The following is a 72089-nucleotide window of genomic DNA, read 5'->3' as shown; positions in this document are numbered from 1 at the left end:
AATTAATATTAGTCAAGAATTAATTGGTAATTAGTTTTGTGACTAAAAGAGATTAATTAAACTTAAGGGACTGGAATTGTAATTATAAGATAATTGCAATTTGGGCCATGGATTGTCTTAAATTAAGGAGTGGACGAATTCTATGGGGAAACCCATAAGGAAATCATCCAAGTCCCTAATTAAAGGAGTCCATGGGTTGCTTAGGGCTTAAGCATCCAAATTAGGGTTTCCTTGTTAGATAACCCTAATAGCCTCACTATATATAAGACCCTTATGACCCAAAAACGTGAGGAATCATTCTTCTAGGGCTAGAACACATTTTGGGCAGCCTCCATCCTCTCTCCTCTTCATCCTCTTGCTTATGGTGTTTGTGAACCATTAGAGGAGTGACATGTGTGACTCTAAGCTTTCTAAAGTCAATACAAGGAGATTTGGGATTGTTATTGCTACATAACAATCAAGGTAACATCTTAAACCTATTCTCATGTTAATATGATTACTTGAATGCTAGAATTAGGGTTTATAGTCTTGGATATCTTGCATGTACAATATAGAAACCTAGATCCAAGCATTAGGGTTTGTATGAGCACATAGGATGTTCTTAGGACCAAAACCCATCAAAAAGTAGCCTCAGTTTCCTGCTCACCTGCGATGATTAATTTGGATCTTAAAGAAAATCTATTTGAAGAGATGATTATGAAAGAGAAGGGTCTGGTTTAAAGCTTTGGGTGTGAAGAAGAAGAAAAGGATTATAGAGAGGGGGAAGAGAGAAGAGCAGGGTTCAAGGTAGGGATTATCTCCAGTATCGGTTTTGTTATTCATCCTTCCACCACCGTCATCGGAACTCCTGATGCAAAATAAGAGGAGAAGGAAAGGGTATTAAAACCAATTCAACTGTTATTATTTTTTATTTTGGTTTTGATATTGATCTTACTGTCTCAATTTGTTTATCTATACATACAATTGGTTTGTGGATTTGGGTTCTTATTTTGGTTTACAATTTTTATTTTTATCTGAACAACAATGGTGGGTCATGACCCTTAAGGTGAACCACACCACCACCAAGTCAAAGAGATGCAGGGGTACAAGTTTCTTGATGTATTGGACTTAATTCATACACATAGAAACCCATCCATTTTGGTTTAGTTTTTATTAGAGGTTTCAAGGTTTGATTGGGGTAGAAGAATGATCGCCAAAGGTAGGTGCTAATAAAGGAGATAGAGAGAGAGAGAGATAGAGAGAGAGCGAGAGAGAGAGGTTTTTTATTATTTTTTTAATTATTTAAATAAAAAAATAAAAGAAAAATATAAAATAAATGCACAAGGGTATCACAGTAAATTTAGTTTTTGGAGGGACTAAAACCACATACAAACATAGTCAAAAGGACCACAAATCCAAAAAAAGTTCGAGTTTTGACCAAAACCCAAAAAAAATTCATACCACATGGACCATTTTTGCAGTTTTGTCTTTTTCCTATCACTTTTGTATATATAAAAACTGTAATTTTCGTACCTGTTAGTTTTGTCAAATATGTCTAAACCAGTTGACTAATATTTAGTTATTATGTCTTTTCTTAAATGATTTTCTTTTATGTATTCAAAAACCTGTTTTATAACAAAATAAAACTTGATATAAATGTGTTCATCAAGATCTAAACTCATAATCATTTGGTTGAATAAGATGATGTAACGCCCGTAGATTCGGGCTAGTCAATTTAGAGACGATAAGCGTCAAAAATGACTTTTTAAAAGAGAATTATTTAGAAAAAAATAATCTTAACTAAGTTGTAGTATATGTCACAAGGTTTCCGTACATATAAAGAACACTGAAATCCGAGTTATAACGAAGAAGTTAAGACTTGTTGAAGTTTCGGGATAAAACCAGCATGACACCGGGAATCGTAAAAAGTGAGTTTATGATAGAATACTTTTTAGCCTTAGGTTTATAAATGAAAGTTTTAGAGTACGTTTCCACCTTCGCGTGGATATAAAGAACGTCGAAAATGAAGTTCGTATGCAAAAGTTATGGCCTTCCGAAGATACAACTGTCAAGGGCATGACACGTGGCAGAAACCCTAGCCGCCTTAAGTCACGACGTGAAACTAGTCAAAGACACTAATCGAGGCTAGAAAAAACGCGTTAAGGCTACAGGATGACTCATGGAGGTTTACGACATGAACCTATCACGTTCACGACGTAAATGGGCCAAAAATAGCCTATAGATAGCAAGTTCAGCCATTTCATTCCTTACACCAATTTCTCTCTCTCTCTCTCTCTCTCTCTCTCGTTTTCTGAAGCCGTATCCGTGTTCCGAGCCCAACGATCATGAATCGCCGACCATTTCTAGTTAGAATCTATAAACTCACGCTACTAATGTGAGTGCATATTATTTTCATCTTACACATAAATATGAAGTATTTTATATAAATTATGTGCTATGTGTGCATATTATCTATATACTTGCTATCTATGCTGGATGAACTATTTTATACATGTTTTAAATGATTTAAACTGTATATGTATTTTATATCGACGAATATGTTGGGTAAAACATGGGTAGATGAAATAGTCAGTTGTCCTTAGTTCGAGAGTAAGGGTAGAACATAGTTATTTGTTATTAATCCGGGAGTATGGATTAAGACATAGTCAGTTGCCCTTAGTCCGAGAGTATGGATAGGACATAGTTATTTGTTATTAATCCGGGAGTATGGATTAAGACATAGTTAGTTGTCCTTAGTTCGAGAGTATGGATAGGACATAGTTATTTGTTATTAATCTGGGAGTATGGATTAAGACATAGTCAATTGTCCTTAGTCCGAGAGTATGGATAGGACATAGTTATTTGTTATTAATCCGGGAGTATGGATTAAGACATAGTCGGTTGTCTTTAGATCCGGGAGTATGGATCAGACATACCCGATCCGAGAGTATGGATTAGGTAAATAGGTAAGGTTTAGATCCGGGAGTATGGATCAGACATACCTGATCCGGGAGTATGGATTAGGTAAATAGATAAAGTTTAGATCCATGAATATGGATTAGGTAAAGAGGTAAAGTTTAGATCCGGGAGTATGGATTAGGTGTTTTTGCACTAAGTGTTCACCATATGTACTCTAAATATCCTGCCAGCTGTGCCTAAAGGATAATATTGGCAGCTGTGCCTAATAGAGAATGTCATAATCTTGGCAGCTGTGTCATAGGCAACGATGGACTTCGTGCCTATTCCTTAGGAATGAAAAAGTGAATGATAGATGATTCTTAGGGTAGGTCCTTAAGAAATAAAGAAGATAATGGGGATGGGTAATTGGATTGATTGTTTGATATTTAAACATAATAATTATATTATTGTGGGTTGAAAACCCTATGTACTCACCAGGTTTCCCAACCTGACCCACTCAGTTTATTTGTATCATAAGTATCGAATCGAAGCTACTTTACACTGAGATATTATAAGAGATATAGATCATTAGTGTAAATGAATGTAAGTTTTGTTTATGCTTATGTTTTTGTATTGACGATGACATCCTAATGGTTTAAATGAATAAAATACATTTCTTCGAAAATGATTTGATAATATATTTATCATGTTTTACTGGGAACAAATTCTGCAACACCTTTTTGAAAGATTACTCTGATTTTATTTTAAAAAGCATAAAACGAAATCAGACTTTTCTGGCCGTGAAATTGGGGATGTCAGAGATGAAGATACATAAAATCAAGAAGTTGCATAAAAAGTAATTAGTAAAAGATAGGATTGATATACAAGTTTATCAAATTATTAAAAAAAAATTAAAAATACAATCTTATTATAAATGTGTCGAATAAGATTATTTAAATTTTATTTTAGAGTCATTTATACTAAATTTTGTATAAAATAAGTATTATACCCTTTAAAACTTGAATGGAAAGTATAAATAAAATCCATAATTGCTTTGATATTACAACATTTTTCATTTTATGTGCATAAATAAAAATTTAGTTTGAAAATTGATGTTGATAAATAGGACATGGTGTTCAACTTATATGATTAACCTATAACTAAAAGTCGTAACCATCACTTTCACCCCTATGTGTACAACGACATCCGTACAACATTTGGACGATGACAAACTTCCTTGCCCATTTTCTTTTCAAAATTCAGAAGTTTTGCTTTTTATAAGCTTCATCACCAAAAAATTCACTCTTATGTTTTGTCCTCAAACAATTTTAACAGTATGTGTATTAAGTTATTGTATACTAGGCGAATCTTCGCGTGTTGTGCGCGAATATAATTATTTAATTGAAATAATAAAATTTTACAAATTGTGATTTAATATTTATACATGCAAAAACCAATATAGTAACAAAATAAAACATATAGTTAACCTATTAGTTTTATTAACTGTACTAAGTTTATATCATTGGTTATTTCTATTATTAATTGATGATTTTATAGACTGTTTTATGTTGTGTAAATTGTATGTCAAACGTACATTGATTTATATATATATATATATATATATATATATATATATATATATATATATATATATATCAAATAAAAAAATAATATGAAAAAGTTATAATATAACTTCTGATCATTTTATAGACCGTTTTAAGTTGTGCAATTATATATAAAACATACGTTGATTTGTATATAAAACAAACAAAGAATAATATGGAAAAATACTTTTAACAACATAAAAACATTACAACATTTAGTATAACATTTACATCAAACAAAACTTATTAAACACTTATAAATCATTCAAAATGAATATTTAGAAATTAGTATACATTTGATATATATAAAAACATTGTTATAAAAGAAATCGCATTGAAATAAACATTGATGCAACAAAACTCATTTTTTCAACTCTTTTCAAATAACCATTGGAATGGAATGAATGATCCAAGTAAAATAGTGATTTAAAATTGAAAACTATAGTGATTGTTAAGTACTAAGACCAATCTTAAAAAAGAAAAACATGTTAAGAGTGGATTAGGGAGTGAAGAGTGTTACAGGTAAAGTATATTTTTATCACTTATTTTTTCTTATAAAAGTATTTATATTTTTTTATTTTTATTTTTACTTTGACTTTAAGGTGAAGAACGAATATGAAAAAGAAAATTGACTAATGTGATAAGATATAACTGAGTACTTATTTTTATTACTATAAAAAACATTTAAAAAATGGATACATTCATACATACATATAAATTTTGCGAGAACAGTGAATGTATTTTTATAACACATAAATAATCCTTGGTTTTCAACAATAAATCCATATCATATTTAAAATCATTCGTTCTAATTCATCACTATCACCAACAATTTGGAATAATAATTGTAAATTCCTTTTTATCAAAATCAATTATCAAAAGTTTCATCGTTGTTATTTACATCAAAATAAACGGTAGAAACTAACATAGTATATAACTAATAGCATAAAATATATGTTGAATAATGTTCTCTTAGACAGAAAAATAGATTGTCTCAACATAAAAAAGAAAAACGACATAAAGATACATACATGTTAACAAGGTTATTTGCTCTAACTGATAAATAACTTAAAAGATTGATTTACCAAAAGCTCATGAGAAGTAATTATTAGTCTCACTTCATCATCTTGTGATTATAAAAAATCCATAACACATAAAATTAAAAAAATGTCTCAAGTATACCTTTACACACATACCCAAATTTGAAGTTTGGTTAATATATAAAACTTTACATGCACCAAATTTGCATTTAGTTGCATTTACATTTAGAAAATTTTGAATTGCTCTCTTACATCCATGGAACCACTCGTATAACTCTTCAAACTCTACCAATATAATATATCATTTTGTATTGACATACATGCAATATGCAAGCTACAATGTTCTTATATTGGCTAAATATTTCATTTAACTCATCAATTAAATACATGATTTGAAGAGTTTTGGAAGTTACAAATCACAACATTTAAATTCATCATAAATTAAATTATATAAGTTGAATAGTCTTAGGGAGTTTCAAATACATGAGGTTCAAGGAAAAATGCTTGATTTATAAGATACTAGGTGAATGCTCGCGCGTTGCGCTGAAACACCTATATAGTTGAAATCTTTACGAATATATGTTTTTTTAAATATAACAATAACGTTGTTGTTAAATTTGATATAATAATTCGTATACTAAATTGATATAATATATTGATTATTTTGAATTATATGATAATATATACATCTATTATAACTACATAATCTTAACTGTTTGAATGACTTCTACCCGCAAGTTACTCATGAATAAAATTAAATATAATATATGATATAATGTTATTTATAGTTATTGTTATTGTTAATTAATTACGTTTTAATTTCTATCATTTAAAATTATATAAACATCAAAAATTGTTTTTTGATTTTAAAGGTAACAATATAATCATTTATATAAAGTTATTTTTAATTAGTGTTATTGTAAATTATTTTAAGCTACTTATTTGAAAACTTTAATCGATTATAAAAATATCTTTAGGAAATATTTTAGTTAAATTGAGATTATAATTTAGTTTTTGCTTTTAGCACCACAATTTATCACTTTTAAATATTCACAAAATATTTATTGGGTTTCTTAAGTGGAACTGAAATTTATATTTAAGTTGACAATGAAATGTTATATTTAAATTAACAATTTAAGTATTTTGTCAAAACTGTTCAAAATTTGTAACTTTAAATTGATAATGGTTTACATACAACAACATATTTGTGATAACTCAAATTAAAATAAATATATAAATATATGGTATAAATATATTATTATAGTTATGATTAATGAATTAATTATGAGTAAATAGAGAAATTATGGAACTTTAATTCCAAAACCTATCACTTGATTAGAGTCATAAATTTGGACTTTTGGGTTAACTAAAAAGGTTACAAACTTAGACATTATAAAAGGCACGAGAAATAGAGTGGAATGACCACAAAAATTGTGAAGAAAGGTGGAGAAACAAGGGAGAATTTGTTGAAGGAAGTTGTGAAGTTATTTATTGTAGTTTGAACAATTAAGGTATGTCTCTCCGCTTTAAGATAGAATTCGTTGTTTGAGTAACCATGTTCTACATGTATTGATTCAACAAAATTGTCTCTGTCTTGGCAAAAATAAAAATAAACGAATTTAGTGAAAGTTGAGTTGATCAATTTTGTTATAAAATGATCGATAATTATGTTGTTTATTCTAATTATGTTACAAATAATGGAAATAAATAATTAACTGTTAAATGGAAGTATTTCAAAAAAAAAAAAAAAAAACTTGAGCTTTAAAAAAATTGACAGAAAGTAATGAGGAATTTTTGGTGAAGAAGAAAGAAAATCGGATCTTTTGGGGCAAGCTTACAATGGGTTTGTAAATCCTTGAACGTTTTTGTTTAGAGTGAAAAACGAAATTTTATAGGGAAAATACCATTAATAGACATAATATAAGGCCAAATTTATAAATTTAGATACAAAAAAAAATTCCACCTATAGACATGCATTCCGCGGAGGACCCTCCGTGGACCTCCGCGGAATGACGTCATCTCTGCGTAGTGGTCGAAAAAATGGGTTGTTAGCCTTTTTAATACTGCTCCGCGGAATGGGTCTCTGCGGATACAATATAACCTCCGCGCAGGGAGCTGTTTGGATCTCATAAATACCCCCGCGGAGAGGTCGACGCGAAGCTCCGTGGAGAGAGTAATGCCTCCACGGAGGGAGCTGTTTGGATGTCATAAATACCCCCGCGAAGAGGTCGACGCGGAGCTCCACGGAGAGAGTAATGCCTCCGCGGAATGGGTGGTTGGAGCGGATTTTGAAGAGTTTTTTGATACAAAAGTTTTTTTTTTAATATGTTTGTTTCATTTTGGTCGATAGATCAGCTCGTTTTCATTTGATTTTCAAAACCAAATATGAGTTTTGTTATTTTATGTACTGGAGGTTTTTGACAGATAAGTAATGGGATTAACACCTACATTAGACCAAAGTTAAACAACTTGGGTTTACTGCTTCCGCCTAATTTTGATTGTCGAATATTGTTTGATTTGGTCAAAAGTAAGGCTAAGGTGTTCAATAGTAATATATCATTGTCATTTCAACACCCGGTTCATGGGTATGTGATGAATATTTTAGATGAAGCAGATGTTCATCAACTCAAAAATGTAATTTCTGAAACGAAGGAGATTGTGCATTTGTATTTAGAGGTGTTTCAGGGATTGGTCGAACAGACAGAAGCGGCTGAGAAAGTTGTACCATACAATGTTGAAAACATTGTATCTGATAATGTTGAAGATTGTCCAGAAGAAGAAACTGTGGCACTGAATACGGTTGAAGAAAAAAAATTATATGAGTTTGGAAGACTGACTGACAAAAATTTCTCAGACGGTGAAGAGTCAAATGAAGGATGGTTAGAAGATGAGTTCACACACGGGAAAAAAGCTTCAGACATATTTTACGGTATGCCTCCCATACCTGATTGTCCTGATCTTATTGTTGAACCCGGACCATTTCATAGTTTAGGTCCAAATGATGATATGTTTGTTCGTCAAACATATGATAACAAACAACAACTAATTTTTGCTTTGAGTCTTAAAGCAACAAGAGAAAAGTTTCAGTTTAAGACCAAACATTCTAACAAAAATCGTTATGAGGTATATTGTGAAATTGAGAACTGTAGTTGGCGTTTGTATGCAAAACGCCTTGATCCCACTAATGAATTTGAAATCAGGACTTTCAACAACGTGCACACATGTTCGTCATTACAGATACACCCTAATCATAAGCATGCTAATACAAAAGTGATGGGTACTATATTGCATGAGATTATGGGAAAAACTCGTTCCAAGGTTTGGAGGCCTAATGAAATATCAAGGGATTTGAATGCTTTGCTGGAAATCAACGTAGATTACAAACAAGCTTGGCGTGCAAAACAATATGCTATGGAACTGTTGTTGGGATCCTCTGAAGAATGTTTTTCCAAACTTCCTATTTATTTTCACAATTTGAAGAGGCATAATCCCAGTACAGTTGCGTATATTCAAACAGATTTTGAAGATTGTTTCGAGTGTTGTTTTTATGCCATTGGGAGCACGGTAAATACAAAAAACTTGTTGTCATTTAATATATAATTTTTTTAAACAAATTATAGAGTGTTTATGTGTTCCATTTTTATATATTGCAGATACGAGCGTTCAAAAGTTTTTGTCGTAAAGTTATAATTATGGATGGTGCCCATTTGAAGGGTGATTTTAAGGGAACCATATTGCATGCAGTAGCTATGGATGGGAACAACCAGATACTGCCTCTTGCGCACGGAATATGCAAAAAAGAGAGTGGTCTTACGTGGACATGGTTTCTTGAAAAGTTGTATGAATGTGTTGGTGATTGTCAAGAATTGACTTTTGTAACTGATAGGGCCGATGCAATTCGCGTTAGTATTGAAAATGTTTTTCCACATGCTCATCATGGCTTGTGTGCTTTTCATATACTAGGAAACATAGTACCCCTTCTTGAGTTCTTCCGACGTCTTTCACAGGAATGGTGTAACAAGCGTCGCATCGAAGGAGGTATGAATTTTATTTTGACTTTAATTAGGTCGAATAATTAGTTAATTATATATATCTTCTTTATAGGGAAACGTTCAACAGTGCTAACCGAGTGGGCTGAAAAAGTAGTTAGTAAAAATGAAGAGCGTACGACAGGATGGTCCGTTTCTGGTGTTTCAGATGCACTTTATGAAGTTCATGATTTCAAACATGGTGGCATAGTTGATCTGAGGCAAGAGACTTGTACATACAAATATTGGGAAGGAACTGGGTTGCCTTGTGGTCATGTGATAATGGTCTTGAAGCACTTGAAAAAAACTAACTTCGGACATCTCGCTATAGATGCTTACATAATGGAAACATACCGAAGTACGTATGAGGAGCCGGTTTACCCCCTTCCAGAACCGTGTGATTGGGAGATTCCTACTGACATGATGGTTGTGAAACCCTCGATAATGGATACATGTCAAGCTGGTAGACCGAGAAATAGAAATCGTATTCCGTCACAAGGTTAGGAACCTATAGTAAGAAGGTGTAGTAGATGTGATAGTACAACACATAATGCAGCGACTTGTCCGACATTGGTCCCAAAGAAACAAAAAAAGGATAGAAAAACTAGTGCGACATCAGGTAGTAACACAAAAGGAAAAGGGAAAGGGACAGAAGGGACTCAGGAGACGCTAGAGACGCACGGGACACAAGAGACGCGTTGGACGAGTGGGATGCAGAGAGAAGACTATTGTTCAACGTTTGATTTGAATGATTGATGTTGTATTTATAATTAATTATGTTTTGTTTTAGAGGACATTAATTTGTCTACTTTGAGCTGGTGTGTTTATTTTAAAGATGATGGGTAATATTATGATTATATTAGTGCATAATTACTAGTAGAATAATAACTAATACTCGAATTTAATACATTCAACAAACTAGAAACATATAGTAAACGTACAACAACGGTAATTAACTTAAGGGAATTGCAAAGGATACTTTTCTTTCTCCATTGTTATGTAGTCGTCCCTTATTCTTATTTTATCTTCATTACGGTCCTTTTGCCTACCAAGTTCTATCATTTTTGCATCCTTGTCAGCAAGCCATTTTTCAGACAGTTTGAGATTCTTCTTAGTTTTTTTATCCATTCCTCATGATCTTTGATTTTTTTTGTAATCGTCATCCTTTCCTCAACATCTTTGCACTCCGCCGCAATGAGGTCACGACGTTCAGTGAGAGCCCAAGACGAGTCTTTATCTTTTTTTTTGTTGTTCTTCATCCCATTGTAGTTGTTGCAAAGTATCCTCCGACATATATGGCTCTCTTAAATTTCGTGATGGTGCAAGAAAAGGGTCGATCGGATCACAATAGAAACAATCAACTTCGTTGCACGAGCAAATATACAAAGATGAAGATGAAGTCATTTTAAATTTAAAAAAAATTATAACTTTATAAGAAAAATCCGACGACCATCCATGACTATATATAGTCCCTTCCACTCCGCAGAGAGCTGTTGTCAGTCCGTAGAGGTTTTTGTCAGTCCGCGTTACTGCGTTTGTCAGTTCGCATAGTTTTTTGTCTAGTCGTTGTCATGCATACATATTACAATTATGAGAATACAATTATTTATTTAAAGGTAAACATTTTTTATTAAAAAGTAAAGAACGCCAACAGACCATTACAAGTACGGTTAACATAGAACTTAATACAAACTAATATTCGTTGTGATCTATACAATAAAGTTCAATTGAATTGGCGTGGAGGTAAGACCACAACACTTTCAACTGGTTTTTCCCAATGCCTAAGGGTTGGAATAGGATTGACCGTCTCAGTTTGATAAGCATTTCGATACACCGCTGTACTTAACTTTAAATTTACCATTTGATGGATTTATGCGATTTCGAGTATGTGTAGTGAAGCTATAGCATGCTCGCAAGGTATACCGCATTTTTGCCATTTACCGCAACTACAAATACCACGGTCTAATTGGACATATTCGGTTGTTGAATACTTAGTCACTTCATATCTATCGCCAACAATATGCGTAATCCTATAACCATCCGAGTGGATAAATCTTTTATGAATCACCTTAAGTGCATAAGGGGTTAGAAGATTATGGAAATCCCCTGTGAAATCAACTGAATCAATAAAAAAACTTATAATGTCATAACGTATAATAACATATCAATTCACCATTTTAATGATGTCATAACTTATAATTACCTCCAAACGCAGCACGTCGAAGATACACTGCTTGCATCAAGTCATGAACCATTTCAATGATTGTTGTTATTGGAAACTCATGCGTGTTTGTTTTAAACCAATTGACAACATCGAGAATGTCAATGAATTTAACATTGAAACGTACTCTTGGAAAACAAGCTCGTACCCATTTTGCAATGGGAATATTGTCAAGCCAATGAAGATCATTCCCATTAACCTCATTTTTTAAATTGTTCCAACATGCATAAAATTGAGATAAATTATATGCTTTACACGTCTTCCAGAACAACTTTTCTACGACTGTATTGCTTCCGATGGAAGCGCGTATTTTCTCGGCTATATTTTTACAACAATAGCCATGATATGAATCAGGGTAGACTCTGTGGACTGCAAAGTCTATAGAATCAGACATATGGCTTATGAAACCAAATTCTATATTTTCACCTAAACAGTCTTTAAGCCTCCTCATGAACCATAACTATGAATTGTCACAGTTTATGGTTCCCAAGGCAAACGCTATGAGAAGGGGTTCATGATTTCCATCTAAAGCAACAGCAATGTACATGGATGTTACATACGCCCCAATTAGAGGTACTTGACCAACGAATATGATTGGTATCATAGACGTGAGAAACATACGAATATGTAAGTCAACATAAGAATATTAGGCATATAACAACTTGAAATAACTAAATATTTATTTACTATAAGGGACTACATACCACGCATCCCAATGCCACGAAACAAATTTGGAAACGATTGTACTGATCTTTTGTAATGTACGTGAAGGTGTTAGGATTGCTTCTTTGTAGATTATGGAAAAAGTCGGTAGGCTGGAGAAACTTTTCCTTAATACCTGATTGACTGAACTCATTTTCACAACTTTCGACACCTTGTAAATTTTCGTCATGGTTGTCCAATTTATAAGGAATTAGTATACATTATTCCGCTGAACTTACTTGTCAGTCCGCGTAAATGTGTTGTCATTACACGTAACTTATTTGTCAGTCCGCGTAACCTGTTTGTCAGATAATGTTTTTTGAATGTATGGTTTTTTAACATTTGTTGGTCAAATATTTTTTGTAAAATAAAGGATAAATACCATTTTACATTTAAATAAAGAAATACAAGAACAATACAAAATGCAGTTCTAGTTAAAAAAACGGTACATTTTTCAAAAGATTCCAAGGGGCTTCAAACTCGAAACTCTGTCCATTGCTAATGGATTTGTATTCTTCTTTAGCCACCTCCAAGATCTCTTCCTCAGTATCATTGACACGATCGTCTTCAATCTTATTATAAAGATCGTTGAATAACACAACTTCCGTTTTCAATTCATACAATTTTGCAACTATATCAAGCGTGTTGTGATGGTTTTGTATGGCGGTTCCAGCGTCAGTGTTGAAGGTATTCGTTAGTTGGACGAAAAACATTCTATCCTCCAAACTGGTGTTCTCTTTGACATTAATATATGCACGAGCTAGAAGGAAATACTCGTTAGCGGTCCATTGGTTTGAACCCATTCTAAAACATACAAAGCACATGAACTAAAATACCTTAGATGAAGTGATACATTGTTGTTTGTCGTTTTATATAGACTTGTTAGTCCGCGTTACTGCGTTGTCAGTCCGCGTTACGGGGTTGTCAGTCCGCGTTACTACGTTGTCAGTCCGCGTTACTGACTTGTGAGTCCGCAAAGCGAATGCTCAGTCCGCGTTACTGACTTGTCAGTCCGCGTTACTGCATTGTCATTCCGCGTTACTGACTTGTGAGTCCGCAAAGCGAATGCTCAGTCCGCGTTACTGACTTGTCAGTCCGCGTTACTGTCTTGTCAGTCCGCAAAGCGAATTCTCAGTCTGCGTTACTGTCTTGTCAGTCCGCATTACTGCGTTGTCAGTCCGCGTTACTGACTTGTCAGTCCGCGTTACCTATCATTCTATATATAGTAAATCACGTATCTATACGTCCGAATTAGAGATAACGGATCTCTTCATAAAATGGCATCCAATGTACCAATGTCTTCTAATGCAGGTAATCTATCTAATGCATCTGCTCCAACAAATGGTGCATCTCTGTGGACGACAACAGATGTGTTGCTCCTAACACGATGTTGGATTACTATTTACGAGGGTTTGCCGGTAATGGCTCCCCTTAATTGCCTTGTTGGTGATGAATGGTCCCGCTTAGTAGCTTTGTTCAACTTTAAAGTGGGACAAGGACAACAACGACTAAAACCTGATATTGTTAGTAAATGGATGGATTTAAAGACTAAAGTCACATGGTACAATCGATACTACAATTATGAAAAAATGGTATGCTCTGATGCTGATGATGAAGAACTTCTTGAATACGTGAATGGATACTATCTGTGCCAGTTTGATGAAACTAAGTTCGAGTATAAGGACGTTTGGAATCTGGTTAGAAAAAAACCCTTTTTCATGTAGACGACTCTTTTATTCATAATATTCTATGTAATGTTTGTTAGTCATTAATCTTTTATTTGTAATGTTTTTATGTAATGTTCTATGTAATGCTCTATGTAATGTTTGTTAGTCGTTAATCTTTTATTTGTAATGTTTTATGTAATGTTCTACTAAAAACAAGTCTTTCATAATAATGTATACAAACTACCAAACATCAAGTTATTTAGTATCCCAAGTTATATTTGTCATCCTATTTCTGTAGAGAAATCCTGCATCTCTACATGGCCTATCACTCTTCACCGGTACCCCCGAAGCAATCATTTCCATAAACATGCATACGAATACTCCACAATCCCCTCTTTCACTAATATATTCTTGTTGTGGCGCATCTACAATATCAATAAACTCCACAATTGTGTTGTCTTTGTGTCCATCAGGGAAATCCTTCTAGTATTCAATCGCATCTAGCTCTTCGATTATACTATCCCCAAAACTTTTGAATTCTCCACCAGCACAGTACTTTGTGAAGTTATTCATACATCGTGCTGAATCATAGATGTCTACTTTCCAAGTATCTAAATGTAGCACTGCCAAAAACCAATGGACATGAGGAATGATTAGGGGGAATACAACCTGCAAACAAAAACAAATTTAATAGTCATTAGTTCATTTCGTATATAAAATAAATAATTAATAAACTTAACTAAGCTTATCCACATCCTTCCATTTAGGATGGCCTTCGAGACCATTTGCAATATTCCTAAGCAAATATGTTTTTCCCTTTTGCAAACTAAGTTTTAGAGGGAATATCGTCCACCTTGCGTTCGTCGGTCGTCTTTCCATGAGCAAGGCACCCCATATCGCAATATGTTGTACATTTTAAGATAAAAATGTTAAAGTTTTTATATAAATTATCATCTAAAATTGTAGTTAAAAATTATATTTAACGAATGTTACCGAAGAAAGTAACCACCCAAGGTCAGTAACTGCAAGTAACCTCGACCAAAACTCGAGATCCAGTGTGATTATATGCAGCCTATGCTTAGTGATTAGGTTGGAAGAGATCGAATTCCATTCTTTCCAAAAACTCAACGTACTGGCAGCTTCAACACTGTCGAGCAGGAGGTGATTTGAAACATCATTACTCTCTTCATTCACAATGTCTTCATTTGGTTTTTTAGGTCTCTTCACCACTTTTTTTTTCTTTGGTATGATGATTTTCTTCACTTTTGGTGTGGATTGCAACTAAAAAATTAACATGTTAAATAATTATCAATACATTAATATTTTAAAAATATATCAAATTTAAAATATGAGTTTTGTACCACTGTGAACGGAGTCCGCTGAAACCATGGAACACCCCTCTTTCGTTGCGACCTACCAATGGGAGTCATTTCTTTTGTGTGATCTTCACCCACGTCCGATGACTGCTCAACATGCGTAGGTGTAGGCCCAAATTCCCCCTCCAAACCATGAGTCCCGATATAATCATAGTCAAAATATGTATGATGTTGATATTTTTCTTCCTCCTCTTCATTTATCATCTCTTCCTCCTCTTGAAACCTTCTGTCTGGTTCAACATTTGTGTCTGCTACATCTTTTTTCTGTAATGCACGGTCTACTTTAGAAGTTAAATCTGCCACAACGCCTATGAGATGCTTCACTAATGCCTTTGTGCTCGTCTTCTTCTTCTTTGTCAATATTGATGTGTCATTTGACATATAACTAGTTTCAAGATGTTGTGAGGAAGAAGCATTTGTGGCAGATTCAGTTGTAGATGTTTCTATTTCGGACTTGTACATCCTTCTTCGAGCAGGCGAGTCAACATTAGGTGGACTATTTGGAACAGGACTATGTTGTCGTGAGGGAGACTCTACAGGGTTAATAGTCCAATTGACATAACGAACATAAAACGACAACATCAGCTCCTCCGGGTTTGCCACGACATTAATAGGTTGGTTGTTTGGCTGAAAAAATCAGATGGTTAGTTTAACATGAAAATACATTGAAATTTGTAAATATAAATTATTCTTAATATAAAAACCATACCAAAGACACGTTAATTATTCAACAACATTGTTCCCAATTTAACGGTGTTTTACTTCTCCACGCCCTCATCTGTGGCAATTCTGTCGGCGTGCGTATATAAAACATGGTTGCCTCTGGGAATGTCTCCAAAATCCATATCTATGAAAAAAAAAGACATGATACAAACTTATTATATAATACAAAACCAAGTTAAAATTTTTATTGTATAAAAAACTAAACAATCATAACTATTAAAATTCATTAGAAAGTAACCTTAAACAGAAGCATAAAACCAGGAATGGTATACTTGTGTCCTTTCCTCGATTCAGGATTCGCCTGCTTGAATTGTCTAAACTCTTCTATTTTCTCAAACATTCCACGCATCATACGTGAAGTATATTTCCAAAAATACGTACCCCATGCAAACCTGCAATTTTCAATTTATTAATTATAATTAATGCATGGCATAATACTGCGGGCATTCCTGTTTTAAATGTAATACCTGTTCCAATCATCTATATTATCAGCAAGCTTGTATACTGCTGCAGGAATGCCCGTTTTAACATCCCGTCCGTGTAGACCCTTCAACATAAAAAAAAAAAAGTTGGATAAGCATCACAGCATCTTCTTCTTGTAGTGCCGAATAATTCGGGGACATAATCAAGTCTTCTAAATCTTTCAGCCGCAAACGTGAATCTGAAATATCTGGGAACAACCGAGCACGAAGCTGTGAATTTGACTGGCCCTTTTTGTCATAGAGTAAATCCACATAAGGACCAACTTTTAAACCAGAAATCAGAATATATTCAGTTTCACCAAAATCCAACTGGATCCCCTGTATATCAAATAGAAACCTCCCCATTTCAAATATTGGTTGAGACCTTACTTCGTGCAACATCATCATATGCATAAGTAATGGATCACCATGTGGGATATTCATTCCTAAAAATATTCCAAAGGGGGAAGCTTTGAATAATACTCGTTGTGATTGTGTTAGGTGCAGAAAATACTTTTTAATCATAGTCCCAACCACGCCTTTCAAAGTTAACTCCGCTTTTTGATTGAGATCTTCGTGCTACACAACAAAAATATATATATATATATATATATATATATATATATATTAGGACATTTAAAACATTACTAATTGAAATAAAAAATATATATATTAATCCATTATGAAAAAAATAGCAACATACTTAAAAGTAGAAAAAAAAATTGTCAAAAACCATCACTCCGCGGAGGCTAGAGCTCATTCCGCGGAGGCAACTCTGCGGAGTGACATCTAACCTATGCGGAGGGACCAATTATTCGATTATAACAGTCCGCGGAGGAAGACATCACTCCGCGGAGCAAGATCTACGGAGTGACGTCCGCCTACGCGGAATGGATCATCTCCAAAAAACGAAACTGTTAATTTTTAAACCTAATAATCTGAAATCTGTATACATATTCAGTTTAATAAAATGGGTTTTCCTCTAATTTCAATCATATTCGACATTAAGTGTAATGAGAATGTGAGAAATACCCGGGAACCGTAGCCATCTGCCATAACATCGGGGAATTCGGGCTCCATCGGTGACGGAAGGAGCTCTACGACTCGATTTCGCCGGAATTTGAAGTCGTATCAACTTGAAGTCGTCAGCGTCGGAGTTGAAGTCTTCGCCAGAGTTGAAGTCGTTGTCGGATTTGAAGTCTTCGATCAAACCTGTGCGACCCGATGCGGAGTGACAAAGACGAAAGAGGGGACCAGTGGGGACCAAAAGAGGGATTCTCTTTTTTGTCAAAAAAAACAAGTTGAAATTACGAATTTACCCCCTCTTCGCGGAGGTTTCATAGATCCGCGGAGGGCCCTCCGCGGAATGCATGTCTATAGGTGGAAATTTCGTTTTTTGTGTCTAAATTTATAAATTTGCCCTTATATTATGTCTATTAGTGGTATTTTCCCAATTTTATAATGAGTCCTTGGAAATTCACATGTTAGCTTTATAGTACCTTCTTTCTTTTTAACAGATATCAAGGTTATAGATTCTACCCTAGAGTTTTAATGTGCTGTTGAGTTCTCTCTGGTTAAATCAAAAGTTCATAAATTTTTTCACATTTAGCCCTTAGAGGACCCAACGCTTTTGTTCTTTTCTCTAATGAAAATCAAATATATACAAAGCTGAGTTTTAGTAAACTACTAGCTATTATTATTGTTATTAAAACCAACTTTTTGTGTAAGTTAAGTGTGTCTAAATATTTTTCCAAGTCTCTAGAAATACGGTTTTAGTCCTTGAAACTTTGATAAATTAATATTTTACCTACCTAAAGGTAGTGTCTTACTTTTGGTGAGTATTAGTTTAAAAATGGAATTTGCATTATGGTAAAGTAATCAAATCAAATATTAAATATAAACGTTAATGTTGAAAAATTTTGACACATATTTTACGGCTTGATATTTTTAAATATGTTGATAAGTCAAACATAGATATATTATTTCTACTAAAATAGTTATGAATGTGCTAGTTAATGTAATTACATAATTACAATTTGTTGGTCGAACGAGACACATGTATAGTTGAACAAAAACAAACTCATAAGATTTATTCTAGGACGATTGCCTTAGAAAATTTGTTCGTGAAATGTAGGGTGCAGATTAGCAATAAAGTTTCGGTTAGGACTTATCGGCTCTAAGGTGAGTTTTTTTGTGTTGTGTAGTTGCACATAAGTGGTTATCATGCGTTTATTATGTGTTTTTTATTTATTTATTGACAATATGTTTTATGATAAGTATGGTTGTGTGCAAATGTGTGTGTTTTTGGGTGACATGTTTAGAGGGAACGGGTGGGTGTTTAATCGCCATGAGCATGACGGATGTGTGTGGTCGGCCGGGATAAGAATTGAGATTTATACTCATTTCCTTGGATATTTAAAATACGTGAGTACAATGGATGATGAGTTGTCTCAAGGAGAAGGGAAATGAACCTTTGGTTCTTTCTCTGGATAATTAATCGTTCCCTTAAATTATGTCATCGGGTGATATATTTGTTGTATGATTTATTGAAGATATATGATAAAACTATTTGTTTTTTTAAATGATGGACATGTATGTGCAACACGAACTCTCTAGGCCCTAAGCTTACTCTTTTAGAAACTTTAAATGTGCGCAACCCAAGAAACTATTTAAAAAGTGGCAGTAAGAAGGCTAGGGAGAAGGATTGATCAACAAGACGACAAAGGAGTTCCGCAAAGACGTAACACCCGAAGTTCTTGGGTTGAAGACTATATTTTATTTTAGTTTATTTTACTTCCACTGTAGTTTAGTCTATAAGTAAGTTCTTAATTGATCTTGGGAGATGTTGGAACAATTATTGTTATATAATCTATATATGAAAATTGGGGTGTTACAATATTAAATATAATAAATTAAGTGAAAAATGATAAAAGTTAAAGACATAACTTTATAAGTAGAAATAAAAATATTATTTTAATATTAAAAGTTAGTTTATTTATGATTACACTTTAAGTTTGATATTTATTTAATCTTATTAACCAACTTATAATCATTATTAGAAAGACACTACAATTTATCACTTTTAACTATTGACAAAATATTCATTAGGTTGTTTAAATTAAACTAAAATTTATATTTAAGTTGATCTTGTAATATTATATTTAAATTTATAATTTAAGTATTTTATATAAATTGTTCAAAAGTTGTAATTTTATGATGATAATGGTTTACATCCAACAATATATTAAAACTAATTAATTAAGTATAATATGTTAAAAATTAAAAAAACATAACTTTATAAGTAGAAGTAAAGATATTCTTTTAATATTGAAATTTAGTTTATATATGATTACACTTTAGGTTTGATATTTATTTAATCTTATTAACTAACTTATAATCATTATTAGAAAAAAATTGAAAATTCATGGGAGCTTCAAATGAATGTGGTGAAAGGAAAAATGCATTAGAGTTTCAAATGAATGTGGTGAAAGGAAAAATGTTTCCATTATAAGTATACTAGGCGAATGCCCGCGCGTTGCGTGGGATATAAAAAAATATTTTCTATTAAAAATAACTAAATCATTGTTATTAACAATTAAATAATAATTTCATAAAAAATATAAAAAATGATTTTTAGTATTGTTATTATGTTGAACTATATTATAAGGGATAAGGTTGGAACTTGAAGTTGTTTTGCATATACAAAGTTATATGATTAAAATACAAAAAAAATTAAATAAATAAATCGTTATTGTTATCTATTAAATAATAATTTCATATTAAATAAAACGTTTATATTAAATATTATTATTATGTAGAAAATACGATACCAGAGACATCTTTTTATCTATCTTAAATTTTATCATTGTGTACAAGATATGATAATAGAGACAACTTTTTATCTTAAATAGTAAAAAAAATGTTTTTTTATCATAAATATTACCATAATTATGTAGAACATATGATAATAGTGACGTCTTTATAAGGCTAAAACTTTAAATTGTATTACATACAGGGTTGTAAAACTTGGCTAAGACAACCAAATACTCGGCATGTTACTTAAACTCGACCTCCAATGGAAGCGAGTTTGCCTAACTCAGCAGAAGACATTCAGATCCTTATTAAACTCACCCCAAATCTAAAAGATACGATCCAAAATCATTTTCGAAATTCTGAAATTTAATTGGTCACTTTTCGACAAAGACAATCTCACCAAAAAATACATTTAACGTCCTACAAAGTTAGATGCAAAGAAGATCTCATGGCTTAGTCTCTTTAAAATATTTCACAATCTTTCCTATTTATAGAGGAGAATACATTCTCTTGTTTACTCTCATGATCAATGTGGGATGAAGACATTTTAATTAAACTCATTTCTTTATTTGCCAATAATTTCATTTTGTTAAATAAAATATTAAATAATAAAACTAAAACGTTATCCAGAAAATTTATTGTTCAATAGTTTCATTTTCAGTAATCTCGTAAGTTGCTATAAAAAATCAAGTTTTTATTGAATAACTTTTTGTTAAATCCTAAAATCATAAATTCAGTTAGGTACTTAATATAGAAAGTTTGTGTATATGTGTTTTCATGATTCAAAATGTCATTATAAAATGAATTCATTTATAAAATATAATCGAGTATATATTTCGTGCTTTTGAATCAAAATGATTTTTCAAACAATTATAATTTTATGTTTACGTAGATTTTTCTTATATTTATATAACATTACGTAACTTATAATATTATTATAAACAATTTGAATAATCATGGAAGTTTCAAATGTATGTGGTGAAAGGAAAATGTTTCATTTATCGGTCCAAATTGATCAAATTCGGACCGATTCAGCTTAATATACCAAACCACATAACGTTTTTTCTATTGCAACCCGGTTTGTATATATTTTGTGTTTTTGAATCAAATTTATTTTTCAAACAATTATAATTTTATGTTTAGATAACTTATTTATAATATTATTAGAAACAATTTGAAAAATCATGGGAGTTTCAAATGTATGTGCTGAAAGGAAAATGCTTCCTTTATCGGTCCAAATTGATCAAACTCAGACCGATTCAACTCAATATACCAAACTACATAACGGTTTTTCAACTGAAACTCTGTTTGAACCTAAAAAAATCTTGTTCAAAACCATTTTCGAGATTCTAAAACTTAAATGGACAGTTGCCAATAAAGACAATCTCACCAAAGAATACCATTAGCATCCTAAAAGGGTAGGCATAAGGAAGTTCTCATGGTTTGGTCCCTTTGAAACATTTCACAACCTTTCCTATTTATAGAAGAGGAAACGTTCTCTTATTTACTCTCACCATCGATGTGGGATGAAGACATTGTAATAAAACACACTTTCTTGTTAATAAAACATTATTCAACTTATTTAGTAAAACGCCCTTTCTCTTGTTTACCCTTTCTTTATTGTTCAATAGTTCCATTTTCTATAATCTCGTAAGTTGCTATCCAAAAAAGTAAGTTCTTATTGAATAACTTTTTGTTCAATTCTAAAATCATAAATTCAGTTAGGTACTTAATATAGAAAGGTTGTTTATATGTATTTTCAAGATTCAAAAGTTCATTATAAAAATAATTCATTTATAGAATATAATTTGCGTATATATTTCGTGTTTTTGATCAAATCGAATTTTCAAACAATTATAATTTTATTTTTAGGTAGATGTTTTATATATATATATATATATATATATATATATATATATATATATATAACATTATGTAACTTTTTTAAAATATCATTGGAAACAATTTGAAAAATCATGGGAGTTTCAAATGTATGTAGTGAAAGGAAAATGCTTCTTTTATGGTCCAAATAGATCAAACTCGGACCGATTCAACTAAATATACCAAACTACATATTTTTTTTTCTAGTGAAACCCGGTTTCAATATATTTCGTGCTTTTGAATCAAAGTGATTTTTCAAACAGTTATAATTTTAGGTTTAGGTAGATGCTTTTTGTGACATCCCCATTTTCACGGTCAAAAAGACCGAGTTTGTTTATGCTTTATAAAAATCAGAGTACTTCTTTTAATAAAAATGTTGCGGAATTTGTTCCCAGAAAAACATGATAAAAACGTTATTAAAACATTTTCGAAGAAACGTATTTTATTCATTTTAAAATGTTTGGGATGTCATCTTTAATACAGAAACATAAGCATAAACATAACTTACATTTATTTACACTAGTGATCTACATCTCTTTAAATCTCTCAGTGTAATGTGACTTCATATCAACACCTGTGATATAAATAAATTGAGTGGGTCAGGTTGGGAAACCTGGTGAGTACACAGGGTTTTCAACCCACAATAATATAATTATTATGTTTAAACAATCAAGCAATTAAACCCCATTACCCATCCCCATTATATTCTCTATTCTTAAGGATCTCCCCTAAGAATCATCTTATTCCTCGTTCATTCGTTCCTAAGGATCATCCAAAGGAATCGGCACGAAGTCCATCGTTGCCATGGTTTACACAACGGGCACTAAGTCTGTATAGTCGCCAGGGTTTAGGCACTAAGTCTGCATAGTCGTCAGGGTTTAGGCATCAAGTCTGCATGATCACCAAGGTTTAGGCACCAAGTCTGCATGGTCACCGAGGTTTAGGCACCAAGTCTGCATGGTCACCAAGGTTTAGAGTACACCGGGTGAACACATCGTTCACAACACCTACAGGTTGCGAGCCTGCTAGTGTTCCACTGGACTGTCTAGAATAGTCCGTGGTTGTCATCCATACTCTGCTGAATGACGGGGACATCGTTTGGGAAAAAGGCTTCTCACATCGTATACCTCTCACCCATACCTCATGGTCTATATCACCTCTCAACTCATCGTCCAACTCATATTTCATCTATTATATCAACCCATGTTTTACCCCAACATTTTCGTAGATATAAAATACATATATAGTTTAAATCATTTAAAACATGTATAAAATCTTTCACCGAGCATAGACAGCACATAAACAGACAATATGCACACATAGCACGTAGTAAATACTTCATATCTATGTGTAAGTTGAAGGGGACCATGCACTCACCTGAAAGGTGGTGACTCAGCACTCGGACAGCGCTTCGATACTCTCAAAACAATTTTCCTTCGATAAAACTTAATACCAATACCACTAGGGTTTGGTCTAACGATAACCGCGACAAATTAATAGTCTAGCTATTATTATTATTATATAAGCGTTAAATAACACTCAATATAACTCATAATAATAGCCCAAATACCATTATAAGTTCCTAATAACGTTACTATATTAAAACATAAGCTATACTAAAGATAGGGTAGGCATAGCTCACTTACAACGGGTTTTCTCGAAAACCGGGCTTCGATGGAGCAGCGTTCCCGAGCCGAAAGGCTCTTTTCTCGGGACTCCGGGAGCCTCGGGGCTTCCTTCAGGTGCTAGGGGGTTTACCTAGGCTTTAGGGGGGGTGGGGCTTTAGAGAGAGAAACTAGAGAGAGAAAGAAGGGTTTGAAGGTGTGAGGAAGTGAGGGAACCCGACACCTCTATTTATAGGGGTGCTGACTGATGGACTCGCCGAGTTGGGGCATGTGGTAGCCTTCTGGTGGTGCCACGTGTCCAATTCTGGTGGTGCCACGTCACCCTCTATCGCGTATCAGCCTTCAAACTTAGAAAAATCATAACTTTCGCATACGAGCTCCGTTTTTTACGTTCTTTTTTTCAAAGCGTAGGTAAAATCAAGATCTACAACTTTCATTTAGACTTCGTCGGTTAATTCTCGACTGATCTCAAATTTAACAGTAGGAGGCGTTTAGATTGTTAAATGACCGCGAAGAATTCGTAACTTCTTCATACGGACTCCGTTTTCGTATATCTTTTTACCGTTGAGTTCCTATTAATGATATATTAAACTCTCATTTAGGTCGCATAAACCAAAAACCGCTCGAACTAAAATTCGAGTTTCGGACTGTAAACTGCAAAGCCGAAACTTCGAAAAATCATAACTTCCTCATACGAAGTTAGATTTGGGCGTTCTTTTTATGGATTTTATCGGTTTAACATACTCTACAACTTTGTTTTAGATTACTAATGCTAAAAAGTCTTCTATCATAAATTTACTTTTTACGCTTCCCGGTGTCGTGCCGGTTCTGTCGTAAACTTCGACGGCCATAACTTTTTCGTTATAACTTGGATTTCGGCGTTCTTTATATGTACGGAATCCTTGTGACATATTCTAGAACTTGGTTAAGATTAATTATTCTAAATAATATTTTGTCAAAAAGTCATTTCGACCCCTATTGCCTCTAAATTGACTAGCCCGGATCTGCGGGCGTTACACTTTTTATATTTATATAAAATTAAGTAACTTATTTATAATATTATTAGAAATAATTTGAAAAATCATGGGAGTTTCAAATGTTTGTTGTGAAAGGAAAATGATTCCTTTATCCGTCTAAATTGATCCAGCTCCGGTTCAACTCAATATACCGAACTACATAATTTTTTTTCTAACTGAAACACGGTTTAAACCTGAAAAAATTCAATTCAAAACCATTTTTGGAATTCTAAAAGTTAACTGGATACTTGCCAATATAGACAATCTCACCAAATAATACCTTCAAAATCCTACAAAGGTAGGCATGAGGAAGTTCTCATGGTTTGGTCCCTTTGAAACATTTCACAACATTTCCTATTTATAGAAGAGCAAACATTCTCTTGTTTATTCTCACCATCGATGTGGGATGAAGACATTTTAATAAAACAGCCTTTCTTATTTATAGAACATTATTTAACTTATTTATAATATTATTGTAAAGAAATTGAAAAGTCATGGGAGTTTCAAATGAATGTGGTGAAAGAAAGTTAAAAAAGGGGATTTCAAATGCATGAGATTCAAGAAAAAATGCTAGCTTTATAAATATGTATGATTATAAACAATTTGAATAATCATGGGAGTTTCAAATGTATGTGGTGATAGGAAAATGCTTCATTTATCGGTTCAAATTGATCAAACTCGGACCGATTCAGCTTAATATACCAAACCACATAACGTTTTTTCTATTGAAACCCGGTTTGTATATATTTTGTGTTTTTGAATCAAATTTATTTTTCAAACATTTATAATTTTATGTTTAGGTAACTTATTTATAATATTATTAGAAACAGTTTGAAAAATCATGGGAGTTTCAAAAGTATGTGCTGAAAGGAAAATGCTTCCTTTATCGGTCCAAATTGATCAAACTCAGACCGATTCAACTCAATATACCTGACTACATAACGGTTTTTCAACTGAAACTCTGTTTGAACCTAAAAAATCTTGTTCAAAACCATTTTTGGGATTCTAAAACTTAAATGGACAGTTGCCAATAAAGACAATATCACCAAAGAATACCCTCAGCATCCTAAAAAGGTAGACATCAGGAAGTTCTCATGGTTTGGTCCCTTTGAAACATTTCACAACCTTTCCTATTTATAGAAGAGGAAACGTTCACTTGTTTACTCTCACCATCGATGTGGGATGAAGACATTGTAATAAACCACGTTTTCTTGTTAATAAAACATTATTCAACTTACTTAGTAAAACGCCATTTCTCTTGTTTACCCTTTCTTTATTGTTCAATAGTTCCATTTTCTATAATCTCGTAAGTTGCTATCCAAAAAAAGTAAGTTCTTATTGAATAACTTTTTGTTCAATTCTAAAATCATAAATTCAGTTAGGTACTTAATATAGAAAGCTTGTTTATATGTATTTTCAAGATTCAAAAGTTCATTATAAAAAGAATTCATTTATAAAATATAATCTGCGTATATATTTCGTGCTTTTGATCAAATCGAATTTTCAAACAATTATAATTTTATTTTTAGGTAGATGTTTTTTTATATTTATATAACATTATGTAACTTTTTTAAAATATCATTGGAAACAATTTGAAAAATCATGGGAGTTTCAAATGTATGTAGTGAAAGGAAAATGTTTCTTTTATGGTCTAAATAGATCAAACTCGGACCGATTCAACAAAATATACCAAACTACATTTTTTTTTCTAGTGAAACCCGGTTTGTATATATTTTGTGCTTTTGAATCAAACTGATTTTTCTAGCAGTTATACTTTTAGGTTTAGGTAGATGCTTTTTTATATTTATATAAAATTATGTAACTTATTTATAATATTATTAGAAATAATTTGAAAAATCGTGGGAGTTTCAAATGTTTGTTGTGAAAGGAAAATGATTCCTTTATCGGTCTAAATTGATCCAACTCCGGTTCAACTCAATATACGCAACTACATAATTTTTTTTTCTAACTGAAACACGGTATAAACCTAAAAAAATTCAGTTCAAAACCACTTTTGGAATTCTAAAAGTTAACTGGACACTTGCCAATATAGACAATCTCACCAAATAATACCTTCAAAATCCTACAAAGGTAGGCATGAGGAAGTTCTCATGGTTTGGTCCCTTTGAAACATTTCACAACATTTCTTATTTATAGAAGAGCAAACATTCTCTTGTTTACTCTCAATATCGATATGGGATGAAGACATTGTAATAAAACATCATTTCTTATATATAGAACATTATTTAACTTATTTATAATATTATTGTATAGAAATTGAAAAGTCATGGGAGTTTCAAATGAATGTGGTGAAAGGAAGTTAAAAAAAGGGGGTTTCAAATGCATGAGATTCAAGAAAAAATGCTAGCTTTATAACTATGTATGACTAGGCGAATCCCCGCGCATTGCGTAGTAATACAATTATATAGTTAAAATAATAACTTTTTCCAAATTATTATTTAATATTTCTACTTTGAAACAAAATATTAGTAGTAAAGCAAACAGATAGTTAGCATATTAGTTTTATTAAACATTATAGTTTTAATTTTTAAGTCATTGTGATATATATAATTATTTGATAATTTTATAAATCATTTAAAATTGTATAAATTATATATCAAACATATGATAATCTATATATAACGGGTAACAAAATATATGAACTACAATTTTTAGTAACATAAAAATACAAAAATATCTATTATAACATTTGTATTATATATATATATATATATATATATATATATACACACACACACACACACACACACAACGAATAATAAGAAATATGAAAAATAAACACTACAACTTTTAATAATATAAAAACACTAAAACATCTATTATAACATTTATACTAACTATTCATATTTAAATCACAAATCTCTTTAAATACATTAATTTTTTTAATGAGCAAAACTTTACAACCTTATAAAAGAAAGGAATAAAAAGTTATTAGTGATTACTAATTAATAATCACAAGTTAAAGACTCTTGAGTTGTAACTAATAAATATAAATAAATTAAAAAACTCTTGAGTTGTAGTGTGAGTTTCAAATGAATGCGGTACTTGGAAATGTGTATTTATTATTATTATTATTATTATTATTATTATTATTATTATTATTATTATTATTATTATTATTATTATATTCGTCTAAATAATTGGTTTTGATGCATCATTTTAATCCCTTCAATTATTAAACATAAAGATATTTAATTATAAATTTGTAACATGCATAGGTGCATATATATGTTAAACAAATCACATATAATATATATTTGCGTAAATGTCATATGTAATTTTTGTCGTAGTAATATGGATAAATTACTTTCATATGAAGAACATATCATGATAAGTCAATCATAATTACATATCAAATTTAAAAATTATGTTATCTTTTAAATATTGTCTTGTAAATATGTTGTGTAGGATAACCCAGCAAAAAAATAATATAAAATAAACATAATCAAAATAGAAAAACTACAATTAAACAAATAAGAACATTGGGTGGTTGAATATATAAATAAAAATGTTACATAAATATGCATTTAAATCAAAAGAAAAACCTAACATTCGTCTACTTTGCTCAAACAAAAAAAACTTATATCCGTTTTCTGAATCTTTTTTCTTCATTTAACACCATTCAACCATAGAAACTTGATGACAATTCTTTACTAACCTGCAATCCAAATATTTTTCTTGAAAAAGAAGAATCAGAAAGATATTTCAAGCAAAACATTCATGTTTGAAGAGTCACATTCAAGATTAACACACACAAATCACATATAAATATCAAATAAGAAACTGAATATAAAGAAAGAATAGAAAAAGCTTCATTTGTTTTGGTTGAAAGAAAAAAAAATCATATTAAAATTATCATCGACGCGACATAACCCATTTTAAATCAACATATTTGGATCGTGAATGTTTCAACTATATGAAAACTTTTGAATCACAACATCTTCAACCAAATGACGACTTTTTGTAAAAAAAACGTACTAATATAACTACATATATAATAAGAGAATGCAAAAAATTATTGGAAGTTTATAAATATTATAAATGTTATTAATTAAGGAATATAAAAAGTTATGTAGGTTTCAAATCAATATGGTTTGAGAAAACAAAATATCTCTAAATATATGATTTTTAATGGTATGATTTGAGAAAACAAAATATCTCTAAACATTTGATTTTGAATGGTCTCATTTATACTACTGGAAAAAAAAACATAACACGGTCAAACTATGAGTAAAAAATGACACATTCATCCACAACCTTGACTTGTAGAGCTCTTTTAGGGACTTCATCCCTACAAATCCGTTCTAAAAGAATTGTGACTATTGAAATTTTTTCTTTTCATTTTCTTATGACATCTTTCTTACATGCAAGAGTTTATATAGCATGTTTGGTGTTTAATGTTAAATCAATTACTTAGAAAACATTTGAAAAGTCATTTGAGAATATGAAAAGACAAAGGAGTTTCAAATCAATGTGGTGCTTAGAAATATAGTTATTTGAAAATATGAAAAGACAAAGGAGTTTCAAATCAATGTGATGCTTAGAAAAATGCTTATATTATAAGGTACTAGGCGTAACCTCGCACGTTGCGCAAAAATGCATTTAAGTGGTTAAAATAATTATGGGAAAAAATAGAAATATGTTGAAATTTACGTTTTTAGTCATGTTTTGGGCATTAACCGAGTTATCAAATAACTTAAAAATTCATCAATTTATATTTTGATACTATCTAATATAGTTTATACCTTATAAACTTACTTTTACTTTTATTATATCCAATATATATTATAAGTTTTTGTATAACATTAATATAATCCAATTTTCTTATGTTCGATAATATTTTTTTTGGATAAAATAAGAAATAAGTTGTTTTGAATGAGCTATTAATAAACAATATTGAACTAATAAACTTTGTATTACACTATTTATATTACACCAAAACCTCCAAGGTTTCATATATGAACTTTCAAATATTAAACATTGAAATTAAGAATGAAGTCATACAAAATATATCATTATACATAAATGTCATCAAGAGTTTTAAAATAAGTCGATTTATAAATATGATATTTAATTTTAATTTCATATTTTGCAAGGCGTACGTTTGACTTTATGTTGGTGCGACGAGAATCCTCTTCCTTAATTTGTACCTAAAAAATTAAGGTGAATAGGAATACAAAATAGATATTACTAAGCATTAATATAAATAATTAAAAAGGGTATGTGGATCTCCTACCACCGGTTAAAGACAACATACATCTTTAGTGGTATCGATTCCTATGTGAAATTGAAGTAGTCATTCTATGTACACCTTGTTTTCTAATTACATAAACAAATATTAGTAACCAAACATAAAAATGTTATCTTTATGTAGGAAAAATATTTTAGTTAACTAACAAATTAAATAATATAAATTTAAGAGTTAGGAGTTTCAAAACATTAACATTTTTATTAATCAATCAATTAAGTAACACATGTTGAAATTTTTACAATCATTATTACAAAACATTTGAAATATTATATTTTAAATGACTTTTGGTTGAAGTGTTTTGACCTCTATTATATATATATATATATATATATATATATATATATATATATATATATATAAGGTTAGGTTATTGTGTTCTAACTATTTATTATGTGCATGTAGGATTGATTGTGAAACAATCATTTTATTTATTTAAGAAAGTAATTAATGCATATTACATGTTGAAGATACAATGATTAGTAATTAAATATTCAGCATTTAATATGAATTAATTACTTTCTTAATATAACTAAAATGAATGGTCTAGAATCAATCCTACATGCACACAATAGATAGTAGAAATGTAACACCCCAAATTCCAGAGGTGCTATTGAATGACTTAAAGTGTAAATTAAGGAAAGGGACTCGACGAGTAGGCATGCTTACTCGCCGAGTCGGAGCGGGATTTGTCGCGGGTTTAAGTGGCCAACTCGCCGAGTCGGCGGCTTGGACTCGACGAGTTGGTGCTGAAGAGAGAAAACCCTAATCCCAGGGGTTGTGCCCTATATAAAGCACATTATAACCCACCATCAGCCTCTTTGCTACCCTTTTGAGATCCAGAAACCCTAAATCGTGAGTGAGAGCCTTTGGAAGCAAATTGGAGCCTAGATGAGTGATTTTGGTGGAAAAGGGCTTGAGGATCAAGAGGCTTGCTGCAAGGAGCGGTGTAGATCCGATATCTACTTCAGTTGGAGCATATATTGGAGGTAATAATCTGTTGTTTGGGCTCTTTTGCATCTAGATCTATTATCATTTGAGATTTGGGGCATTTTTGGTATGATTGAGAGCTATTTCGAGTTAGAGTCTTAGATATGAGGTTGCTACTTCAGATCTAGGCTTGTGATGGTCCAAAATGTCATAAAGCTTATGTCTAAGAGTTGTTGGTGAAGCCCCTTTGTCATAAACCTTAACCCTAGAGTGTTTTGGGCTTATAGCTCCTTGGTTTCACGTAAAGTTTGCAACTTTATATGAGGGTTAGACTGTATGGATTGAGAACTGGAGAGACTCGGCGAGTCACATGGGTGTACTCGACGAGTTGTATGAACATTAGCATGGACTCGGCGAGTTGGAAGAACAACTTGGCGAGTCTGTTGAAGATTGCCTTGGACTCGGCGAGTCTGTTCTTGGATTCAACGAGTCTGGTCGTGGAAATCTAACCTCTTCTGGTTAAATCCTCGAATCAGTGAGTCGATGGGTGACTCTGTGAGTTGAGCAGGATGGGACTCGGAGATCGTTGGACTCGACGAGTCTTGGGGTGACTCGACGACTTGAGTCGTGTTCTAAGAGTTTTCAGAGTATAAGGACTCGACGAGTCAACCGGTTGACTCTGCGAGTAGAGTCAGTTAGGAAGTTGACTTTGGCCTGGACTTTGACTTTGACCTCCAAGGGTGTTATGGTGATTGGTTATTTATGCCAATGGTCCATTGATGGCAATAGGTGTTGGAGTTTGGAGTAGTGCTTCGGGTGTGTGCTTCCGTGGTTCGGTTCTTCATTTCAGGTGAGTTATCCTCACTGTACTTAAGGGTCTAAGGCACCAAGGTCGGCCCTTTGAATTGTTGTTTAGAGCTTGTTATGTTATGTGATGATATGCTTGCTAGTATCCTGTTAGATAGGATAATGATATGAGGATATGCCTTGTTAGCTTAGTATCCTAGAGGAATGGATAATTAAGTGATGGCTAGTTCTGTTGGGTCAGCGCCCTGTTAGTTGGGTAGTGGTTATTTAGAGACCTGTAGTTGGTCTTGCCTTATGTATGTTGGTAGGAGGTTACCTGTGGGTTATGTATATTGAGCAGTAGCAGAGGGTATTCCATCCTGGTAGGATGATAGGGCCCTAGTATATTGGTTATATAGAGTATTATGTGGTTGCCTGTTATGTGTGCATGTTTGCTAGTGTGGGGCATTCCAACCCGATGGTTGTGGGCCAGGAGTATTCCATCCCGGTAGGATGATTAGACTCATAGTAGGTTGGCATTCCATCCCGAAGGTTGAGGGGCCTGGGGTATTTCATCCTGAGGGATGATTGGACCCATAGTAGTAGTAGTTACTGTATGTATAGGGAGTGGGGAATTCCAACCCGATGGTTGTGGGCCAGGAGTATTCCATCCCGGTAGGATGATTGGACTCATATTATGTTGGCATTCCAACCCGATGGTTAAGGGGCCTGGGGTATTCCATCTTGTGAGATGACTGGACCCATAGTATTTATTGTTGTACATATAGGTGTATGGGCATTCCAACCCGATGGTTGTGGGCCGAGAGTATTCCATCTCGGTAGGATGATTGGGCTTGTAGTATGTAGGCATTCCAACCCGATGGTTGAGGGCCAGGGGTATTCCAACCGAAAGGTTGATTGGACCCATAGTATGTTGTTCTTTGTTGTATCCGTATTTTTATGTGGGTATGGGTACTTTAGGGGAACTCATTAAGCTTTCGAGCTTAGAGTTGTGGTTTATTGTTTCAGGTGCTTCAGGAGATCGTGTCAAGGCGAAGGCGTGATCGTACCGCTCCTCATGTTTTATGATTTATGTGATATGGTTATGGGGGATACTCTGATGTTTAAACTATTTTGAAAACAAGATGTATGAACTTAATGGTTTTTGAAAGAAATAAAATGTTTTAAATTGGTTGAAATTTTTGGTCATTACAAGTTGGTATCAGAGCCTTGGTTTGAGTGAATTGGTGGAACATTTGTGTGGATCCAGTCTCAAATCAAGGAGAGATTTTCAAAAATAGTTTTCAAAAGGTTTTCAAAATAAGTAAAGGATGACGCAGAGGGTACGATCAGCCAGAGCCAATAAGTTACCCCAAAATACCATACAAGTTGTTTGTTCATGTGATATGTTAGAACAACATGCTAGTACTAGGCTAGGGATCTTCAGGAATTGCATGATAGAATTGCCTGATTTATGATGCCTGTTGGCCTAGGGTTTTCTTGATATGGGATATTCGGTATTCCTCTAGGGTTGAGGACTGAGTGTTTGCTATGTATGTTTGTGCTTAGGGCGTTGTGGTGATACTTGAGACAAAGATGGGTAGGTGTGGAATGTAGTATGGGCACGTACTACTGAAAGCACATGACCCATACGCGTTTCAAGGAAGTCACAACCCTTAGGTTGTTGGTTAGAGGTTAGTTCTTGGCGGTTAAGTGAGGTATCTGAGGTTCTTATGGTTCATTTCAGTATGGCGGATGCGAGACGATTCGAGGCAGGATCCGGTTCGGGATCGGGATCAGGAGAGGATGGTCAGGATGGACCAGCACCACCCGAAGTCATCGGTCGGATGAGTTCGGATGAGTTGGATGCCAGGATTTGTGATATCCTGCATGATAAGGTCGCTGCTATGTTTCGGGCTGAGTTGTCGGAACTGTTTGGGTCGATCAAGACTGCCATGGTTGAGTATTTTGATGAGCGCACTGCAGCTCTTGCAGAGACAGCGGTTGCAGCAGCCGCAGCGGCTGTGGCAGCGATAGGGGGAGGAGCCAGTCGGGGCTTTTAATATCGGGATTTCGACAATACGAATCCCCCTACTTTTGATGGAGTTTAGGATCTGATCGTTGCTATGAGATGGTTATCAGACGTGGAGGGTTGTTTCTTCACGTGTTCATGCCCTGTGGATCAGAGAGTGAGGTGTGCTCTGAACCTTTTGAAGCTCAGGGCGAAGGATTGGTAGAGGTTGACTACGGGATCTTATTTTGATGTGCAGCAGGCTGCAGTTTCGTGGGATCAGTTCCGGGAAATGTTCAGTACCCATTATGTTCCGTAGGTTGAGAGAGAAAAGTTGGCTCAGGAGTTCCTGGAACTGAAGCAGGGTTCAGAGTCGATGACGGAGATCACCAGGATGTTCACTGAGAGGGCGATGTTTTTCCCGGAGTTTGCTTCGGAGCAGGCTCAGATGTCTCGATATCTGAGTATGCTCAAGAGGGACATCAGGCAATTCGTGTCCACACAGAGGTGTAGTACCTTGTTGGAGTTGTAGGAGGCCGCTAGGCGGCGCGAGTTAGAGATTGAGCTCCTGTTGAGAGAGCAGAGGCGGGCCCCGGTGCAGTCGCAGCCTGCACCAAAGAAGATGAGGGCCACTGATTATAGGCAGGGAGGTCCGATCAGTCACACTTACGGGAAGTGCGGCAAGGTGCACGAGGGTAGTTTTCGTTCTTCTTCGAGGTGCCACAAGTGTGGAAAGGAGGGCCACATAGCCAGGGATTGCAGGCAGTCGACTCCAGCGGTAGGAGTCTGACTTTGCTATCATTATGACCGGGTGGGCCATATGAAGGCCCAGTGTCCTCTGCTGGCTGCCAGGTCAGTGTAGGCCCCAGCACCAGCCACTTTGAGACTTACTGACGGAGGTCAGGGTCGAGCAGAGCCTCCGAAGGCTCCACGGCGTGCTTATCAGCTTGTGACTAAGGAGATCGGGTCAGCGCCAGAGGTGCCAGCCGGTATGTTTTCTGCCTTATCTTATTCATATTGTGATTATGAGATGTTGTTTCTTGCATGAGATATTAAAGTGTTGTATGTGTTAGAGATGAGTTAGTATTGAGGGTTTTTAGAGGGTTAGTATCCGGTGTGGAATTCATGAGAAAGGAAGGTTATGGTTCGGGAATTCGGGAACTTTCAGCAGGAACTTAGGTTCCTTGAAGTTCGGTGTGTTAGTAGGGTTCGATTGAGCAGCGTGTTAGCTTCGCCGCCAGTGGATGATGGTTAGTGCCCTAAGTGGGGGAGAATTGGAAATTCTCGGATGAGCCACTGGTTGTAGAAGGTTGCCTGACGCAGTTTGAATGTTAGTTATTGGAGTGGTGCAATGAGGCGGTTCAGTTATAGTAAGGGCTTTGCATGTGTCGTGGATCTTTGAACCAGTAGGGAGGATGTCGTTATGTGATAGCGGCCAGTGGGGTTGTCCCCGAATGGTGGAGATGTCGAGGAAATGCGGCATGCTATGTATGGGTTGCTGGTTATGCGACCAGTCTCTGAGTATGTATGCATGTTATGAGATAGCGGTGAGCACTGCTAAGGGGTGATGTATAGTGAGGTCCGGTCACTGTGGCAATGTTGGATGATGAGTAGGCATGTTTTCAGTCTCCTTGGAAGAGGAGGGGGATAGTGGTTCCAAATGGGAGATTTGGACAGAGGAAAGTGGGATAGCAGGTTAACAGACTCGGGAGCAGTCTGGACCGGTGATGAGGACTGTATAAGGATATTACAGTCAGAGGTCAAGGACCTAGAGATCGTAATAGGGAGGTATAAGTGGGTTACACTTAGTTGTTGCGAACCTAAGGGTTTGAGGGTGACGCAAGGACAAGGTCCTTAGTTCCGAGTATGGTTGTAGGTTTGAGTTATGTATGTGGAGGTATTCCAATCTGGGGTATTCCATCATGAGGATGACCGGACCCTATGATTGATTGGACCTAGTGTGTTTGGTATTCCAACCCGAGGGTTGATTGGCCCAAACATATATGAGGATGCGAGGGTATACCATCCGAGGGATGATTGGACCCTTTATAGGCGTGCCTGGTATTCCAGCCCGAGGCTGATTGGGCCAGGTACGAGTGGTTACGCGATATGGTTGGTTGATGGGTTATGGGAGCTGAAGGATGCAGCATCCTGTCAGCGTGTAAGGGATAGAACCAAAGGGTGGAACAGGATTCGTTCGAGGGTGCAAGTTATCAGGGTTATCACCAATTTTGGGCGAAGGAAGATGGATTAGTTTCTTAGCAGAGCTTAGTGGGTGTTTGTGGTATCTAGCGTTCGTAGGGCGCGAAGGTGTTCCTGATTTGAAGGGATGGTATCATCGGGTGATACGTGGTTAATATGTGGTGCTATGGAGTTGAAAGGCCGATGGTCGGCTTGGAGTAGTGGTAAGGATGCCACGTGAAAATAAGCCATTCTAAGAGAAATGCAGAAGTAGGGTTTGTAAGAGCATGAGTTGTTTGAGAAATCGGAATCTGCAGTGCAAGGGGGTTGTTCTGAAGCGTATACTGCAGTAGGCTTCGAGGACGAAGCCTAATTTAAGTGGGGGAGAGTTGTAACACCCCAAATTCCAGAGATGCTATTGAAGGACTTAAAGTGTAAATTAAGGAAAGGGACTCGACGAGTAGGCATGCTTACTCGCTGAGTCGGAGCGGTATTTGTCGCAGGTTTAAGTGACCAACTCGCCGAGCCGGCGGCTTGGACTCGACGAGTTGGTGCTGAAGAGAGAAAACCCTAATCCAGGGGGTTGTGCCCTATATAAAGCACATTATAACCCACCCTCAGCCTCTTTGCTACCCTTTTGAGATCCAGAAACCCTAAATCGTGAGTGAGAGCCTTTGGAAGCAAATTGGGGCCTAGATAAGTGATTTTGGTGGAAAGGGGCTTGAGGATCAAGAGGCTTGCTGCAAGGAGTGGTGTAGATCCGGGATCTACTTCAGTTGGAGCATATATTGGAGGTAATAATCGGTTGTTTGGGCTCTTTTGCATCTAGATCTATTATCATTTGAGACTTGGGGCATTTTTGGTATGATTGAGAGCTATTTCGAGTTAGAGTCTTAGATCTGAGGTTGCTACTTCAGATCTAGGCTTGTGATGGTCCAAAATATCATAAAGTTTCTGTCTAAGAATTGTTGGTGAAGCCCCTTTGTCATAAACCTTAGCCCTAGAGTGTTTTGTGCTTATAGCTCCTTGGTTTCACGTAAAGTTTGCAACTTTATATGAGGGTTAGACTGTAGAAGAGTGGATATATGGATTGGAGCCCCTACATGGCTTGAAAAGCCATTGTATGGATTGAGAACTGGAGAGACTCGGTGAGTCACATGGGTGTACTCGACGAGTTGTATGAACATTAGCATGGACTCGGCGAGTTGGAAGAACAACTCGGCGAGTCTGTTGAAGATTGCCTTGGACTCGGCGAGTCTGTTCTTGGATTCAACGAGTCTGGTCGCGGAACTCTAACCTCTTCTGGTTAAATCCTCGAATCAGTGAGTCGATGGGTGACTCTGTGAGTTGAGCAGGATGGGACTCGGAGATCGTTGGACTCGACGAGTCTTGGGGTGAATCGGCGAGTTGAGTCGTGTTCTAAGAGTTTTCAGAGTATAAGGACTCAACGATTCAACCGGTTGACTCGGCGAGTAGAGTCAGTTAGGAAGTTGACTTTGGCCTGGACTTTGACTTTGACCTTCAAGGGTGTTATGGTGATTGGTTATTTATGTCAATGGTCCATTGATGGCAATAGGTGTTGGAGTTTGGAGCAGTGCTTCGGGTGTGTGCTTCCGTGGTTCGGTTCTTCATTTCAGGTGAGTTATCCTCACTGTACTTAAGGGTCTAAGGCACCAAGGTCGGCCCTTTGAATTGTTGTTTAGAGCTTGTTATGTTATGTGATGATATGCTTGCTAGTATCCTGGTAGATAGGATAATGATATGAGGATATGACTTGTTAGCTTAGTATCCTAGAGGAATGGATAATTAAGTGATGGCTAGTTCTGTTGGATCAGCGCCCTGTTAGTTGGGTAGTGGTTATTTAGAGACCTGTAGTTGGTCTTGCCTTATGTATGTTAGTAGGAGGTTACCTGTGGGTTATGTATATTGAGCAGTAGCAGAGGGTATTCCATCTTGGTAGGATGATAGGGCCCTAGTATGTTGGTTATATAGAGTATTATGTGGTTGCCTGTTATGTGTGCATGTTTGCTAGTGTGGGGCATTCCAACCCGATGGTTGTGGGCCAGGAGTATTCCATCCCGGTAGGATGATTGGACTCATAGTAGGTTGGCATTCCAACCCGATGGTTGAGGGGCCTGGGGTATTCCATCTCGAGGGATGATTGGACCCATAGTAGTAGTAGTTACAGTATGTATAGGGAGTGGGGCATTCCAACCCGATGGTTGTGGGCCAGGAGTATTCCATCCCGGTAGGATGATTGGACTCATATTATGTTGGCATTCCAACCCGATGGTTGATGGGCCTGGGGTATTCCATCTTGTGAGATGATTGGACCCATAATATTTATTGTTGTATGTATAGGTGTATGGGCATTCCAACCCGATGGTTGTGGGCCGAGAGTATTCCATCCCGGTAGGATGATTGGGCTCATAGTATGTAGGCATTCCAACCCGATGGTTGAGGGCCAGTGGTATTCCAACCGGAAGGTTGATTGGACCCATAGTATGTTGTTCTTTGTTGTATCCGTATGTTTATGTGGGTATGGGTACTTTGGGAGAACTCATTAAACTTTCAGGCTTACAGTTGTGGTTTATTGTTTCAGGTTTTTTAGGAGATCGTGGCAAGGCGAAGGCATGATCGTACCGCTCCTCATGTTTTATGATTTATGTGATATGGTTCTGGAGGATACTTTGATGTTTAAACTATTTTGAAAACAAGATGTATGAACTTAATGGTTTTTGAATGAAATAAAATGTTTTAAATTGGTTGAAATTTTTGATCGTTGCAAGAAACATTTGAACCTAACTAACTCTTTCTCTCTCTCTCTCTCACTCTCTCTCTCTCTCTCTATATATATATATATATATATATATATATATATATTAAAGAAGGACAATGCTTAGGAATAGTAAAGTTCCTAAGCTTTTGCCAGAATAGGTCCTCTGATTATGGGTAGGGTTGCAGTTATGTCTCCTTTCTTTTAGGGGGTCATTTTATGTCATTTTGTATGTTGTCTGTGGACACATGTTGTTTTCATTTTATCGACCAATCAGCTTTGGATTTATGTGTATTTCATGTATATGTTACCGAAATTCCTTTTTATCTTTGTTTCTATTTGTGTTCGTCTTCCATTTGTTCTTTCGGTTTCTTATTTTAATCGCAGGTAAAATTCTTCAGCTGTTCTTTTTTTCCCGCTTTTTCAGATTGTTTCGATTTGGTTTTCCCAGTATGTCTGGCCGTCGTAAGCGGGGGTATGTTGATGTTGGATCATCTTCCATCTGGGTTGATATTGGTTCCTCTTCTGTTGGGTCTGAGGTGGTTGTTTACATAATAAATTATTATTTTCGCCATCTATTAAGACATAACGTTTATGCTTACAAATATTATTAACAATAGTCATTCAGTGTTATAATTTAATAAAGTCTTTTGAGTTATAATAATTTAATGGTAAATAAATTTATATGGAATTTGAGGAAGTTTAATATTAAAATAAGTTTTTAATACGATTAAGTGACTTAATTAATTGTTTAATGATCTTAGTAGAACGTTTAATAGTTGTAATTATATAAACATATATCAAGGGATAAACTCATTTCTTTATTTTTAACAATATCTGATGAACTTTTATCACTTTTGATTGATTATTATATAAAAATAACAAATTTTATAATTATGACCTAATTATTTTAAACATGTGTCCTAATATAAAATCATCATACACAATAAGTTTAAAAAATATTTTCACCACTAACCACATATCTTATTATTGTTTTTTTTGAACGACAGATGCATTAACAACAAAACGAACTAGCATGATGTTTTACAAGGTACAAACATAAAAAGGAAAATTACACCAATCAAACAAACTATGAGAATTAATACATGATCTATATGCTTCATCCAATTGAATGCACTCAATTAGATGTTATCCACCGCTTTCAAAGGAGAATATCTCTCCTTATTAAAAATCAAAGCATTCCGGGCTATCCAAATCCACCATATCACTGTGTAAATCAATGCTAACCTTAACTTGTTTCATTTCTTCCCACAAGACGAGGTGTTCAGCTCCATAAGCAGATCCTCCCTATCATTTTGGGGGGTGGGAGGGTGTGTGTGTGTGGGGGGGGGGGGGGGGGGATGTTGCTCCAGGAACCAAACCAACATCAAATATGAGCAGAATAAATGCACCTGAAAAATACATGATCTACCTCTTGCTCTACAATATTACAAAAGAGACAACCCGTAGAGGCTACGGTAATACTACGAACTTGTAACACTCATAAAAATTGCACCAATTTTAAACATTTTAATTTATTTAAAAGTCATTAAGTTATTACAATTTTTTTTCAAAAGAGTTTAAACATTAGAGTATCCCCAGAACCAGATCACAAAATCATGAAGTATGAGGAGCGGTACGATCACGCCTGCGCCTTGCCACGATCTCCTGAAGTACCTGAAACCAAAACACTACAACTGTAAGCCCGAAAGCTTAGTGAGTTACCCCCAAAATACCAACCACATATAACCATACTCATATCATGTCACAATACAAAACAACCATGCATATCGAGTCTACAGTGTGACTGGTCCGCCCGCACCGGACATTTAGTCCACCTGGTCCACTCTCCGAGCCTCGGCACATCTGGACCGCCCTCTTGGGCCTTCAGCCTATCCGGACCGCTCGTTGGGCCTTCTTTCTATCCGATCCGCCCTAGGTATGTTGGCCTATAACACAAAGTAGGACCCGCCTCAACCCAACTCCAGCCAAATAACCATGTGTACATAAACACAGTTAATCACATAACAATCCTCAGCCAAACAAACGAATCTATCAGATCATGCAACATAGCAACATCCTAACCAGGATACCGACCTAATTGGTCACTAACATAACATTACCCTACATACCAGGATACCGAACTTAACCAGGTCACTAACATAACACCATCCTAAAACCAGGATGCAGATCTAGCAACTCAAAAACATATCAAACAATACCCGGATTTCCATCCGATAAAGGGCCGGCCTTGGTGCCTTAGACCCTCTTGATATAGTGAGGATAACTCACCTTGAAACTGCCAAACCGAAACACGAAAGCACAAACCCGAAGCACTGCCTCCAACTTCAACACCTATAATCATCAATGATCCAAAGACATAAATATCCGAAAATTACCATAACACCCCTGAAGGTCAAACAGGTCAAAGTCAAAGTCCTGGCCAAAGTCAACCTTCCTGATTGACTCTACTCGCCGAGTCAACCCGTCGACTCGCCGAGTTCTCAAACTCAGAAAACTCTCACAGCACGACTCAACTCGCCGAGTCACCCCAAGACTCGTCGAGTCCAACGATCTCTGAGTTCCATCCTGCCCAACTCCCTGAGTCGCCAACCGACTCACTAATATGAGGTATTAACCAAAAGAGGTTGGGGTTCTGCGACCTGACTCGCCGAGTCCACGAAAATCTTCAATAGACTCGTCGAGTTGTTCTTCCAACTCGTCAAGGCCATGCTCATCTTCATATGACTCACCGAGTCCACCCATGTGACTCGTCGAGTCCCTTCGGTCCTTAATCCATACTGAGGCTTTTCGAGCTATGCAGGGGCTCCAAACTGTAGATCCACTCTTCTAGTGCATAACTGCCACTTAAAGTTGTAAACTTTACGTGAAACCAAGGATTTAAAGGTCTAAATCACTCTAGGGCTAGGGTTTAAGACAAAGGGGCTTCACCAACAACTCATTGACTGATGCTTTATGATATTCTAGACCATCACAAGTCTAGATCTAGAGTAGCAACCTCAGATCTAAACTCCAAACCCGAAATAGATCTCAATCATACCAAAATAGCCCTGTATCTCATTCAAGAATAGATCTAGAAGCAACAAAGGCAAGGTAACAACTTATTACCTCCAAGATGTGCCCAAACTACAGTAGATTCTGGATCTACACCACTCTCTTGATGCAATCCCTTTTGATCTTCAAGATTCTTTCACTAGAACACCTTTCAAAGCTTCAATCTCCCTCCAATGGCCTCACACACACGAGCTTAGGGTTTTCTGTCTCTCAAGGGAAATAAGGAGGTTGATAGAAGGACATAAAGTCCTTTAAATAGGGTGCAAACCCTAAGATTAGAGTTTTTCTCATCCCAACACCAACTCGTCGACTCCAGCTTCCGACTCGGCGAGTTGATCACTTAATTCGCGACCCAAACCTGCTCCGACTCGGCGAGTAAGCATACCTACTTGTCGAGTCCCTTCTTCGAAATTACACTTTAAACCCTTAAATCATACTTTTGAAATTCGGGATGTTACAGAACTGCTAAATTAGCAACAACCAGAACTTTATTATGGAGCATATCGCCAAACAAAAACAATTTATTTTGATAGTCACCCAACTGATCCATTTGAAATTCTAAGCATCATTGTTTAAGATATTAAATTAATCACCACAAATACCATTTATATTACTTTATATTATTTTATGTATATAAATGTTAGTTCTATATTAGTTTATAAGAAGTCGTCAAAGTAATATGATTTAAGTTCAATAGTTTTTTTTATAATACTAGTTTGAAATTTCTTATTCATCGACTCTGAGTAATCAATGTAAAAGTTATTAAGAACTTTGATATTTTTTTCTTATTTTATTTGAATATAAGAATAAATTTATATTATAAGTTAAAAGGATATATAGATTTTATTATTCATCACATCTTCAACCATTAATTACTATATTAAACATTAACTTTAGTAGTTGTCTGTATTATTATATTGTTTCAAATAATTATAATAATGTTTTACATTAACATTTAATTTAGTTTACAAAAAATATAATTTCATAGTTAATGACAATAAATTATATATTTTTAGTGATATATATTTGTTATAATCTTGACTATATAAATATATTAATGTGCAACATATAAAGATCGGTATAGTATATAATAATAAGACAAAACTGTAAAAATGGTTCTTGTGGTATGCATTTTTTTTGGATTTTAGTCCAAACCATATTTTTTTTGGATTGGTGGTCATTTTGAGGTAATTTGCTTGTGATTTTTGTCATTTGCTAAATTGAAAAGTCTAAAATACCTTTCTGATATATTTGTTATATGTTTTCTATTTAATTTATAGTTTTATTAGTAAAAAAAATATGGGGCCCATCTCTCTCTCTCTCTCTCTCTGAAAATAAGAAACAACCATCGTTGCCGTCGTGTGTCGTCTCACCGGAGTTCACTTCCGGCAACCTTTGTAGACAAGATCCACACCAAACGACTCCCCTCATTCCCGACATAAAACCCCCAAAGAGAACCACCCAAAACCTCGCCGAAAAACAGGTTTGACAGCCACCTACCAGTGTGTTCATCACCATTGCTTTTTTTTCGAGGGACAACACCACCATCACTGGATCAACCACCACCAAGGAAGAGAGTAGAAGGGAAAGAACCACCCACTATCAACCACTAATGTCCGTCATCGTCGCCACCGTCCCTCATCGCTTTACTATTATCACAAGCACCACCTCCTCCAACATTTTTACCGGAATCAGAGTCATCAACATCATCACCTATACTAAAATTAAAGTCGCCACCACCATCTTCGATTTCAGAAATCGATTTCAGTTCTAACATAGTGTCGAAATCAAAAAATTGTTTCTAACATAGTGCTTCCACCAGAAAAATGCAATCATAACTTGAGCATATCATATTAACAGACCTGCAATCAAATCTTAAAAAGAATCAAAACATGTTGCCTTGTAGTTGTAGGAGGAACAGGAGCCAACACACACTTACACACACAAGTGTAGAGGACTTTCACTTACTAAGGAGTTGATTTTAGTTTCGATTTCACATATGCACAGTTGCACACATGATTTCATCGGAGCCCCTCATTTCTCTAAATTGTACTCAAGTTTGTTTCTTGTGAAATTAATATCTTCATGACTGATTATGTGGTCAAGGATGTTAATAGAAGTTCATAGGATGTTAATCAAAACACCAAACCCTCGATTTCTTATCACTAAGCATGAAGACGAAGGGCAGGGGCAGAGATAGAAGGTCTGATGGGGGAAAAACAGGTTGGGGGTTAGGTTTAATATAATATTCTTTACAAGAGAGAGAGAGAGAGAGAGAGAGATGTGGGCCCCTACTTTTATTTTATATATATAAATGCTTATGAGAAAAAATAAAAATGGAAAATAAATATAATAAGAGCAATTTAGTCTTTTCAGTTTAGCGAATGACCAAAATCACAAGCAAACTACTTCAAAAGGACCACAAATCCAAAAAAAATATGGTTTAGACTAAAACCCCAAAAATACATACCGTAGGGATTATTTTTGCAATTTTGTCTAATAATAACATCACTAATGTCTAATAATGATAATACAATGATAACTTTATTTTGTATGAATTAAATAAGTGTAAAAATAGTAGCAACACAAAAATGATGAATTATGATTTTTTATGAATTGATGATTAGACTAAAAATATGTAAAGATGATATATTTAAGATGATTGGACTAAAAATATTTAACAACACATCTTTAAAAAATTAACATGGGGCGGAGTGGTGAAACTGAAAAGACCATATAATCTACAAGCCTTTTTGACTTCTCTTAGGATTCTCGTCTCTCGACATGACAAGGGACCAAACTAACCCTATAAAGTTACCAACATATCATAAACAATTGATGCTTCTTGCCCACTTCATTTTACTTAATAACTTTTTTTTTATTCAAAGAAATAGTTAGAGTGTATGTAATTATAATGAAAATAGAGTAAATTACACGAATGGTCCCTATGGTTTAGGGTAATTTGCGTGTTTGGTCCCTAAGTTATTTTTTTAATTCGGAAGGTCCCTATTATTTGTTTTTGTTACGCACTTGGTCTTTGTCTTATTTAAAAAGACTATTTTGCCGTTGATTTTTTTAATTTATTTAAATAAATACACCACCAACCCCACCCCTTCACTTTACCTTACCTACCATAACATTTGTTCATATTTAAATACTAGTGTTTTTAGCTAAGATAGGGACCAATCACGTAATAAAAACAAACAGTAGGGACCAAGTACGTAACAAAAACAAACAACATGGACTTTCCGAGTTAAAAAAATAAGTTAGGGACCAATGACGTAAATTACCCCAAACTATAGGGACCATTCGTGTAATTTACTCCTGAAAATATATAGGACATGTTAAAACAATAGTAGATTGTTAGAGATTTTGAAGATGTGTAATTATAGATTGATTTATATATTTTAAAAAGTTTTCAAGTTAAGGCGCAAGTGAGAGTGAATTTTACGTATGTTTAGTTTTTAGGGACATACGGTAATAATGGAAAACCTTGTAGCCGACGAGCTTCCAAAATAAACACCTACTAGACTGTGGGGTGTGGTAGATGTTTCTACGGCGGTAGTCCGACGTGGACACCTTTACCAGCGATGAACACCGACCTGTGGTGTGTTTTTGTCGGCAGTATTTTACCAGTGGTAACTATCCATCGATGACAAAAATCATGTCTCTCTCTCTCTCTCTCTCTCTCAACATCACACCTTAAAGTTTTTTTAAAGATGGTAACAATTGCAAAAATATCAACATCATTGAGGTGGAAGTGTGACACCACACCGTTTAGCCTTATCTAATTACTCATCTCTAATGGAGACTTTTTTCAAAGCTTATTACTATCGACTCTTTTTACTAAACATTTATTACCATTGAATCTTACAACTTATTTATTTATTATTATTTTTTATATTGATCACTCAATATATATTGAGCCGTCGATATACTTCTATATGTTATCGTTTAATCCCATATGACTATATTTCATTTTATCTTTTAAACATATTTTAGTTTTAAATATTTTTTATTTATTTACTAATTAATTATTTCTATTAAATATTTAATGACATTCATTTTAGAACTACAAAGTTATAATGATTATATAATTTTTTTAAATCTATTTTTGACTATTCCATAATAGTTTTTTCCTATTATTTTTTCTGAACGATATTTTGTAGTATATTTCTTTTGAAAAAGATATTTTTTAATATTTTTAATAAATTAAACTATCATGCATGTTTAAAAAGATAAATAATTAAATAAGGGGTTTTTTATAGACTTTTAGATAGATATGGATTAATTAGTTAACCTTTTATAAAAAAAATTATTGAAAGAGGTTAACCATTCGAGGAGTTATTTATTTAGTGGTTAAAGTTATGAAATGATGATGTGACAATAGTTTTAAGTCTTAATATAATTTAACCATTATAGATGCTCTTATAAAATAAAAATATTAATTAAATAGTAACCATAGCATAATAATTGTTTTGTCTTTGAGTAATTAATGTAATATATAATGTTAAACTAGATAAATGAGAGAAAATAGGTGTAAAGGAGGTTAAAATGAGTCAATGTAGATATCTGGAAAACAAGATAAAGATAAGATTATGAGCAAACAAAGGAGCTAGGGTGATGGGGGATTTCGAGGGTGGGGAATCAAGGATTCTGGGGCCTGGGTTGTAGGAGGTTTCCCCTGTTCATTTAGGCCCTATTGACATCGTTATTAATATATCTTAAAAATTAACTTTCATATAAATTGTTATTCCACCAAATTTGTATATTCTATTAACACCATCATACCTTGTAACACGCCCGAGACACCATGCTTTAGATCTTAGAATACATGTGACAACAAAAGGCAAGTGTTATACTTACAAACCTGGTAAGAACCTATATATCTTCATTTAAGTAACCCATCAATTATCACTTTCATTCAAAATCTATACTCTTCATTTGATGATCTTTAGTTCTCGGTTATCATATTTGAATTCTTGTGTCCCTACTTTTCTTTGTTCCTTTTTTCTATTGTTTAACGTATCAACATGTGATTGTATGATATGGTCGATTAAATAAAACATAACCTCTTGATTGTGAAATTAATTAATGTAGTTAGTTTTAAGAGTGACCATGTTAGACGTATTAGAATATCGAAAATAAATTTTCCTTGAATTATTTATCATCCTAGTAAAAGTGAATTAATCATCATACTAGATTTTCGAAGCTTACTAATGTGTTTGGAGATATATTTCATCTTATTTTTCTACTTGAGCGGTGAGTTAGTCAACCATAGATTCAAGAGAATAGTAGGGACATATAGAATGACAATAAGGATTGATTGTTATATTGAGATTGAACAAGTTTAGATTGTCATTATAAAGATTAGCCTCCATAAACCTCGATGAGGTAATCGTAAGGAGGAGCCAAGACCAATAAGAAACCAGTGTGATTTGTCAAGGTCATCCACAGGGTGACCGATTCCTGATAACTGGTTACAAAATGATCGAAACTTAGAGTTGTATTCAGATATATAAGAGTTACCCTTTTTTAGGCGTCGAAGGAAGTCTCTTAGGGTTTGCATACGTTCATGAGAGTCATGACGATAGGAACGCTCAAGTCTTTGCCATACTTTAGAGGCAGTGGCGAGTCCAATAGTTTCCGTCATGGTTGTTTCAGTCAAGGATGAGTGAATGATAAGGAACACATGCTGATCATCTTCAACCCATTTGGCATAGGCCGGATTAGGAACCGGAGGAGTGGCAGCATCCGTGGAGACGATTGTCTTGGCAGGGATAAGAGGGGTGCCAAGGATGTGATCTGAGAGTTTTTGGTAGGTAAGAAGGGGGGTGAGTTGATTGCGCCATATCAAGTAATTTGAGGGGGAAAGTTTCACAATGATCATGTGAAGTATTGTGTTGAGAGAGAGAGAGAGAGAGTAATATCATAAGAGGAGTCGCCTGTCATGATTGGAGGTGAAGAGAAGGAATCGTAACTCTAAGCTAATACCATATAAAGATTAGCCTCAATAAACCTCGATGAGGTAATCGTGTATGTATGATGTATATATAGTACAATGAATAACAAATACAAACTAAAATACATGGATTATCTTATCTAAACTATACATCATAATATTTGAATATCACTTGAGCTTATCGCTAATAGTCATAAACAAGGTTGTAAAACTTGCTACTCGGTACGTGCTCGACCGACTGCCGAGTAGCGAGTACTCGGGGAGTATTCGGATTCGGTAATTCATGTAGAAATATTTTGAAGGAAATTATATATGTCAAAATCATAAGTTTATTGAAATATATAACAAAATTAGATATATGTAAATACATAAAAACTAAAAACCACATAATGATATCACTTCGTGAATAATTACTGAAAATTTAAGATATATATGTAGAAATAATTACATGTGTGTGTAAAATGATAAATCATTAAGTATATTATACATATTAATCACCGAGTTGACTGGATTTTACAACACTGCTCGCTTTAGTAAAGAGTCGATCGAGGAGTACTCGGATTTTATAACTCGCCTCAGTAATGGGCCGAGTAGGGAGTACCCGGCCGCGTAATCGACCAACTCAGTGAGTTTTACAACATTGGTCATAAATATCCACAAGGCTACAAAAGACAAATGATTCATGAAGGTGACAAACTATCCAACAATATGGACCAAATTAAATATGAATAATGACATTAGTCAATTTATCAATCGCGACAAGATGGAATTATGATGTTCTAACACTTCAAGCTCATATGTAAGTCCAATCCTAACCACTTGGGTTGTGGTGACTTAGTAAGACTTGTAGAAGATACGGTGAATAACCTATTGACCCATGTTCAAATCTTGATATTATTCAACCATTGTGGCCATGGAGGTTCGTCTGTAGTGACTCTAAGGCATGAAGCAAAGCATCATGTTTGCAGCGGTGATTAGTTGGTGTGCAAAAGTTGGCCCGAAAACCCTTGTTAGGGAAGTTCCCTTTCCAAAAAAAATCCAATCTTGTTGTGATTCAATTTGATTTTAAGGCAAACATAACATATATCAACAAAATATATACCGAATAAAAAGATATGTCAGGATTGTGTTTGAATCTATTAAGTAATTTTTTTTTTGTTAATTTGATACGTGAAATGTAAATTATAGGGGATTGAGTTTGAAAAAGTCCCCGAGATGGAAATTGAAAATATAATGGTAAAAGATCAAGAAAAAGCACCTTAAATGGTTGATGACCACTTTTGGTATTTCACGTTTAACATCTCCGTTGCAAGCTAGTACTAAAAGTTGGTCTCTCTCTCTTATTATTATTATTATTATTATTATTACTATTACTAAATATTATTATTTTAAATATCATTACATATTTTGATATTTTTATGGCATTTCAAAAATATATTTTTGTTCAAATGGTATTAAGTTTTAATTATTAAGTGGTTTAGGACGGCTGGACCTGGGTTGTAACTTGTAAGATTTAAGTTAGGAATCAGGCCATGAGGCTCGGAACGAGGTACGGGAATAAGCGGGTTTGTATTCAAAGCGAAATGAAAAATATTTTTAGCAAGAAGCATCTGCGTATAAAGCAGAGAGACAGCGAGAAAAAGCAAAAATGGCGAATGTTGTTGTAGCTCTGTATTAGAGAGCAAGCAAGCTTCAAAACCCCACCATTTTCTTCTCTCTTTCTCCATCTCTCTCTCTGTAACACTTTATATATAATTTATATACACATGATTTGTCTATCTTTTTTGTTCCATTCCGATCTTCCCTGCTAAACCCTACCAGTTCTACTGAATTCAACAAGCCTATCTGCTCCAATTTCGGTCGTTTAAGACACAATTTGATGTCGCTGGATTGAATTTTGAAAACTGAAGTCGCTTGAGGATGGCAGCCGAGGGTCCATTGTCGTTTTCGGTAGCATCTGTGATGGAAGATGTTCTTCAACAGCATGATAATCGACCTCGAGATCTGGATTTGGATTCTCGTAGAGCTGAGGAGGCTGGTATGTGTAACCTATCTTTTTTGTTTCTTCCTGCAACTAATTCTTGATCGTGTTAATTCTGAATTCTGGTTCTTCACGTAATTTTCTTTTGTGAATAAACCAAACGTAAATATGTTTTTGAAATTACATAATGCTAGTATGAAAGAGAATTTAGGTAAAAAAAATACTAGATCAATTTATTTGTGAATTTGAGCACACAATCAGGGGTGGAGTAGATTGTAGGTTAGGACCTAAGTGATCTCCTCCTAAACATTATCTAGGATCTGATTTCTAACGATTGCAAATTCCAATGTATTACATTCAATTTTGAAAAATTGGCTACTAACGACTTCACCTTTGGATTGCAGCAACGAGAAGGTATGAAGCCGCTGCTTGGCTGAGAAAAATGATTGGAGTTGTTGGGGCAAGAGAGTTGCCTGCACAGCCTTCTGAGGAAGAATTTAGGCTCGCTTTAAGAAGTGGACTACTTCTCTGTTTAGTGATCAATAAGGTTGATCCAGGAGCTGTGCCTAAGGTCATTTCTCTTGCTTTCCTCCATTTGCGTCTTCATAACCATTCCATGATGATTTCATCTTCTATGATTCTTGAAGCTGATACCAAGCTTGATCATTTCAGGTGGTTGAAAGTCCATGTGATTCAGTTGCTGTGCCTGATGGAGCAGCTTTATCTATATATCAGTGTTTTGAAAACGTGAGAAACTTTCTTGTGGCTGTAGGACAAATGGGACTCCCTACCTTTGAACCATCTGACTTGGAACAGGTAGCTTTTCTTTCTGGGAATTGATATGAGATTTCATTTCAAGTATATGCTTGCTCATGACACTTTCAATCTTGTACAAAATTTCAGGGAGGGAAGTCATCTAAAATCGTGAATTGTATTCTAGCACTCAAATCCTACAACGAGTGGAAACAAACAGGTGGCAATGGGTCTTGGAAATTTGGTGGAAATGTGAAAACCATCACATCTGGCAAGAACTTCATACGCAAAAACTCAAACTCAGAACCATTCAAAAACTACTCAAGGAATATGTCAATGCCTGAAACATCCACCAATGTTCAATCTGTTGAAACTGAGAATAGCAAAATGGTAGACAATCTATTCCTGCTGCCTCCTCTCCCCTACCCTTGTTATTAGTTCTTCTTTTTTAATCATAATCAAATGGACATTCTTGATACTTACTGTAATCTTCATTTCAATGCAGCCTAATTCATCATTAAACATGCTTGTTCGTGCAGTTCTATTGGATAAGAAACCTGATGAGGTTCCCATGGTAAGTGTAATTTGTTGCTTTGCAAGTTTGTGTCACCACAGCAACTGATTTCTACTATTCTGCTTGTGTAGCTTGTAGAATCTGTGCTAAGTAAGGTCATGGAAGAGTTTGAGAATCGAATCACTAGTCAAGTTGAATTGGTAAGCTATGTTGTTTCCTAATTTCCTTGCTTGGTGTTTCAAGTAGAAATATAATTGTCTTACAATCAATCATATACTTGCTTGACATTTTGTATATTCTTGATCACCAGAAACTTGCAGCTGCTAAAGATACCACTAATGGAAACATGACTCTTTTAAAAACTACTTCTGGTGATATGAAGGTGATCAGATTATATCTTTTATCTGTGTTCTATGTGGTGTGAATATCAAATTTTGACATTTTCTTTTGTTTTCTCAATAAAGTTGAAGACAGAAGACAAAAAGGTTGCAAAAGATCAAAATCTTCATAAGAAGTCGATCTCTGATGAAGTAACAAAAAGAAAACAGCTTAAACTACAAACGGCTTTTGATGTACAGGAAAGAGATATCAAGGTATGATCTATATATATATATATATATATATATATATATATATATATATATATATATATATATATATATATATATATTGTAATGCAGATTCTATCACTTTTATTATGTAAACTTTTGATAAATTCTTGGCATCTCTTGGTTTCACAGGAGCTGAAACAAACTCTTACAATCACAAAAGCTGGGATGCAGTTCATGCAAATGAAATTCCATGAGGAGATTCAGAATCTTGGTAGATTTTTCAACAATTTCCTCTCTCTCTTTTTCTTTTTTCCATTCTATCATCATTCTAAAATCTTGTTTGTTTTAGGTCTGCACATTCATGGTCTAGCTAGTGCTGCTTCTGGGTATCATAGAGTTCTTGAGGAAAACCGAAAGCTATATAATCAGGTCCAAGATCTTAAAGGTAACATTGCCAGTTTCTTGAATGTGTTTGCCTTATATAACCTAGTTTTTCATTTATAACTGATTTATTTTCTTTAAATAGGAAATATTAGAGTTTATTGTCGGGTGAGACCCTCTTTAGGAGGACGATCGGATTTCAAGAGTGTTGTGGATAGCATTGAAGAAGGAACAATTACCATTAATACCCCTGCAAAATACGGAAAAGGATCTCGATCATTTAACTTCAACAAAGTATTTGGTCCCTCATCAACCCAAGGTTTGTACTTTGTAGATCTTCCTTCTTCTATTCGTCTCTCAATTCTACATTTTTTTTTCTTGTAATTAATTATTTGCTATACTTTTTGCAGCTGAGGTCTTTGCAGATACTCGACCTTTAATTCGATCTGTTCTCGATGGTTACAATGTCTGTATCTTTGCATATGGTCAAACTGGATCCGGAAAAACACATACAATGGTCAACATACTTTCTGATTTCTATAAATTATACAAGATTGTATCTCATGCAAAATATTTAGATAAGACATGGACCAAACATGTAACAAAAACAAACAGTAGGGACCTTCCGAGTTAAAAAAATAAGTTAGGGACCAAACACGCAAATTACCATAAACCATAGGGACCATTCGTGTAATTTACTCAAATATTTATAATCCTTTTGTTTGCTATTCATCCAGACTGGACCAAAGGATCTTACAGAGACAAGTCAAGGAGTCAACTATCGAGCATTGAGTGATTTGTTTTTTATTGCTGAACAAAGGAAGGATACCCTGCAATACGATGTCTCTGTTCAAATGATTGAGATTTATAATGAGCAAGTTCGGGATCTCCTCGTTACTGAGGGTTTAAACAAAAGATATCCTTTTCATTTAATAAATTTTCTCATCTCATCTCATTCATTAAATGAAATGTTTTCACCGAAATAAAAAAAAAAAAAAATTTCTTATTTTCGGGTTCCTTAATGTGATATTACATTAGAAATTCGTAACAATTCACAGAATGGATTCAATGTTCCAGATGCTAGCCTGGTCCACGTGGCATCGATGTATGATGTTATTGATCTGATGAAATTAGGGCACAAAAATCGTGCTGTTGGTGCAACTGCTCTAAATGATCGTAGTAGTCGCTCTCACAGGTTTGCTATTTTAACCAATATACGCACGAAATTGCAATGTGCTTTCTATTTTTTTTTATTCTATATATTATATTATATTAATCCGATTAATTTAAAATTTTGATTAATTGCAGCTGTTTGACTGTACATGTCCAAGGGAGAGACGTAACATCTGGAGCTGTTCTACGTGGTTGTATGCATTTGGTTGATTTAGCAGGAAGTGAAAGAGTAGACAAATCTGAAGTGGCTGGAGACAGACTAAAAGAGGCACAACATATCAATAAATCTCTTTCAGCATTAGGCGATGTCATTTCTTCACTTGCTCAAAAGAACGCACATGTGCCTTACAGAAACAGCAAACTCACGCAGTTACTTCAAGATTCACTTGGTAGGCAAAACAAAACAAAACAAAACATCATCTTTATGAATAAAGCTTTCATTCCCAAATTTAAATTATAAAATTTGGTCCAGGAGGACAAGCAAAGACATTGATGTTTGTTCACATAAGCCCCGAATTGAATGCTGTTGGTGAAACACTTAGTACACTTAAGTTTGCTGAGCGAGTTGCAACTGTTGAACTCGGTGCTGCTCAAGTACATAAAGATACTAGTTCAGATGTGAAAGACCTCAAAGAACAGGTAAAATCACATTTGTTTTTTTATGGAGTTTATATATTTAAATCCATATTTTCCACCTCAGATTGCAAATCTTAAGGCGGCTCTTGCAAAGAAAGAAGGGGATCAGGAACAGAAAGTATCTGGAAGTCCAGGTGGCAAGCAGCTATCATCACGTTCTCCTCCTTACTTAAACGGAGATCCCTACACTGAACCCAAGCCTCGTAGAAAACCACAAACAGATGTAGTAGTACCCAACTTTGAGGTAATCAATGAGTTGTAACGAAACACAAATTAAGATTAAAGAATCATTTTACGAATCTGAAAGTGGATGGATTTATATCTTTATAGATGGATAAAAAAAGTAGGTCGAGGCAGAAGACACAAAGCTTCGATTTGGACGAACTGTTGGCAAATTCACCTCCATGGCCTCCGGTAATAAGTAGTAGCCCTTGTGAGACGACGTATGGAGAAGAAGATGATAGAGACATGATGGGGTCTGCTGATTGGGTTGATAAAGTCATGGTTAACAAGCAAGACGCAGCTGCAGCAGCAGCACGATGTTGGGAAGCAGAAAATAACGGTGGAGTTTACCAATCTTATAATATCGGATTCCAAGGTGTAAATGGTTTTGAGATCGCGACTACTGATGGTGCCGATGAACATGAACTGGACGCCGCCACCAGCGACTCATCTGAGCCGGATCTTCTTTGGCAGTTCAATCATTCAAAACTCCCGATCTTGCCCAATTCCACCGTCTCAAGGCTTAATAATTCCAACGGAAAACCAACAAAGAGCCCAGATCTCAGGTACTTTGTTAATTTTTTAGGAAATTTTTTATTCTTAACCACAACGTCTGTTTCTAACAAGTCAAACATTCGTAGGTCAATGATTCCGAGACTTGGGCCGTCTCCGTCGCGGAAACCGACCGGTCAGGCTCCGGCTCCGCAGCGAGGTGGGAGGCAAGGAGCTGTCGCCGGCGCTGAAATGAAGAGGAAGGCTGGGACAAGGAAGTAGTCAAAGGGGGTAAGTAAAGTAACAGTTCCGATTTCTTTGATTTTTTTGATTTTTTTTCCCATATAGAGAGTGAGTGAGAGTGATGAGAGGGCTTAACCACGTTTTTTTTTTTTTTTTTTTTTTTTGTTTTCTTTTTTATTGGGCTTTGATGAACTGTTAAAGTGAAACAGTTGTTGTAAATGGGGCAATTATACCAGTTGCTTGTATCTGTTTGCTACAGTGGTTTTGGACATAAAATAGAACCCTATAATTCATGCGATACTTTTTCTTGTCAATGTTGAAGAACCCTATAATTTGTCAATGTGATTTGGTTTGGAATTTGTAATTAAGATGAAATGAAAACGAATCAAGAATCAAATTGACGAAAATGGTTACATGTGCAAATTGCAATGTGGTTCGGTTTCTGTTAAAGAAAAGATGGTGATTTTCGTTGACTTCTTCTGGTTCGGTGCTTTATAAAAACTGTTAAGCCGATCAAACTACTAGATTATAATTTTAACAATATAAAGGATATTATATTAAAAAGTAATTAAAATATTTAATAGTTATATTGTCTCAAAAGTCAAAATTGTTAACGAAATAAATTAGAAAGTTTTGAGATCCTTTTATAGAATTAAACTAAGGTGTTTGTTTTTTCGAACCGAAAACTTCTGAAGTCTACAGACCATATCTGCAATTCTTTATAGCAGAAAACGTGGACCAAACGACTGTAGCATGTAATAAGAAATATGTTTGTTGATAAGGTGTGATATCTCCTTTCATGACATGTTTTTAAATCGTGAGGACAAGAGATTACAAAGTTTTCAATGCAAACAATATCGTAGTATGTGTGTATGAGATGTTAGAAAGTGTCACTAACTATTTCGTATATATAAGTTGTGCTAACTAATCCAAAGATTAACCAAAACAAGGTTGATCACAAAATACATTTAGGTTTTAGATTGATGTTTTTAGTGGAACCAAATATATAAGGTTAACGGACCATCTGATGATGTTATCTCCAATGTTTAATAAAACAAAAGGTTAACTATATGAGTTTTGAAAAGAAATAAGATTTTAGATTGATGTTTTTAGTGGAACCAGATATATAAGGTTAACAGACCATCTGATGGTGTTATCTCTAATGTTTAATAAAACAAAAGGTTAAGAGAAATTAAATATCCTCCTACCTTTTGATACTACCAATCCTCCTATCCATTTAAATGATGACATTTGTCATATTAGTATTCTAAAATATCATAAAATCTTATTAAATGAACATTAAATGTTACACATGTCACCATTTCATTGAGTAGGAGGATATGTAGGAACAAAAAGTAGGAGGATATTTAATTTCTCCGATCCTCTCTAATACATAAGAAGAAACTTTTTTGAGGTTTTAGATTGAGGTTTTTAGTGGAACCAAATACATAAGGTTAACAGACCATCTAATGATGTATCTCCGATCCTCTCTAATAAATAAAGAACTTTTGTCACATGTCATATTCTTATTGATTTAGCCACATTTCATTTTGTGGTTATTTTCAATTAATTTTTTTCCACATAGCATTTTGTGGTTTTTTTCATTTTATTTATTTCCACATAATATTTAAATGTAATAATTGCAATAGATATAATAATAAATACATATCAATTTCATTTTATTTGTTTCCTTTGTTTATTTATCTAAATTATTTGTTTAATTAAAAAAACAAACTATTTAATTTTAATAATTCAATAGTTTTCTATTTTTTTTCTTATAAATTCAAACTTTTCAAATTTTTAAAATTTCGTATTTTCTTTTTTTAAAATGAACCCATATAATACATAAGTCTTACACCTAATATTTAATAAATCAAAAGCTAACTATATGGGTTTTGAAAAGAAAAAACTTTTTTGGACTAGTGTCCCTAATGCTTGATTTTTTTTTTAGTTATTGTTATGGTTACTATACGGTTTTTGTGGATGTATCAACAAATTCCTGAAAAGTACCATCTTCCAAAAAAATTGTGCTCAACTCTTATGATTGGATTAAGACTAGGAACAAGAAAAATAATATAGTTTGAACTATGTGGTAAAAAAACTCCCTTATGTAATTTCTTATGTTTTGGTTTTTTTGCTAGTTTTTTAACATAAAACATTTGAACCGTTCAAAAAAGGAAAAAGACTATGACATGCTTTCAACTTCACTTTGACAATTTCACTATTTTATTTTTGCTAATTAACAAGAATATGATGTTGGTTTCACGGTTATCTTATTTTGTTGCGCATAATCTTCTGAATGATTTATAAAGAAACATTGTTAATCAAATATAAGGTTTCACGGTTATCTTATTTTGTTGCGCATAATCTTCTGAATGATTTATAAAGAAACATTGTTAATCAAATATAACCGGATTGGACCGAAAGAAAAATCTGGAACTGAAACTTGGGTTGAACAGAACCGAACTGGTTCTCGATCAGGTTCAATTGGGTCCGGACCGAAGATATCTCTAAAGAACACACTTGTTAAACAAAACTGAACCAAAATCAGAATCGGTTCCCAGTTCTCCATTTACTAATAAATCGATTCTCAGTTCGGTTCGGACAGATGCTCATCCCTAGCCATAGTCATTGATATCCTTCATTAATCAAACCAAAATAACTATAATTGTTTGTTATATATTTTTGGCGGTCAAAATATGAAAACTAAGGCTACTCTGTAGCACCTGGTTCTTGGTACGCTCTTCTTTTATTTTTATCTATGTATTTTGCATTTTTGGCCTTGGACTCGGCGAGTTGAAGGACCAACTCGCTGAGTAGAAGCGGGATGGGATGCGGGTTTTAAGTCGTGGACTCGACGAGTCGGGTCCCAGACTCGACAAGTAAGTGTTGTCTGGACAAAAACCCTAATCCAAGGGTTTGCACCCTATTTAAACAATGTTATGTCGTCCAAAACGTCCCTTATGCTCCCAAAACACCTCTCATTGAAACCCTAGCCGTTATTGAAGCAATCTAATCCTTGTTGGTGGATTTTGGTGCTTGTGGTCTTAAGAAGGAAGGAGAAAAACTTGAGGAAGCAAGTAGAGACCAAGGGAACCCGAGTTTGTGCACCTTCTACAGCTCATTGAAGGTAAAAAGTTGTAACCTTGCTCATTCATTTGTTAGATCCCTCTTTGAGGAGATTTAGGGCTTTTATAAGCCATTTTTGGTGGCCAACCATGTTTGCAAACATGGATTTAAGGGGTCACTAGGCAGATTTGAGTGGCTTTTACACCCATGAAAGGCCCCATGCATCTTAAGAGCTTGTTTTATGTCTTTTTGAGCTTAAAGTCCCATGCAAGCACAGAAAGTTTGTAACTTTACGTGCTAGATCAATTATAGAAGCTTGGATCTACCTTTTGATCAAAGGTTGTACATCAGAAATCAAGGATTTAGAGTGTGGACATGACTGAATCGGCGAGTCCGTTCTTGGGACTCGACGAGTCCGAGGCTTTGAGCCCCATATTTGTTGAGGGTCAAAGGAACCCAGTGTGTGTTAGAAGGGGTTGTAATCGGATAGAAAGAGTTACCCAATGTATTAGACGTGACTTTAGACCTGGATTTCATGGGACTCGACGAGTGCTAGAACCGACTCGACGAGTCCAAGACAATCTTCATAAGGATGAAGATGAACTCGACGAGTTGATCATCAACTCGGCGAGTCGAGGACGGAACTTGTTCATCAGATGAAGGTGAACTCGACGAGTTATTCATCAACTCGGCGAGTCGGATGAGTTTCATGCGATGTTCATATGAGAGAGGAACTCGTTGAGTTGACGGCCCAACTCGACGAGTCAGGTCATGGATGAGGACGAGTAAAGGGTGAGGGACTCGGCGAGTTGACGACCCAACTCGGCGAGTCGGGTCAACTTGAAGTTGACTTTGACTAGACTTGGACTGAACCTGCTTAGGGGTGTACTTGCTGTGTGTTGAACTGAATGTAACGACCATAAAATTTCAACCAATTTTAACTTTTCAAAAACAAATCATTTTCATAATGTTATTACAAAAAGGTTTTCAATACAATTATTATCAGAGTCTTCCCAGAACCACATCATAAAACATAATCATGAGGAGCGGTACGATCACGCCTTTACCTTGCTACGGTCTCCTGAAGAACCTGAAAAACATTAAACCACAACTGTAAGCCCGAAAGATTAGTGAGATAACCCCAAAATACCAACCACATATACCATACATGCATAACATGCCATATCATATCAGAACACAGAACAACCATGCACTTCGGGTCTACTGTGTGACTGGTCCGCCGCACCGGCCAACAGTCCCACCTGGTCCACCCTCCGAGTCTAGCCATATACATCGAGTCTGCAATGTGATTGGTTCGCCCGCACTGGGCCTTCAATCCACCTGGTCCACTCTCTGAGTCTAGCCATATACATCGAGTCTACAGTGTGATTGGTCCACCCGCACCGGGCCTTCAATCCACCTGGTCAACCCTCTGAGTCTACAGTATGACTGGTCCGCCTGCACTGGGCCTTCAGTCGGCCTGGTCCACTCTCCGAGCCTCGACACGTCTGGTCTGCCCTCTTGGGGCCTACAGCCTATCCGGACCGCTCGCTGGGCCTTCGGAATAACCGGTCCGCCCTGGGTATGTTGGCCTACAGCACAAAGCAGGACTCGCCTCAACCCAACCCTAGTCCAACAACCATGTGCAAATAAACATACAATCATATAACAATTCACAGTCAACAAGCCGATCTAGCAGATCACATAACATATCATCATCCTAACCAGGATACCGACCTAACCGGTCACTAGCATAACATCATCCTAAACACCAGGATACCGACCTTAACCAGGTCTCTAACATATACCATCCTAGCTACCAGGATGCAAACATATCAAACAATAACATAACAACAAATACCCGGATCTCGATCCGATAAAGGGCCGACCTTGGTGCCTTAGACACTGTTGATATAGTGAGGATAACTCACCTCGCAACTGTCGACTGAAAGATAAGACCAAGATGCTCCGACCACTGATACGATCTCCACCACTAGCCAACACCAACACTGAACTCAAACAAAAGCCAACAACTACCAAAATGCTCCTGGAAGTCAACTGGTCAACCCTTGGTCAAAGTCAAAGTCAAAGTCAACCTCCTGACTAACTCTACTCGCCGAGTCAACCCTATGACTCGCCGAGTCCTCATGCTCAGAACTTCCCCAATCCACGAATCGACTCGCCGAGTCACCCCGAGACTCGCCGAGTCTCATGACTCTGAGTCCCCTCGCACTCAACTCACCGAGTCCTCCCTTGACTCACTGATTCATGGCTCAACCAGAAGAAGTTTGGACCTCACGACCAGACTCGCCGAGTCCAAGGCTATCTTCAACCTACTCACCGAGTTGTTCTTCCAACTTGCCGAGTTCCATTCCATCTTCAAGCAACTCGCCGAGTACACCTTTGTGACTCGCCGAGTGCCTCTAGATCTTAACCCATACAGAAGCCTTCCAGGCCATGCAGTTGATCCAAAACGTAGATCTACCCTTCTACAACCCATCCATCACGTAAAGTGGCAAACTTTACGTGAATCCAAAGAGATCTAGGCATTTACACTATAGGGCTAGGGTTTGGGACAAGATGGCTTCACCAAACACTCAAGAACAGGGACTTAATGCACTCTAAACCTTCTCCATTCCAGATCTGAGGTAGCAACCTCAGATCTAACCTTCAAACTCGAAATACCACAAGCCAAACTTTCCACACACTCCAAAATGATGATTTTAGATGAATAACAGCCCAAGAAACGAAGTAATACCTCAAAAGGAAGCCCCAACATAAGAGAAATCCGAATCTTAGCAAAGCCCCTTGCTCCAAGCCTCCTAACTCTCCAAGATCTCCTCCAAAATCTCTTCTCCAAGGTTCAAATGCACTCAAATCCCTCACAATCGTGTCTTAGGGTTTTCTGGACTTCAAGAGAGGGTAAAGAGGCTGGGGAGAGGGTATAATGTCCTTTATATAGGGCTCATCCTCCGAAATTAGGGTTTTCTCCACTCAGCGCCTACTCGCCGAGTCCATCCTGCGACTCGTCGAGTTAGCCACTTAACACGCGACCAGAGTTGCGACCCTACACGCCGAGTCCACCCATGGACTCGCCGAGTTGCCCTTTCACATTTACACTTTGAGCCCTAAACTTGCATTTCTGAACTTGGGATGTTACAATTCTCCCCCACTTAAATTTGGCTTCGTCCTCGAAGCCTGCGACAACTCAACTCCAGAACTACTCCCGCAATGGACCACCTGACATTAACCAGACCAGGTTCCTTAACGCACAACCACTGAAACCCCAAAACCTAACTCTTCTCCTGCGGCATTCTGACCACCGCCTCAATCGGCCACTGGCCTCATCCTCAGATAACTCCGCTTAACAGCCAAGTACCATTCCATGATACTTCACTCGCTTCAAATCACGCCAATCACTTGACTCATTCGAGGTAGAAATAACCCTGAACCACCGGAATCCCGATCGGAGTCCAACTCTATCCACTCCAGGTTGACAGAAGGACACATCCTTCAGTCTCAGAGCAACTCCCATGAGCTCTCCCCCGCAATCTCATACCCATGCCGGACTGGTTCTAACATCCTCGGGTTGGGAAAACCCGATGCAATGACGACACCTCCAAACATCCCCCAAGATGAATTTCCACTACATACACAATTCCTTGATCAAAATCAAACTGGGAATCCAAGACTCCATCCCTGCATCCCTTCCAAGCCTCTTGTCTCTACACCCTCGGAATTCCTTCCGTGACCTCCGCAGACATCCAAACCGGATGTGATTCCATACCACTGCCGCAAACACGCTGCTCCAAGACCATAATTGGAACACTCCAATCATAACTCCGCACTACTGCTTTCACTTCCGTGAACTTACACTCCTTCTCGGAGCTACATTCTTTTCCTTTTCCTTACCAAGGAAATCCACTTGGCTGCCTTGACACTATCACAAGTGCCACTGTGCTCACCCACTTAGATCACTGACTATCGATCTTCAGCTAAACAACCTCTCGTGCTTATTGATCTTCATGAGAATTCTCCAATTCTCCCCCACTTAGAGCACTGACTATCAACCACCGGTCACCATCACCGACCTCCCTCGACAACCCTACTCAACACAAACCCTTACACGCGAACTGATTCCTACCAGAACGAGCAATCCTCACAAATTCATAATGACACTGATCATCCCAGCTAGAAAGGAACCCGATCTTCAATTAGCCACTCCTCAGACTGCAGATGCTACCCAACATTCAGACCAAAAACCAGATTCCCGCTAAAAATCCTCATGAATGATAACCAACGAAATTTCCAACACCAAATCCATAACCATACCACAACCATCAAGGAACAACGAATACAATACTAAAATCACACAGCGAGACTAGCAGATAAAAAATACACCACAAAGATCACCAAACAACAAGACATCAAGAAAGAAACATACCCGCAGCTGCATCCGGCACTACCCTGACCTCCTCCGCTGTAAGCTGAAAAGCACGACCCTGAGCCCTTGGGGGCTCCGCTCCACCCTGACCTCCACCTGTAATCCTCAAAGTGGCCGGTGCTGGAGCCTGCACCGGTCCTGCAGCAAGCCGTGGACAGTTGACCCTCAAGTGTCCAACCTGATGGCAGTGATAACAAATCCTCAAATCCCGAACCGGGGCTATCTGCCGACAATCCCTCGAATAGTGCCCCTCCTTTCCGCACTTGCGGCATGCACCACCAGACCTACAAACTCCGGTGTGACCCTTCCCACACTTCCCACAAGTGTGGCTGCTCTGATCTCCCAATCTAGAATCAAAGGTCTTGGACCGTTTCGGCGCCGGCTGCGACTGCACCGGAGCCTGCCTCTGCTCTCGCAACTGCAACTCAATCTCCAACTCACGCCGCCTGGCGGCCTCTTGCAACTCTAACAAGGTTTCGCACCTCTGTGTAGGCACAAACTGCCTGATATCCCTCTTGAGCATACTCAGATATCGGGACAACTGAGCCTGCTCCGAAGCAAACTCAGGGCAAAACATCGCCCTCTCAGTGAACATCCTGGTGATCTTCGTCACCAACTCCGAATCCTGCTTCAGCTCAAGGAACTCCTAAGCCAATCTCTCCCTCTCAACCCGCGGAACATAACGAGTGTTGAACATCTCTCGGAACTGATCCCATGAAACCGCAGCCCTCTGCGCATCTGAATATGACCCCGTGGTCAATCTCCACCAATCCTTCGCCCCGAGCCTCAACAGGTTCAGAGCACACCTCACCCTCTGATTAGCAGGGCACGAACACGTGAAGAAACACCCCTCCACGTCCGACAACCATCTCATAGCAACAATCGGGTCCTGAACTCCATCAAAGGTAGGAGGCTTCGTATTATCGAAGTCCCGATACTGGAAACCTCTACCAGCTCCTCCCCCTGCCGCTGCTACAGCCGCTGTAGTTGCCGCGGTAGCCGTCTCTGTGAGAGCCGCATAGCGCTCATCCAAATACTCAATCATAACAGTCTTGATCGACCCGAACAGTTCCGGCAACTCGGCTCGGAACAACGCAGCAACCTCATCATGTAGGATCTCACGAATCCTACCGTCCAACTCTCCTGTGCTCATCTGACCAATAACCTCGGGCGGTACTGACCCACCCTGACCGCCCTCTCCGGCTCCCGATCCTGACCCGGATCCGCTCCCAGCATGCCTCGTGACCACCATACTGAAAAACACCACAAGATCTCAGATACTTCCCACTATCCCGGGAACCAACTCCCAACCCAACCCTAGAGGTCATGGTTTCCCTGATACGCATATGGGTCCTGTGCTTTCAGTAGTACGGGCCCATACTACCTTCCACACCTACCCATATTTGTATTAAGTACTACCATAACACCCTAGTGAAAAACATACAAAACAAGTGCTCAACCCTCACTCCTAGAGGAACACGAAAAATCTCCCACAGAGGAACCCTAAGCTAGCAGGCATCATATGTAATGTCCCAAAAATACGAGCCAAAAATTTCATTTTTAAAACATATACTTAGTAAAACATTAGAAATAAAACGTTCACCGATCATAACATTTCATAAAAGATATCGCATGTCTGGAAAACATTTTCATAAAATATAATAAATGTCAGAGTACAAATCCCCAAGAAGATCTCATAGTGAGGAATACGAGGCATGTGTGTGATGGGCCGCTACCGCGCCAGCTCCTTCCCCTTCAAAGAAGAGGTACCTGAAACCAAAACTGAAAGTTGTAAGCACGAAGCTTAGTGAGTTCCCCCATAATACCTCATACCATAAAAACATACAATGAACAACTAGGAGATACGGGCCTCGCCCACACTCATGAAGATACGGGCCTCGCCCACACTCATGAAGATACGGGCCTCGCCCACACTCATGAAGATACGGGCCTCGCCCACACTCTGCTAGTTGGGAGATGCGGGCCTTGCCCACACTCCTCTATCTGGGAGATACGGGCCTCGCCCACACTCCACTCTCAGAGAGATATGGGCCTCCCCCACATTCAGCTGCTAACCCATAATATACAAGTATCACACAGACAACGAGTATAGACAATTCTATCATACTGGCATATATCATAATCAACTCAACCAAGAGATACGGGCTCGGCCCACACTCTAATACTAACATCTCGTCTATACGGGCTGGCCTTGGTGCCTTAGACCCGTTACTACTGGAAGGAAACTCACCTCAAAGTAGCTGCTGATCTGTGTGGGAATTGACTGTCTGCTGCTGCTACCGCTTCGGAAATCCTCCGGCTATAATTCCCACAAAACCCTTAGTCAAATACTGCTAACCGACTTCAGGGTAAAATGACCATTTACCCTTTACCAATCAAGAGTCAAGTCAAAGTCAACTGTCAGTTGGCCCAACTCACCGAGTTGACTTGTCAACTCGCCGAGTCCCTATCCCTTTGTCCGACCATAAACCCGTCTCTACTCGTCAAGTTAAGCATTGACTCGACAAGTTCTCCTTCTAAACTAAAGGCCAATAGTCCTTCATCCTACTCGCCGAGTTGTATGAACAACTCGCCGAGTTCTTCTTCATCCGAAGAACACTCTAGGTTGAGACTCACCGAGCTGTATGAACAACTCGCCGAGTCTGTTCTTGAGGCAAAAGATTGCCTTGAACTCGCCGAGTCATGACATTGACTCGCCAAGTTACTTCATGAGTGAGTATGGCTTCCGCCCCACTGAGTCACACCCCCATGACTCACTGCTCCAACCCGCAACACGAAAAAGGGGAAAACTCAGGGACTCGCGACTCGACTCGCCGAGTCAGATGAACGACTCGCCGAGTCTGCCACATGCAAAAACTAAACACGCGATTCTGCTTGAATCCAGCTCATGCCATTCATAGATCTGGGTTTCTAGGGCCTGATTAACATGTAAACTTTCCAACTTTACGTGTAAATAAACACCCATAAGGGTTTTAGGGCTCAAAATGCACTAAAAGAGTAGATCTAGGGCTTTCATGCAATATTGCTCCATAAAGGCAGTAGATCCAAGCTCCTGGAGCTCAATCATGCCTAGATCTAGAGGCTAAACAACTTATTACGAACCCTAAAACACAAACAAGCTTGGGGAAAGGCTCAAGAAGGACTTTCATGGAGCTACAAGGGACATTAAGCATGAAAACAGAGGGAAACTGAGATATAGCTCAAGGAAATCACTGAGATAACCCAAATATTCCTGGCCTCCTTCTTCTCTTCTTGATCTACTCTCATTCCCTCTTCAAATCTTCAAGAAAACACACCAAAATGCTTCAATCTCACAAGGAACAAGGCTTGAACGAAGTATAGGGCTCTGAGGGTGAAGGGGGCGAGCCTAGGGGCGGATAAGAGGGTTTAAATAGGGTGCAAACCCTTGAAATTTAGGGTTTCATCAGACAGCGGGGACTCGCTGAGTCCAGAATATGGACTCGCCGAGTCGCCAACTTAAACGTGTTCTAGATCCCGTCTCTACTCAGTGAGTCGGACCTACAACTCGCCGATTCCAAGGCTAAAAATGAAAAACACTAAGATAAATTTTACGTACCAGGAACCAGGTGCTACAAATCTCCCCCACTTATTTTAGACTTCGTCCTCGAAGCCTGCCACTCGGTCCTTAAACAGCTCGAGGTAATGCTCCATCATTTCTTCCACCGGCTCCCAAGTCCATTCCGAACCCTTTCGGTGCTGCCATTGCACCTTCACTAATTCCACCCTCTTGTTCCTTAGATCCTTCGACTTCCGGTCGAGGATCGCGACTGGGCGCTCAATGTAGTTCAGGCTGTCATCAACCTGTATATCCTCTAACGGCACCACCGCTGAATCATCCACGAGGCACTTCCACAGCTGGGAAACATGGAAGGTGTTGTGGATCTGACTGAGCTTCGCTGGCAGATCCAGCCTATATGCCACCTTGCCCACCCAGGCTACAACCCTGAACGGACCAATGTATCTTGGGCCCAACTTGCCCCGCTTCCTGAATCGAATGACGCCTTTCCAAGGCGACACTTTCAGGAGAACCATATCCCCGACCTGGAATTCCAGGTCTGATCGACGCTTGTCGGCGTAACTTTTCTGCCGACTCTGCGCAGTCTGAAGCCTGCTTCGAACCTGTTGGATCCTCTCGGTCGTCTTGAGCACCTCCTCGGTGCTCCCCATGACCCTCTGGCCAACTTCACCCCAACATATCGGGGTCCTGCACCTCCATCCATACAACATCTCGAATGGGGGACGGTCAATACTCGCATGGTAGCTGTTGTTGTACGAGAACTCATCCAAGGGAAGATAAGTATCCCAGCTACCACCGAAGTCTAGCACGCATGCCCGCAACATATCATCCAAGGTCTGGATGGTCCGCTCGCTCTGACCATCCGTCTGCGGGTGAAAGGCGGTGCTAAAATGCAGACGAGTGCCCAACTCATCATCAAACCTCTTCCAAAACCTGGAAGTGAACTGCACATCTTGATCTAATATCAATGACACTGGCACCCCGTGTCGCACCACAATCTCCCCGATATAGATATCGGCCAACTTTTCGGCCGAGATACTCTCCTGAATCGGAATAAAATGGGCGCTCTTGGTCAATCGATCCACGATGACCCAAATCGAATCTACTCCTCGCGTCGTCCGTGGAAGCTTTGTGATAAAATCCATCGTAATATCCTCCCATTTCCACAACGGGATATCCAACGGCTGCATCTTGCCGTGCGGTCTCTGATGCTCAGCCTTGACCTTCCTGCAGGTCAAGCACCGCTCGACGTACCATGCCACATCCCGCTTCATGAAGGGACACCAATAGTCTAGGCGAAGATCCCGATACATCTTCGTTGCCCCTGGATGAATAGAGAATCGGGATTTGTGCGCCTCCTCCATCAAAATTTGGTGCACGCCTCCGTGATACGGCACCCACACCCTACGGTGTAGTGTCAATAACCCTCGGCTATCATAATCGAAGGAGGTGACTTGACCCACTATACGCTCACTCTTCCGATGTTCCTCCTTCATAGCCTCCTGCTGAGCTTCCCGAATCTGCTCTAACAGGGGAGTCACCACAGTCATCCTCATGCAAATATCCCTGATCGGCGCCGCCTTGCGGCTAAGCGCATCAGCCACCACATTGGCCTTCCCCGGGTGATAAAGGATCTCGTAGAGATAATGCCGCCATATCTTGAGGGCAAAGACCACCGCCCCCAACTCTAAATCATGCGTCGGGTAGTTCGCCTCGTGAGGCTTCAGCTGCCTCGAGTTGGGGGCTCACCAATGCTCCTTCCGCGTTCATGGACCTCATGAATCGCGTATGCAGACCGATGCTAGATCGGTCTGTGATAGTCTTTATCGATGACATCTTGGTCTATTCCAAGACTCAGGAGGAGCATGAGGAGCATCTGAGAGAGGTGTTGGAGACCCTGAGGAGGGAGAGCTTGTATGCCAAGTTCTCCAAGTGTGAGTTTTGGTTGCGCGAGGTGCAATTTCTCGGACACCTTATCAACCAGAACGGGATTCTGGTCGATCCGGCCAAGGTCGAGGCCGTGATGAGATGGGAGGTTCCGAAGTCTCCATCTGAGATTCGGAGTTTCCTGGGATTAGCAGGCTACTATCAGAGATTTATTCAGGATTTCTCCAAGATAGTCGTACCCCTGACGCGGCTGACGAAGAAAGCCGTGGTCTTTCGGTGGGGACCCGAGCAGCATGTTGCGTTTGAGACGCTGAGACAGAGACTGTGTGAGGCGCCGATCTTAGCCTTGCCAGAGGGCGTAGAGGATTTTGTGGTATACTGCGACACGTCCATTTCTGCGTTGGGTGCGGTACTGATGCAGAGGGGGCATGTCATTGCCTACGCTTCGAGGCAGCTCAAGCCTCACGAGGCGAACTACCCGACGCATGATTTGGAGTTGGGGGTGGTGGTTTTTGCCCTCAATATTTGGCGGCATTACCTCTACGGGGTTCGATGTACCATCTACACGGACCACAAGAGTTTGAGGTACCTCATGGATCAGCCGAATCTGAACATGAGGCAGCGTCGGTGGTTGGACGTGGTGAAGGATTATGATTGTGAGATCCTTTACCACCCGGGGAAGGCCAATGTGGTGGCCGATGCGCTTAGCCGCAAGGCGGCGCCGATCAAGGATATGCGCATGAGGATGTCCGTAGTGACTCCCTTGTTGGAGCAGATTCGGGAGGCCCAATAGGAGGCTATCAAGGAGGAACATCGGAAGAGTGAGCGTGTGGTGGGCCAGGTTTCCTCTTTTGATTATGATAGCCGAGGACTATTGACGCTACACCGTAGGATGTGGGTGCCGTATCACGGAGGCGTGCGCCAGATTTTGATGGAGGAGGCGCACAAGTCCCGATTCTCTATTCATCCCGGGGCAACGAAGATGTATAGGGATCTTCGTCTAGATTATTGGTGGACCTGCATGAAGCGGGATGTGGCATGGTACGTTGAGCGGTGCTTGACCTGCAGGAAGGTCAAGGCCGAACATCAGAGGCCGCATGGCAAGATGCAGTCGTTGGATATTCCACTGTGGAAATGGGAAGATATCACGATGGATTTTATCACGAAGCTCCCCAGGACCGCGCGTGGAGTGGATTCGATTTGGGTCATCGTGGATCGATTGACCAAGAGTGCTCACTTTATCCCGATTCAGGAGAGCATATCGGCCGAGAAATTGGCCGACATCTATATCAGGGAGATCGTGGCGCAGCACGAGGTGCCAGTATCGGTTATCTCGGACAGGGATGTGCGTTTTACTTCCAGATTTTGGAAGAGATTTCATGACGAGTTGGGCACCCGTTTGCATTTTAGCACCGCCTTTCACCCGCAGACGGATGGTCAGAGCGAGCGGACCATCCAGACTCTGGAGGATATGTTGCGGGCGTGCGTGCTAGATTTCGGTGGTAGCTGGGATACTTATCTTCCCTTGGCCGAGTTCTCCTACAACAACAGCTACCACGCGAGTATTGACCGTCCCCCATTCGAGATGTTGTACGGTCGGAGGTGCGGGACCTCGATATGCTGGGGTGAAGTAGGCCAAAGAGTCATGGGGAGCACCGAACTGGTGCTCAAGACGACCGAGAGGATCCAGCAGGTTTGGAGCAGGCTTCAGACTTCTCAGAGTCGGCAGAAAAGTTACGTCAACAAGCGCCGATCCGACCTGGAGTTCCAGGTTGGGGATATGGTTCTCCTGAAGGTGTCGCCTTGAAAGGGCGTCATTCGATTCAGGAAGCGGGGCAAGTTGGGCCCGAGGTTTATTGGGCCGTTCAGGGTTGTAGCCCGGGTGGGCAAGGTGGCGTATAGGCTGGATCTGCCAGTCGAGCTCAGCCAGATCCATAGCACTTTCCATGTTTCTCAGCTGCGAAAGTGCCTAGTGGACGACTCAGCAGTAGTGCCGTTAGAGGATATTCAGGTTGATGACAGCCTGAATTACATTGAGCGCCCAGTCGTAATCCTCGACAGGAAGTCGAAGGATTTGAGGAACAAGAGGGTGGAGCTAGTGAAGGTGCAATGGCAGCACCGCAAGGGTTCGGAATGGACTTCGGAGCCGGTGGACGAGATGATGGAGCATTACCTCGAGCTGTTTCAGGATCGAGCAGCAGACTTTGAGGACGAAGTCTAAAATAAGTGGGGGAGATTTGTAGCACCTGGTTCCTGGTACGTAAATCTTATTTGAGTATTTTCCCTTTTTAGCCTTGGACTCGACGAGTCATAGGTCCGACTCGTCGAGTAGAGACGGGACCCCGGGACACGTTTAAGTTGGTGACTCGGCGAGTCCATATTCCGGACTCGGCGAGTCACCGCTGTTGGATGAAACCCTAAGTTTCAGGGGTTTGCACCCTATTTAAACAACATACCCGCCCCAAGCCAGCCCCCATTCACCCCCCAGAGCTTCCAACCCTCGTTCTAAGTTGTTCATTGAGAGTTTGAAGCAATTGTTGTGTGTTCTTGAAGGTTTTGAGGCAAAAGGGAAGTAGATCAAGAGGAAGGGAAGGAATCCAAGCATCTTTGTGCTCTCTCAGCAGTTCCTTTGAGGTATAACCCGTTTTCCCCATGTTTCTATGCTTATTACTTCATTTAAGTCATTCTTGAGCCAATCCCCAAGCTTGTATGTGCAATATAAGTCGTAATAGGTTGATTGGCCTTTAGATCTAGGCAAGATTAAGCTCCAGGAGCTCAGATCTGTTACCTTTATGGATCCATGTTGCTTGTTCACCCTATATCTACCCTTTTAAGGCATTTTGAGCCCTAAATCCCTCATTGGTGAGCATCTACACGTAAAGTTGGAAACTTTACGTGTCATTCATGCTTTAGGAACCCAGATCTGTAAATGGCATGGGCTGCAAGCGAGCAAAATCGCGTATATAGTGATTGCATGGCGACGACTCGGTGAGTCGTTCATCAGACTCGACGAGTATGCTCGCGAGTCTTCGAGTTGTCCCCTTTTCATAGAGTCGAGTGTGAGCAGCGAGTCACGGGATGTGACTCAGTGAGTTGGAAGCTGAACTCATCCATGGAGGAACTCGGCGAGTCAATGCCCTGACTCGGCGGGTTCAAGGCAATCTCCTTAGACCAAGAGCAGACTCGGCGAGTTGTTCATACAACTCGGCGAGTCGCAGCATGAGTGTTCATCGGATGAAGATGAACTCAACGAGTTGTTCATACAACTCGGCGAGTAGGATGAAGGACTTGAATATCAGTTTAGAAGGAGAACTCGTCGAGTCATCGCCTAACTCGACGAGTAGAAACAGGATTCAGGACAATCGTTTGGGTAGGGACTCGGCGAGTTGGAAAGCCAACTCGGCGAGTCGGGTCAACTGAAAGTTGACTCTAACTTTGACTTAGGGCATGATCAGGGGTAAAATGGTCATTTTACCCAAAGGACAGTTAGCAGTGTTTGATTGAGTATGTTGTGGGATTTGCAGCCGGAGGATTTCCGGAGCAGCAGCAACAGCAGTAGACAGTCAGTTCCCGATCAGATCAACAGCTACTTCGAGGTGAGTTACCTTCCAGTAGTGGTGGGTCTACGGCCACAATGCCGGTCCACCAGTAGGAGTCGTATGTTAGATGATTGTCCTTGTGATATCATCTAGGTTTGCTACTACCTGATATGTTATATGCTAGCATGATATGTTATATGAGATAGAAGTAGAGATCGGTTGGTAGGACCGAAGGGTAGTTCAGACACCCCAGAAATGTCTGACAGTACGTGATGATATATTTGCATGTTGGCTTGTTCTGTTATATGCGATAGAGGTAGTGGGAGGGGACTAGTCCCCGAGGATCGGTTGTTAGGACCGATGGGTAGTCAGCACCCCAGAATGGCTTGACACGGGTAGTCAGCACCCCAGAATGGCTTGACGCGGGTAGTCGGCACCCTAGAATGGCCGTACCGGGCAGTCAGGCACCCCAGAATAGCCTGGCAGTATGTATGTTATGTGTTTGTATGGTATGTGGTACAGTGGGGGAACTCATTAAGCTTCGTGCTTACTGTTTTCAGTTTTGGTTTCAGGTACCTCCTCAGCTAAGGGAAAGGAGCCGGCACGGTGGCAACATGTCAC

At 37.5% G+C, this 72089-nt stretch overlaps 1 protein-coding gene across 1 annotated transcript; it reads left to right on the top strand.

Moving 5' to 3' along the window:
- Nucleotides 1–49633: 49633 nt before the first annotated feature.
- On the top strand, nt 49634–55284 carry LOC145065517 (P-loop nucleoside triphosphate hydrolases superfamily protein with CH (Calponin Homology) domain-containing protein). Its single transcript, XM_079012517.1, has 19 exons — nt 49634–50062; nt 50410–50576; nt 50678–50821; nt 50909–51148; nt 51264–51332; nt 51404–51472; nt 51583–51654; nt 51737–51865; nt 52013–52094; nt 52173–52268; nt 52350–52523; nt 52615–52721; nt 52942–53122; nt 53240–53399; nt 53513–53766; nt 53850–54016; nt 54078–54257; nt 54344–54801; nt 54877–55284. Exons 1-19 carry the CDS (start codon nt 49945–49947, stop codon nt 55007–55009), a joined length of 3000 nt encoding a protein of 999 aa, XP_078868643.1. The 5' UTR covers nt 49634–49944; the 3' UTR covers nt 55010–55284.
- Nucleotides 55285–72089: the final 16805 nt, after the last annotated feature.

Source organism: Lactuca serriola, chromosome 8 (genome assembly GCF_051521515.1).
Source record: "Lactuca serriola cultivar US96UC23 chromosome 8, Lser_US96UC23_V15, whole genome shotgun sequence".
In the NCBI taxonomy this organism is placed as follows: Eukaryota; Viridiplantae; Streptophyta; class Magnoliopsida; order Asterales; family Asteraceae; genus Lactuca; species Lactuca serriola.
Note: the sequence above shows the minus strand (reverse complement) of the source record. Positions and strands in the feature narration are given on the sequence as shown.

Coding starts and splice junctions, on each gene's coding strand:
- LOC145065517 (XM_079012517.1), top strand. CDS start 49,945: ATGGCAGCCGAGGGTCCATTGTCGTTTTCGGTAGCATCTGTGATGGAA. Junction 50,063..50,409: donor TCGTAGAGCTGAGGAGGCTG/GTATGTGTAACC, acceptor TTTGGATTGCAG/CAACGAGAAGGTATGAAGCC. Junction 51,149..51,263: donor AAACTGAGAATAGCAAAATG/GTAGACAATCTA, acceptor ATTTCAATGCAG/CCTAATTCATCATTAAACAT.